Here is a 61,613-nt window from a genome sequence, read left to right on the forward strand (position 1 = left end):
TGATGGCGCCCGCTTAAGCATTTTTCGCCGGAGAAATTCCCGATTGACACAGGCTTCAAGAGAGACCTATTATTCGCCTGACGGGGACTTCGAAACATCTGAAGCTGAAAGGTTTTTCTAGATGAAAAATCCATCAGCTTTTCTTTTTATGTATCTCATCAGATAGAGTCTAGTATATATGCACAGCCGGTGTGCACTAATTCTGAGTTCATTTGATTTCGCGGCTCTTGCGCAAATTTAAATCTTTTTGCCGCGGACAGTAAAACATCTCGCATGGAGCAAATTTTGCAGTGCTGTTTTAGAAAAGTAAACAGCAAAACAAGGTTGAATAAAAGCTTACGTTCAGAATTTTTTTATAGTCTGAACCCGTTTGAACCCGTTTGAACCGGTTCGACGCTATCCGGAGCGGTTCGAACCGGAACGGAATGTCGCTCCGGAGCCGACCCCGGAACTGAACCCGAAAGGCGTGAACCCGAACCTGAACCGAACCCGAAAAAATTCCGGTTCGACACCCTGAAGAAAACACTCAACACCCGAAAGTAAAGCGCTAGCAATGGGAACAGGCCATTTCTTCTTTCTCACTCGCGTCTACCATGAGAGAGAGAAAGAGAATTACGTTTCTGGGGTGTTTCTGCACGCAACCACCAACACGCCGGCCGCAGTACAAATCACACCGCTAACGCTCGCCTTTCGTCGCGCGGGATATAGCGCTCTCCGAGACGAGCGCGGCCGAGGAAAAGCCTCCGAAATCGTCGCGCGAGAGCCCAGCCCTATGATTTATCTGCCACCGCAGAGCCCAGGCGGCGGCGCAGGATCGCGCTGTGCTTCTTCCAACCGGCCCGTTTCGTGCCTTTCGTTCTGCTTTCGCTTCGACACGGGAGGGCTTTTCTGAGGATCTCCAAACGGGGGCAGCCTTCGTTCCTCGCTCTCTGCCACTCTCCTTTTCCCCCTCCCCCTTACAAACAAACCGCAGCGATGTGTAGGCGGCGAAAGGAGATTTATTCGCTGCCGCAATGGATCCGCACCGCGCGCTCTCGGAAGCAGGGCCGACGTGTAGCGAAGCTTGCGCTCGCGCGCGCGCAGGTGCTCCGTTCCGAGCGGTGCCCATTAGCGCGCTCCCGTGGCAGCCGCCGAACCTGGGGTCCCGCCATTTGTTACGCGCGCCGCGGGACAGGGAGAAGAAGAAGGTGGCTCTAGGTGGCGCTCTCTCGTACCGTAGTGCCCGAGTACAAGGTAGTGGCCGCGCTGTAGCGCCCCTCAGAACGAGTGCGCATGCGGCAGTGGAACACGCACGAGGGAAGCGGAAGACTAGGAGAGGAGAAACTCCCCCTTGTCGCTTTCTTTCTTTCTTTTTCTTTTTCTTTAAGTGGGCTTATAGTTATGGCCTTGGGGATGACCTCCTAATGAAAGGAAATGGCATGAAAAGAAGAGCGTGAATAGTGGGGCGGCGCAAAAAAACTGTTAGGAAGGAACGCCGAGCGTTGCAGAGAAAAATCGTGGAGAGGAAACGTGTCAGCAGACGGATTGGGACTCGACGTGCGTCGGTAACTAGGAGCCCGATGCAGCGGACCCTTGTGTCAGAAGTCGCCGTTGACGGTATGGCAATGTTAAACATTACACCGCTCGCCTTTACGGGTTGTTGATTTATAATATACGGCTCCTATACTCTCTACATCTTGCAGTGGTATCAAGTGGTCACAAACGGTTCGAATGACTGGAAACATTGCATTTTCAGGTTGTTTATTGCCTCCACGCTTCGACAGGCATGGAATGATGAGCCTTCACTAAAACACAGAACAGCACAAAAAAAAAAAACGTGGACTAAGCCAGACAAGGGGTTCTCTACTGAAGTCTAGTGCGTGTGAACGCGCGTGCGTTTGTGCGTGTGTGCGTGTGCGCTTGTGTTACTGCCTCCTTGGTATCTGTTTATTGCACCGTTTTGCATAGCATTCATCCTTCATTTAGCTCACATCACCTGTTGGTCGTAGCCCATTGAGTTAACTGTCATTAATGATGTCTCTGCAGTGCTCCGTCCTTATGGCCGTAGGTTATTCTGTACAGCTCGGGTCGTCTGCCTATGCTACCATAGGATTTGAAGTGTTTTTTTCTTGGGAGTCTAATGGAGCTCACTGAAGAGAACTTCGATAGATGCTACTGACTTTTAGCAAAAAAAAAAAATGAAAGATTACAGATTTAGTCCGGTTGAAGAAGAGTGTAAAGACGTGACTGTTTGTTCGTCTTCAGTACAGTGGCGGGTAAAAAAAGGAACAAGAAAGAGGGTACAGACAACTGCGCATTCGTCTGTCGTTTCTTCCCTCCTTCCCTTTTGTTTGGGCAGCTCCCCGCTTTTAGGCCGACTCGTATAGAATGCTCGAAAATCACCGACAAGCAAAAAACAAATAAAAGGAGAGAAACATGGGCACAGCTCACAAACAGATGCAGCTCTCCAAAACTAAAAAAATGGGCCAACATAAACACCGTGGCTCTCAGAGGTTGCATTTCGGCGGCTTTGTCGCATGAAGTCAGTCACTAAGACAGCACTGAGGTACAAAAAGCGTCATTCTTTACGCGCACCCTTAAAGAAAAAATGCTGCAGTTTTACACTAGCACGCTTTACAAAGGACGCCTGACAGCCAAACTTTCAAAACTTCGTGAGTCCTTTTGCATGTCTGTTTTATCAAATGTTTGACAGTGCCAAAATTTTTGTTTGACTGTCTTTCGATTGCATTCACAACATTAGGAATGCCTTCAATATACCCGAGATTCGCCTTTGTACCTACGGGTAGACCCTTCGTCTCCTTCCATTCAACCTTCCTTCAATTCCGCCTTCGACCCAAAACAGCATTGTCTTCAACTGGCTTCAAGCTGGCATAGACTGCCCGGAAAGCTTACCCTCTCCACGGGTGGTCAAAACTTTCTTAATTGCAGTCGCACATTTCCAGCTGTCAAGAAATAACAATACTGATGGCGAACCACACCGCGTTCTCCTTTTGCTGGAGAATCGCAAACATATATTGGGAAGGGAGGGGAGAGAGTCAGCATTAAGTAGAACGGTTATAGGCGTTGTTCCCTAGGTTCGTGCGTGGAGTTTTTTCGCATATTTTTTTTATCTTGATTTACCGCCGTAGTTCGGGTTTGCCGTTAAGAAAACTTTCACATTAAGGGCAAATAGTGCTTTCCGCGTCCTCTTTAATTCAATTTTTTTTTCTTTCTTGTCCCAGTCCCTGGAGAAAAATAATACCTCCAAGTGCGACCACCTAAAGTCCTGGTTGAACGCATTAAGCAACGGCGATGCGGTCCTGTCGCAGCGACAACCAGTGTCGCCGTAATTCTGAGAAAGAAGTAAAGCGAATGTCACGCGACGCGGAGATCGGCGAAGACCTCGCGAACGGGAAAAAAGGGCGTCCGCTTAAATTGTTTCTGAGGGATTTGAGCCAAAATTTACAGTCGCTCCCGGAACACGGAGTAAGGGGTGGCGGGCTCTGGCGCTCTTACTCCGTGTGGCTCCCCGGTCTCGGTATACTCTCGCGGGGCTTATTGCGTTGTGCAGCTGCTGTTCGCGTAATCCCGGTCATTTTACGCCGGGCCGTTGTAAGTGGGCGATAACTGCATGCGGCCGCAGGACCGCACACGCGTTAAGGGAGGAAAGAGGGCACCGTCTTTTTCATTCGGACTGTAGAGCGGATATTTTAAAATGGGCGGGCCCGGACAGTTATCTGGGCAGCAGCCGAAACTGAGGGCCTAGGAGGATGCTGTTTTTTTTTTTTTTTCACTCGCTCTAGCATGGTGGGCGGACGCAACTTACAGAAACAAGAACCAAGATGCTATGCGCGTTCAGTCGTTTAGCTCGACTCTAGCAAGTAGTCTAAGCGGTACGTTTCCGTGCTAGTGGCTGCAGCAGCAAGAGTACCTTGTAGCGCGAAACAGGACAGAAAATGGAGAAAAGTGCTCGGACAACATCAGACGAGTGCAACAGACTAGTTCGACAGACTAGTGCAACATACTAGTACTCGTCTGTTGCATTCTCTCAACCCATACTTTTTTTTTTGCAACATTTTGAGTCGCAAGCTTGGAAAATCAACTAGATACATCATGCGCATTGCAGTACAGCAAACAATACTCGCGAATAAGCAACTGAAGTGCATATATGTGGCAAGGAGGGTGAGAGATTCCGCTGTTCTGTTATGAAAATGAATAAACAAGTTACAAATAGCCAGATTAAGTGGACGAAAATACTGGTCCTATGTTGTTATGGGTTTGTTTTAACTACTGACTGTTAGTTAAAACAAACCCGAATACGGAATTCATTGCGGAAATGGCCGAGAAACATGCCTTACGGCAGACGGTGGCGACCAAATCAACATCCGCCTACAGGCTACCATGACAACGATGGGGCTACACGCCTGCACTCAGGCCACGAGCTAAGTTCACGTGAAGAGCATTTATGGAAGAAGGTATTTCAACCAGTGAACACTTACGAAACACAGAAAAAATGTGGTTAGAAATGGGCTTTACTGCACGAGGCGGATTTATGTTGTTTGCCGGCGTAGCTTTTCACTGACCCGTCAAAGTAAAGGTTGGGTCCAAGATCCCTTTCACAAGCATTTCACCCCCGTGAAAGCTGAGCTCGAGGCTGTTGGAAACCTTGCACCGGTGGGTACCTATCGGCACTGGGTATCGAACTCATTACCTGCGAGGCGAGGCGGATGCCTACCGAGGATTGCGAGGCGGATGCTCCACCGAAAGGCCATCGCCTAGGTAAACAAAAAAAAAAGGAAAGAAGGGGGGGGGGGGGGGGCACAAGTGGGTTTTAGCGCACGAGGAGGAGTTAAGTTGTTTGACGGCCGGACGAATCAAACCCGTCAACACAACGGTCGCGCATTTCTTAACAACTTTATGATGCAAAGGGGGCGCATATAGGGTGGGGACACTGAGTGAAGATTGATGCATAATGTAAGGCAAAAATTCAGGGGGCCTCTACCCACTGTCTAAAGTGGGTAGAGGCGGAAGCGTTTTCCGCACCACCTTCGCTGTTTCTGTGGCACTGGTGGCGTCACATATAATTGAGTACTAATTACTAAGTGATGACAAATCACTAATTAATGGTTAATTACTCATTAATGCCTGAATACTAATTAACTGCTAATTAATGACGCTTAAGCTTCGCCTTTAGGAGTGGAACGCGACAGCGCGTTGTAGCGCTGCCAGGGAGTCCACGGAACGCCACCACCCGTTCGGCGCGATGCCTTACCCTTTGAACGCAACGCTTTTTGAGGAAAGGAAATGGCGCAGTAATTCTCTGTCATCTCGGTGGACACCTGAACCGCACCGTAGAGGAAGGGAAGAATTGGGAGTGAAAGAAGATAGATAAAGAGGAGCCGTAATGAAGAAAATGAAAATTGTATTTGAGGAAAGGAAATTACGCAGTAACTGTCTCACAAAATTCAGGGGGGCACTTTTTTGACCTAAAGTGTTGTCACTGATGTGTGGTTAAGATGTTAAGCTTCGCCCCTAAGAGTGGAACGCGACAGCGTCTTGCAACGCTGCCAAGGAGTCCATAGAACGCCATCGCCCATTCGGTTCTACGCCTCGCTCGTCGGTAAATTGGTTTTTGAGGAAAGGAAATGTATCTGTCTCTCATTTGTCGGTGGACACCTAAACCTCGCCGGAAGGGAATGGAGGAGGATGAGAGTGAGTGAAGACACCGTATTCACTAGACGCGCCTTTGTTCATTCCAAACCATCGAGCTGGCATGGCGGAGTTCAATAAAAAAAAAAAAAAGCTGGCATGGCGGAGTGGATAGCACGCTCGTCTCTCACGCCGAAGACCGGGGTTCGATTCCTGAGCTCGACCAATTTCTTAATCGGTTTTATTTATTTATATGGCCTGACTAGTAAAGCTAATTAGTCTAATTGGGTAATTAATCAATTAACTAAGCTCAGTCCCACTTACTTGGAGCATCACTATACGATCCCTTCAATTGGTTGCATGGTTATTAGCCAAAGTACAATTGGCCCCGTTTGAAATTCGCGCACTGTGACGTCACGACCGTTTCCACCAATTGAAAAGCGTGACATTTTCTGTCGACAACTGCTGCTTACAACGATGAGACATTAAAGGCTTCCGCCTTAATATGCAGTAGGAGCCAAGATTTCAAGCGCTTGCTGTAGCTACAGAAAGAATTATGTAAAGCACGAGAACGAGGCAGAGTGAAAATGTTGTGCATCTTTTTCTGTAACTTATTCTGTAACTAACTTTTTCTGTAAGCTCACAACCACTGCTCGTACGGAACTATCGGTTAGAATCTCTAAAGAACGCTTATTATTTTCTAACTAAGTAACGTCAGCTACCGTTCATTAAATAACGGCCATCATTCACATACCAAACGCCACAACGGTGCAGTGGGGGCAGTGCTGTCAATAGCGATCACCTGGAAGATCAACATAGACTAGTCGACCTGACCTCTATCGCCTCAGCAGCTACAGAGGCCCCGAATTGGGGGTCTACCAACCAAGCTCGCCCAGGCCTCTATTGGGCAATAAAGGTTTTTCATTCATTCATTCATTCATTCATTCATTCATTCATTCATTCATTCATTCATTCATTCATTACACACAGCATTTGAAATTCCCTGTATTCAATTCATGTATTGAATCCGAAAAAAAGAATTTGAAAAGTGCGTCGCACATTAACAAGTACTCTTTCAGTACTCTGACGGCATGATCCAGGCTTTCATCGACATACGAAATGTATCTTTAGTCAAGCCTAAAAATTATGCCATGTACGGCATGTAGAATTTGCGATTTATGAAAAGTGAAGGTGTGCAAGTCGCACTATTTGAAAGACAAATCGAATACGAATAGGTTAGATTTTCTACTGCATAGAATACGAACAGTGCCGGTAAAAACTGAATCGAATACGAATCTAATTCTCTTGGGAATGTTTGTTGCTGGGAAGAATATTTGCACGAGAGGAATAAGTGCTAGACACAGCGCTGCGGTACGGTATGTACCGCAGCTGCGCGCAGCACGCGGATTGTATGCTGCTTCGCCATATTCACTCCAGCGCAGATACACGCGCAAAAGCTCCCAGCGCGACAGTATAAAGAGTACTTTCTCTACGTCGCAAGCCCGACTGTTCGAATACATCGAAGATGTGGATCCCTGCAAAGCGGGTACGCGAAATCGCGGCCGCCGTGCCCCCGTGTGCGGTACAGAAGCGGCGGCACTGGATCTGGGCACCGGTAGCGGTGCTCGCCCTGCGTTCCGAGACTGATGGTGCGTCGCTACAGCGGAGCCCGCCGCAGTCAGGCTTGGCTGGGTCCCCTTCACGTCGCATTCGACTGCTGCCACGACAAATGGCGCCTGTCGCGCGCGGCCCTATTCTAATCACGACGTCTTCTCTGCCTGGTTTCTTTCCGGAGAACGCAGTGTGCCCTCCGTATACACGGTTGCTAGTTTTTATCTCGCAGCAAAAAAGAAAAAAAAAAGATTGAAAAGAAGGGACAGTGACGGAGGCAGCGTTACTCAGTGTTTTATTTCGGTAAATGTGCGGGCGTATGGCTTCTCTTGTTTCCTCACTCTCTCTTCGTGTTCAACTCGGGGAGCTCTGTAGTTGGCCGTGGGAGCACTCTGTACCTTTGTGCAAAAGTTGGACGCGAGAAGCACCGAGGCAGAACGCTCCCGCCCCGGCTGGGAGCAGCGGTTCGGCGTCGTTTTTTTTTTTTTCTCTCTCTCTCTTTGAGAGGCTCGCTATGTAGCCGGCCGTCTTGCTCGACTCGTGTGTAATTTCTGGGCTCGACAAATCCTGATAGCTAAATGAAACACCTCTGATGATATCGTGGGATGTGTTTATTAAAACATTTCTTTCTTTGTCTTCATTTAACCTCGTCGTGAAAAAAAAGGCAGGAAGAAGAAAAAGGTCGTATCGTTCACTGTCCTGAACGTATGGAGACGGGTAGTGAAGCTAACAAATGAGAGATGGAAGAGTGCAGGTAATTCATGAAATCTGGATAAGCCCAACGGGTGTATACTTAGGCGGCCACTGAAGGCGGCTGGCATCCCTTATCGAGGAAATGGCTTCGTATTGATTTCTGCTTTGTAATCGTAAGAACGATGTGGTGAGAACCCTTAATTTTTCGCTTCAGTTATTGATCTTGTATCTAAATGTCTCTATCTTGTGCGGAAAATGCAAGAGATGCCTTTATAAAGAAGACGTGAGTGAAATGGTGGACCATGTGTGCGTGTCTCGCCCTCCCGTCTTGTGTTATTCTGCGCAAAGGTTTCCTGAATATGCCGCTACACCATCTGGCCCAACGTTCTGCTCTACCATATTGAAGCTTAGAAAGAAGGTTCTGTCTGGTTCACGTCTTAAATCCAGTGTGCGATTCTCTTCATGATTACACCATTGCATCTGGCAGATTTCTTTGTTAGTTATAATACTCTATTTTTTTTTTACTTTTCTCTTAAAATTTCAACAATGACTGTCTAACTTAATTACGTCAATGTGTCTTTCCTGTTTAATTTGCAACACACCTTGGCTAATACCCAATACTACACTACGGGTATGTGTCATTCTACCAAAGGTCGACAGCAACAACTGTTTCGCATGTCAGTCCACAAAGAAGTACATCGTCCCCTCCGGGTCCTGTTCCACCAGCATGCCATTCTTAAAACCTTCTACAAAGCTTTTACGATCGCAGCTCACTCCTCCCACAAAGCCGTGATCCTGCCGCAGAGTTTGGATGTCGCTGCCTTCCCTGTGTATGCATTTGTGGGCTGCCAGAAGCCATATGCAATACGTGCTCAAATCAGTGATCTTATTCAAGACTTGAGCAATCCCAAGCGCTTCTTAGCTGCCAGTGACACTGATGTGATCAAATTAACCAGATAGCCGATACATATAAACAGCCAGCGCGAAGTTGCAATAACGCGTACCGTTATTTAAGATAAGTGAGTAGGATTTTTAACGCGCGACTATTCTAGCCCCTGTCTCAACGGAGTCTGTCCTTCGAGTCACGGCAGAGGACTCTGCCCTAACTTACCCCAGCCTTACCACTACCATACAGTTACGACACTAACCTGCCTGTATAGTGTACCTGTACAAGCCTTCGGCCTGGTCGCTGCGCCCACAAGAACTGGAGCGTGACTTTATGGTGTGCGCAGCCTAACATGCTCTCCTCTTTCGCAGCTTTCTTTCGCGGACAAAGCGCTACGTTTCTTTCCTTCTTTCCATTATCTCTCTTCCCCCAACCTTGTAAGCAGTGAGTGCACGGATGGAAAGTAGCCGGCTCGCGTGTGCTCCGGCCACCGTTCTGCCTCTAGCTTTTTGTCATGTATTTCCCCCGTGAGCTCGCGCGCACACACATGCCGGTTGGAGCCGCGACAGGCATTCCGCAACACGTGCCTCCCCTTGAGATGATTGCGTGGTCCATGATGGACGGTGGCCCAAGCCAGCAGCCGGCTGCGTGTGTCGCGCCGGCCCATGCAGCATTCATGCGGCTCGCTGGTAATTGAATCGCCCAATGGCGCCCAATGGCCCCGCCACCGCCGCCGCCCTGCATCGCAGATGCCGAGCTCGTCGTCGTGTACGCAGCGGCGTCGGCGGTGGTGGCGTGGACCGGTGCACACGCCGCCTTCCCCACCTCCTCACCCGTTGTTGGTGGCCGCCCCCGCAAGGCCCCGCTGCGGCCAGGCCGGCAAACACGCTGTCGTCGCCGTGGTTCAGCGACTGCGCGCTGTTTACCCTACCCGACTCGTCGCCGGGTGTCTGTTGCGTCTGGCTGCGGTGACGGAGGAATGCGCCCTGTGTTCGGGTGGACGCTGCTAAACGGCGCTCTAATGGGCGGTCGAGAAAGATGGGCCATTGGGCGGGTTGAAAGTGTGTTGATGGTGCGTAAGAGAATAGTACAGATGGGTAATTAAGCAGAATTCACCTAGGTACAGAAAATAATTTTTGACTTCATCTCCTCATCTTCATCTTGAACTCCTCGGTTTGGTTCACTCTTCCTACTCTCTACGCTCAGTTCGAAAACCACCATCGCGAGGAGTGTCTTTCAGGCAGTTGGGTGGCGGCCTTTTGCTCTGCCATCGGCCGAGTAATACGTAGTAATAGGCAGAGTGATCTCCGAAAATGTGTGGTTTGCTCGTTAACCGAACAAGCCTTGCAACAAAATGCGATTCCGTCACCCAGATCACACGAAAAAGTGCAGATCCATGGATGTCGCGGGACTTCAAAACTGGGGCGTGGGGCAGACAAGGGACCTTCGAGAAAAGGGAACCGTGATCACCGACGCGTCCTTTGTTTGAATGACTTATTCCTTTGTTTGAATGTGCATAATTTTGACATCCTGTTTAGAACGTATATATATACAGCTTTGTGTATCTTCTTTCTTCTTGATTTGTATCTAGGTCGATTATAAATGCGTTTCCTGTACATAAAAATTTTGAGCATTGTCTTTGGGGAAATAATGTCGAGTGATAATAGAGGCATAAAATCATGCCAATGTTAATGTATATATTTTGTGGCTGTATTTTCTTTTGTGCTTGTGAGTGCGCTCTTCGGCTGCTGTTGTGATTAGCTGCCAGGCGATACCGCCGGCAGAGGGCTCAGGGTGGCCCTCAAGCTGCACCAACGCAGCTTTTTGCTTTGCGTCCTCTCTCCTCTGTTACTAATGTAACCTTGTGAGAGTTAATAAAGATGTATGTATGTATGTCACAAGGAACGAAGCGAAGCGTACGCTTCCTAGCGGGTCGTGGGCCGCATCACCCTGCGGCAGCAGTGTTGCGAAAGCAAAGGGTCCTCGGGTATTTCTTTTTTTCCGTGGGCTTAGTTTGTGGCTATGTTGTCTGCAACTGAAACTGTTGTCATGGAAACAAAAGCAGAAACTAAATAAAAGCGAGAACGAAGTTTCAAGAAAACTCTTTAGTGCACCTTTAACGTAAACACACCTTGGTGGCTTAGTTTTTACGACGTTCAGATGTTCAGCCCAAGGTCGCGGGATCGAATCCCGTCCTTGGCAGCCGAGTTTCGATGGAGGCGAAATGCAAAAACGCCCGAGTGCTGTGTGATATCAGTGCACATTCGAGAATGCCAGGTGGTCAAAATTAATCCGATCACTCTACTACGGCACCTCTCATCGCCACGTGCAGTTCTGGAACGTTTAAACTGTTAAACCTCACATGCCTTACTGAACCATCCCTTAACTTAAACTGAAATTTATAGTTATTTTACCATATATAACATCATTTGAGCAAATCTAGCAGCCGCTGCTTTCCACCGGTACTTTATTTACAGGATGCTTCTCACCTGCATTAGCACAGTCCTAAACACTCTTCTCCCCCTTCGAGTGCTCATTCTTAGAACTAGGAAAAGTATGACAATGCACAAACACATTTGCCGCCCTCTACTGACGCTTACAGCGTTTTTTGTTCTTGTTTTTGTTTTTTGGAGAGAGGGTGAGCGTTCTCTCTTTTTTTTCTTTGTGTATGAGTTCCTTCGGGAGAGGGCTAGGTAAACCAAGTAAGCTTCATTACACGCAACTCTGCCTATTCGATTTGTCGTCGACGACCGTGACGTAGGCACTTCGCAAAAACACCGTCCTTGCAACGAGGGTGCAGGGAAGAGGGACGAGGAGCACATCCTGCGAGCCACCGAACACTATAAGAGCGAGGCCGAGACCGCGGTGTACAGCCGAGAAGAGTGCGGAACATCGGCGTGTTCCGACTCGCCCGTGATGGACTGTGCAGCAATAGAGTCGTTTGAGCGCCACGTCACGTCACAGGCGGTCGTACGGACAGCGTTATTCAATAAAAGGCTCGCGGCAGCGAATCGGGCGGCCGGCCGCGTTATGAATCAGGGACGCGGAACTAGTGCTCATTGCGGCTGCCGCAGTAGCCCATCTCCGTCGTACGCGGTTCCGCGCGCTCTCTGCAATTTCGCTGCGCGCTCTGTTCGCCGCCACGGACGGGAGGAGTGATTCGAGGCACGTCCGCCGCCCAGCGCGGCCAACGAGCCGCGGCACGGCGCGCGCCCTAATGCAAACGCAAATGAATTCACGCTTGCGTCGTGATTTAGTGAGAGCGCCCGGTGATGACGTTATTCCGAGACAGTACGGTGCGGTGGCCGATGGCGGGAGCACGGGCGGGAGCCGCGCTAATGCAGCCCCTCTCTCCTCCACCACCTCTCTCTCTTTACTTTTCTTTACTCTCTCCACTAGGGATACGTCACGCCCCCGCTAGAAGGCTGTCCGCTCAAGGTCCTGCCGCAGCTCCGAAATCAAATGGCTCTAAAAGCGTAAGACTTCGTTTCGGCCGAAGTCAAACATGCGTGCTTGTGTACACTTTTCACAGTAGGCACTGTGGCATGTTGAGCGTGGGATGCACGAATCACTAGTTCTCGGCGCGAGAGAACTGAGCACGGACGCCCCGGTTCAAAGCATCGAAAACTATTGCAGAAGTGCAGTTGTGTTTTTGAGATGGCGGTAAATTTATACTTTGAATGACCTGCTTACCACGCTTATGAACCGAGCACAGGACATCGCGTGCTCTGAACTATGCGGCTTACTCTTCAGTATGTATCACTCAAGAAACGTTAATGGTCTTCTATGGAAATTACCGGCGTGGTTACACCGGTTGACATCCACAGGTTTTGCAGCGCCTGCGAGAACGCCAAGCCCCTTCCCAACAACACGCACACCTCCTTGCTGTATTTCGACTGACTTTCTTCTCATTTCCTCTTCCTTTCGGCAAACGCGTGTCAACGAGGAAGGTTCGCAAGACAACCACGGTGGCGCTTTCGGTCGTGTTCGGGACCGCGGCTCGGAAGCCATCGGGCGAATGAAATCACACCAACGGTGCGGCGCACACGCGAGCAATCTGATTGTGCCGTGATCGAATCATCGTCGCCGCGTCTCGGAACGGTGGCGGCGAGAGTGTGATCGAGGAGGAGGAAGGGCGGTGGTGCGGCGGCTGCTTCAGCTACGGGCCCTGTTGTGGCAGTGAAGCGCAGGCAGCAGCAGCAGCAGCGCACACTGCTGTTTCAATCGAATCACCGCGCTGTTCCGACGGCCGCTTCCAAGTGTGTTCAAGCGACGCTTCATTATCCCTGCCCGCGAGCCTCTGGCAGCGGCGGCGGGCTCCGAGCGGGCATGAATAAAACATGGCACACAGCCTCTCTCTCAGTGCCACGAAGCGAGCGACCGATTTGCTCTGCGCGCCGGGTCCCATGCTGCGACGTCTGTGAGCGGCCTGTGGCCCGAACTCGTCGCCGGTAGTACGGAAGCTGTATGCCGCACTGGCATATAGGCAGAATCGTGTTTAGCATGGCAAAAGCCGTGCGTCAATATACCTTTCTGCATAGCTGTTGTTAGAGGGCAACGCTATCAAGAGGTTAGTCGCGCTGTCGTAAAGCGAGGTGCGTACAAAGAAAGATGGTATGTGGAATCAAGTGCCCTGAAGCTGAACATTGGGTATGAGAAACGCTGTAGTGGAGGGTTATGGCCTAATTTCGACCACCTGGGGTTCATTAACGCACGCTGACATCGAACAGCACGCGGGCATTTTTGCGTTTCGCTTCCATCGAAACACGGCCGCCGCGGCCAGGATTTCAGCCCACGTCCTTTAGATCAGCAGTCGTACACCAAAGCCTGATTCTATGGAGCCAAGATAGCTCTGGAGGGCTTAAGAGCTTCCTGGTGCGTGTGGTGAAGCTGGGGCTGTGTAACGAGTTTGGTCCCTCACGAAATATATAGTGCGGTTTCGAGCAAGACTGGATTTGGTAGAGGGGCTGCTCGAGAGTGGTTTCAATGTGTGAGCAGTCCCAGAACCTCCCATCGTTATCGGGGTTTGCCCGGCAGTAGTTTCAAGGTGATGTCAGAGATTGTGCTGCAGCTTCACCACTGACAAAGATAAGTGAATACCATGATATAGATAAGATGGCATCACAAGCGGCACAAATGAGGTGTCTACTCGCTGTCGGTTTCGGTACTCGCCAGCAAAAGGCCCTCGCTGCGCCCATAACTGTGCCCCTGCAGCGAGTTTATGAAGTCACACTGTTTTGAAGCGATGCTGTCAACGGGCCGCCGCTGGAGTGAGCGGCGTAGTTGTGGAGTAATGTGCGGCTAACTCTGCCATGACCACGGGACCACCACGTGACCAACCACGTAATCGCGTGACCATGGCGTTACTGCCACGTGACCGCGGTGACGTCGCCGGCAGCTGTAGGAGCCTTTCAAGCGCGCTCCGTTATGTGGGCAGCGGCGCACGACAAATAAAAAATGACCAAATGTCAACCCACTTAATTAGTTTGACATCTCAAAAAATTGTAAAAGTGCATTTGTTGATGCCAAGAAATAAATTTTTAAAAAGGTGCCTACTGCAGAACAAACCCTCTTCAATTACTCCCAGCTAAATTTCTAAATCCCTAATTGCTATCACTCCACTTCAGGTCGCCTCCAGGTACGTTCTCCCTCCATTGGAATCTACCCTGTTGCCTTAACAGACCTTCAGCGTTTTCCTATAATCCCTAAGGCATGATTCGTCCAGCTGCATTTTCTACTCTTGATTTCCGCCAGGGTATCCTTTACTCGAGTATCTTATCGCTTTCAAGCACTTCTAAGCCTAACGTTGTATTTGAGCAGACAGCAACCAGGAAAACTGAACCATGAAAACAGGCCCCATTTTTTTTTCATTTCCACAAGCTTTGACAGGAGGAGATATTTGCTGCTTCTCAACGCAGAGCTATAGTTGCTATAGTCTCGACGTCGTCACTATCCAGGCGACAACATTTTCTCTCGTCTCCTCGCTTTCCTTCGGACGTCCTGGAGAGCTGCTTCATAACGTCAAAGACTATTCGCCACCAGAAAGACGCTCATATGACACGCTAACAACTCCTCATTGTTTCATCAATTATTCAATTTGAGACCTATCGAAAATACGGGCAACGACAATCGTCAGCCTCTTGACAACAAGGAAACATCTGACGGTGCAGCTAGCCGGTTAGGGATATGACACATTGGTGACAAATGTGAGGCACAGTCAGGGGCACAACAGTGGAAGCGTGGTGCGAGCTGTCAGCCTGCCGAGAAATATGATGGGAAATGCTTGCAAGAAAACGCCCTTCGAAGCGTAAAATCGTAAGCAACGTCGCTGTGGGCGTAACGCCGAACGGTATCGCACGTATCGTTATCCGCGTGCAGCGCCGACCGCCTCCCGCGTGAGCAATCGACAGTTTGGCGCCCGGCTACTCAGTTCGGAGGCTCGGAGGCGGCTAATAAGGACTGCGGCGGTCATTGTTGCAGCGTCGCGGTCGCGGCCATTGGTCTGCCGCCCACTCGTCACCGGCGCGGCACGCGAGACGTCATTGTGTGGCCGAGGCTCGTTAGAGCGCCGCTCCTCGGGCAGTTAGGGAACCGGGGCAAGGTTCCCGCAAGGACGTCGGCTGCAGCCGCATGTCTCTCCTCTCATCTGTTCGGTGCAATGTGCTGCGAAAATACTGCCTAATATTGAAGTGAACAGTTGGGATAGCTCGTGCTTGGGATATCCCACATACTAGTTGGTACGTGGTACTTTACAGCGTAGTTGAGACATCCCCGCATCGCTGCGCTGTGAGCTCAGGGTTTTTCTTCGTCATACAGACTCGATCGTTTGTCCCACCTTTAGTGAGAGAAGAAAAACGGAGGCACCTTGAGGTCTAGTCTGCTAAAAGTGCAATCCACCAAGCACGCTGATGGAGATCACTTTGGCGGACTTGTTCTACGTAGCCTAGAGGGAGGGTGAATATAAAAGCAATGACCTAATTGAGTGCAAAGTTTTAAGAAAAATTTCCTGGGGAATGACTCACATGAATACTAACGATGCAGCCAGACTTTATCGTCAAAGCACTCTTGAGCGCTTTCATTCAGTCTGTAGAACACTCACCGTTATGACTGAATGGATATATGGCATTCAGACGTTCATCCCAAGGTCACGGGATCGAATCCCGGACGCGCAGACCGCATTTCGACAGAGGCGAAAGGCAAAAACGCCTGTGTGCTGCGCGATGTCAGTGCACGTTAAAGAAACACAGGTGGTTGAAATTATTCCGGAGCCCTCCACTACGGCGTCTCTCATAGCCTATGTCCAGCTTCGGCACGTTAAACGCCGCGTACCTCATACCACCACTCGGTCTGTAAAGCAAGGCAGCCGCTTCAGCCGTCACAAGCGCGTACTTCGCACTGCGAGGTTTGCGTATGCACTATGCACGAAAGTGTGGATGTCGTTCGTGTTTCATCTTTTGACTGAAATGTGCACATGGAAGCATAGCGTATAAATCCATAGCCGTATATCTAGCCGTAGCTAGCCGCATATATCTCGTTACGCAATGTTTTGCTGACATTGAAAGAAAATAGGAAGCACTGACTGCAGGTTTAGTTGTTCCACTTTGCCGTAGACCTGACGATGCACATTCTTACAGCACTGCCCGGAAACGACGACGATGCCTGGTCTGGCGCAGGGCTAGAGTGAGCGCCATTTCACGCATCCACGCATTCTCCGACACTGCATGAAAGTACCGCTGCGGAGGCCGAGTCACAAAGGAGGCTTTATGGAGCGCTGCGGCGCGCGTCCCCGCTGCAAACGATGGGCGTCGACGGTGGCGACTAACGGGCCCTCTATACACCGCGAGCCGTCGGTCGACGAGTGCGTCGGCAGATCGACTTACGAGGTGGCCGCCCACCGGGGCGCCGTAAAGCAGCCGGCGTCGCTCGCGCCTCGTATAATGCGGCGCCCGGGAGCTGCTTGTTAGCGCGGCCGCAGTGGTACCGGGATGCGGTCGAATATTTGGCGGGATACGTAGCCCGACTGTCGTTTGTCTTTTCCTCTCTACGTGGTGCACGATTCTCCCACTCCTCGTCCCCATTTGGCGGTTCTGTTCCCACTATGCACTCGAGCATGATATGCGCGTCGTTTGCGCCACGGAAGCGGAGCCGATGTCGTCCCAGCGGCGTGAGTCTATTGGGAACGCGAGGAGTATACATCAACCCAGCCTTTTCGTAGCCCATGCATCGCGCGACGTGCGCAAATAAGCGTCTCGTTACTGCAGCCCCTGCTTGCACGAGAATGCTCCTTTATAAAGCCTTATATGTATTCTTTTTTCCTCAGTCCTCTCACGCACACTGCGCTGTTCAGGCGGATGTAGGCAATTGTATCTGCTTCGCATTCGCAAACAGCAAACGTATAAAGTGCACACCTCCTTAGCGTTGTACGCTAGTCCTTTTAGAGGGGCAGGCCACGGTGGTTTCGAGCTTGAGCTGAGTAGTACACGAAATACCTTAAGAAATATTACAGGAAAGGAAGTCTGAGTATTCATTTATTGATTACTCCATAAACGTGCTTGAGAAGCGCAGTTTTTTTCTTTTTCTAACTCGTTTTTATTTTGGCGTATAATATCCAAAAATAATTCTCAAATTCAGTGAAAAAAAAAGCAAAAAATTGGCAGTTTCGTTCAAAAAGCCTGTGCCGTCTTATATTTCTCACGACCGTCCACATAAGGCCAGGAACGAGAGCAAGGGATTGTGGGTGTTCTTAATCTCAGCCATTGGCTTGAACTAACTTGACAGAGCACGCAACATGTGATATTATACAAATAAGTGGAAGGAAACGCGACGGGAGCTGGAAGGTCAGGCCAGTGTTTTGTTTTTGTGTTTATTTGTATGACCGGGCGTCTGTTTGCAACCCGCTAATTTTTGTTGTTGTTGTTCTGCGCTCCGCCTGAGGGACCGAACGCGCTTCTGCGGCTGCGTGACCAGGTGCCTGCCACTGATTGCCGTGAAGTGGTCACGTGTCCAAAGCGGTCCTTCAGACACTCTGGTCGGCGTGGCACATGACCCGAGCCGAACAGCAGCTGCCGGCGCGCAAACTGACCGCGCTCACTAGCACACGCAGGCCGACCAGCGCTAGGTTCCCCGACTCTGAGTTCCCTATTGCGTCGCTGGAACTTGCCGTGTTTCACCGCTTGCTTCTTCGTAAACTTTCTGAAAACAACGATGGGTAGGCAGTCAGTCATCTTTTGTGAGAGTGGCGGACGTTCATCTAGCATGCTGCAGAGGCTTTGCGGAATAAATGACGCTCATTCGCGACCATTTTCAAACGCCAATGGCATACGAGCGTGGGGAACATTTTCTCCCTCTCTCTATTTGCTTATATTTTCAGCGTAACCTCGCAGTCATTCTCCAAGCACTCATTTAAATGCACTGCGTGCAGTATCTTGATTGCCGTATACAAGTATTTCTCTCTGGCCAGCAGCTCCCATGCGCCGTGGTGAAGTATATAGTGCTGTGCCGAAAACAGCCACACCAGCGAGGAAAAAAAAGAAAAGAAGGTAAGAATAAAAACTAAAATGAAAAAGTGCGAAATTTATGGCTGAACACAGACAGAATGATCTATCTTTTAGAGCAAACTGTAACGGATCAGTAAATCGTTTGACTTGAATGGCTATACACACTGACCACGTGTTGAGACATCTCCGTAACTAAGCTCAGTCTCACGATTTGTTGTCACTGGAGTGGAAAATGAACTGTAGGCGCCAACAAATCAGAAGGCTCAGATTGACGGCAGCCGCTATAGGAGCCCTGGGCTGAGGACCACTCCCCTACGGGGCAGACTTCTTTATTGGACCCTATAAATGCTTTACATCGTCATCATAGTCACTATCTACATCATAATCAAACTCTCAAAGGTCTTCGAAAGTTGTAACGATGCGAGACTAGCCGGCTGTTCTGCTCCTCGCATCGCGGGCTGCCCCGATCATCGATGTGACAAGCGCAAGGCATTCACGAACTGCTCTAGCTTGCAGCATACCTTGATAACTGAAGCTCTGAGTGTACAGCTGGACTTGTAGTGTCACGGATAGGACCCATACTTGGCTGTATACCGTTAAGGACAGAATCGATCCTAATGCCTCAACTTGCGGTGCCGCCAACAGTCGCAAACTATACTGAATGACTGAATGGCGGTAAAGTGGAGCAAAAAAACAGAAAAGAAAAGAAAAACTTCGTTGAGGCTGTACATGATCTTACTCATTGTCTGCGCTATAACTGAAGACCACAAACGGAGAGATCTAGTGGCGTCCGTCAAGTTCGGTTGTGGAGTGCGACGCGTGTCTTAGGAAAGCTTTGGAAAATGTTACTGGCACAGTTTTTGTTTTGCTGCTGTCGCTTAGAGAGGGAAAGAAACTGAGTGTTCATCTCCTCCCTAAAATTACTACTCAGTTACTTTCTTCTGTAAATGACAATGACAAAAATGAATGATAGTAACGCTTTCTATGCTTTTCTTGGTGTCTTAGACCACTGGCTTCCGAATTTCATGCACTGATGCATCTTATATATTGTTACTGCACACTTTCATGATCGCGTTTCATTTGGCCCCATACCGTACACTCGAGAGCTTCGGCGTCGTCATCCCATCCGCGTGACTATTCTGTCGCTTTGTATTTCACTCCTTGCGACTCTACTGACGACTGTTCTCATTGGCCGGAAGCTGTACAGAAATGGCTACATGTCCTTCTACTGGGAAGTCTTCAAACGAGTATACCGCAGCACACCTGTTATCGGCAGTCTGCCCTACGGCCATCCATTTTTTCAAGAAGCTGGGTGTATGCAAGCTAACACCGAGGCATTCCCATTTTTTCATGACGCAGGCCACGAGCCAGGCATGCGGCACGTTTATTTCGGTGGCGTTTAAATGGGCATGGATCACGCGCTACTTCAGACTTGCACTATACTTTGCTGTTACAACGCAGCTCTGGAGGCTCGGAAACATCTGCACGGCTTCACTGAACACTGTATAGCCACAAAGGAGCCTCCGAGTCGCCTGCACGGTGGCCGAAGGTCGAGGTCGTAAATTGTGCCCCCGGAGCGCATCGATTGCGTTCTGGGCATATAAAGACGCAACCTCAAACGAGGATCCCTCTCGGCTGCTGCAATGAATCCTGTGCCTGCAACCACACCTGAAGGAAAACTATCCGCGTTGCGGTTGTACCGGGGTAGTAATTAGCATCGCCCGTGTTTTGGAGGCGGATGGTGTGGCCTTTCTGCAACGGGAGCGGCGTAAAAACGTTTCTCTCCATCATTATAGAGCCGGCAGTGGAAAAGGGAGAGTTGAACGGCGGCGGGATGCCCGAAAGCGTGACATCGATCCCGGGTGGCCCGTTATTAGCGGTGAACTCCCGCGGCCGGCTGTGGCAGTGAAAGTGAGACATCCAAAGCCACGCGCGCAGAACGTGCCGATCGCGAGCGGCGGCACGCCTTGGTGCCTGGCGGTCATTTGAACTTTGAACTGCGCGAGTGTGAAGGCGCGCTCTCAGCTGCTTGCAAGCTGGAGTTGTTGGTGGTGTGGTTGTTATTGTTGATGTTTGTTGTTTGTATGCGTTTAAGAGAGAAAAAGCGAGTGGCCAGCTGCGGCATGGACTGTTGTTGCGGTGGGGGCAGTGGTTTATTAAAAATTAAAAATAATAACCAAATGGATAAAAGACCAAAGATGTTTGATGGCCGCGAAGAGTGCTAAAGTTTTACCCGATAGCATGCGAACGGAACATTGCAGTCTGTCTCTATCATTGTCGTCATAGCAGAAATCTGGGCCAGTTGGTTGTGATTCATTATAAACGTAAGGCTAGCGCCTGTAAACTAGCGCCTGTCTGATTCTTTTTCTATGTCCACGTCTTAAGCGCTAGTCTTACGTTTATAATCTACCATTGTCGCCCGCCTCCCAGGCGCGCAGCCAGGGGCGAGGACTAGACGGCATGCGTCCAAGAAAAAATCGACCTGGTTGGTGAACAAACCCGCGAAGACGCCAGTAGGGGGTATTTAACCTCGAGCAACTCTTTACTCAGGGTCTTCCCCTTCGGTTCGTCCACTAATTCTTCATATCAACTCAATCACTCTCAAAGTTAAACAGTCGTAAATATACTCCGACTCTTGTACCTCCCAGTCAACCAACATCCGGCATCATATCGTCTTCATTCCTATACGGGAAAACATTGGAAAACCCTACTTGAATCTTAAGCTGCGGAAATGAGCAAAGGAGGGACAAGCCACAGTCCGACGTCTCGACAAGGCTCATTCCCTGGAAGTAACAAGCTTCTTTCCTAAACTGCCAATGGTAAGCACTGTCATTAGAGCAGAACTGCTACTGGCCTGGTGACGAAGCTCTGAATCGGTGGCGATTAAACTCAGAGATCTGAAGGTTTTTTCTAGATATTCGAACAAGAGGTCGGTGGTCGACATCTCCGACTGAAGCAACATTTTTATATCATTACCTGATGACTAGGCATGGACAATCTCTGAGCTTCTCTCTAGTGCCGGTTTATAAGCCACAGGACATCTTTGATGAGTTTGCAGTATGTTCTAGCAAAACACTTCGAAGAAAAATTTGAGTACGTGCAACCGAAATTTGAATTTTACATCAAGGACATGCAGACAACGCACACCTCTGCACTAAGGAAAGAGAGGGAGGCGCGGAAAGCGAAAGAGGAGCGATAGTAGAGCGGACGCCGTGCTATGCCACTGACGCGTTACTGAAATACGACAGACGGTTTCTGAAAGTTCAGACTCTGCTCAACATTCTGGCAACGCAATCGGCGACCACCGCTTCTACAGAACGTAGTTTTTTCGAACCTAACAGCTCAAGGGCGTCTTAACGGGTTAGCCTTCACATCAGTTCGCCTGGCGCCATTTATCATCGGCGAAATTAATTAGATGTTTATAGCAGAACCACTTTTAATTATGACCAGAGCTTAATAAAAAATATATTCTCACTCATACGAAAAGTGAAGCTTATCTTGCAGAAAAAAAGAAGTGTACAGTTTTGACAAAGTAGACGTGCGAAAGCATGTTTAGCTTGGTTGGCTCATGCTTTTGCTTTGCTAGGTCATCGGCACGTCTAGCGAAGATGAAGCTTACGATGTGCAAGGCACAGCGCGAGAGTGCATTGCAGTTTGACACGAGTCGTGATTGGCTGCGGCGATAGCGTAGTGCTCTCGTGCAGTGGCCAGTGAAGCTGATCGGTTCGCGCCGCAGCTGGTTGGAAACCCAGTCGCGGCAATATTTATCTCATTTCTGCATAAACCGTTGCTACGCTGTGTTTGGCCGAGGTCACGCTCAAGGTCACCCTCCCATTGTCTACAGCTGACGCGGTGTTCGTCCGATTTAACCCGACCTTACCCCAGTTACTCCGAGGCTTCACACAAGAGTATTGGTTGGGACCGCGTTATGTAGTGCTTGTGCACCAAAAAATACCTTTACACATCGAATTTTTTTACCTGAATTCTTTTTTCCCATTCGCGTAAATGTGTAGTGCTGATGTTAATGCTTCTGTGTTGAGAATATTTACAGTTGCGCATGCTATGTGTTTTATTTTTTTTGTTGTTTCAAGCCGTAAAGGAACGGCTTTTCTTCTTGGCCCCTTTCACAATGTGTACGTCATGTCGTGAAAAACAAATAAAATGAATGAATGAATGAAATGTAAGCAATCTCTTCCCCATTTTCTCATGTTGCCCGCCACAGTCAAAGATTTATGGGGTGGGGTTCTGTACTGTCCTCTGGTGGTGGTGGTAGTGGTTTATTAAAAAAAAAATAAAAAAAGTGAAGCAAAAGAGTGTTGCCGGCCGCGGCAATTGCTATCTAATATCTTAAGCACCCGAGCTGCAGCCGGCGGAAATGAAAGGGAAAGGGAAAGGGAGAGGATAGTGAGGAGAAGTATAGAGGGGAGCGACAGCAAGAAAGGACAGGGGAGAGCTTTGTACACTATTTACAAAATACAAAAGTAATCAAGTTCGCGCCGCTCGCGCGCTAATGTCCAAGCATTGTCCGAAAATAAGTGCGCGCGAGCGGCCACTGCGCACAATCACTTACACAAGAAGTAAACTGTATGTACATAGCCGCGCCTGTCCTCTGCCCTTTCTCACACTTTTCGCGTAGCGGTGGTTAGCAGCGGCTTTTGGGGTGCGCGAGCCAGCTTTCTCACCGAAGCAGTGCGCGCGCGGTTAACGAGAGATACTTTCAGCCTTAACGCAGAAGTGCTTGTCTGCGCTGAACATCATCGCCTATATTCCCGGAGTTACGCGAGTCCCTGTTGCTCGGTTAGTTCGGTCTTCCTTGCTTAGTCTGGTCCAGTAAAAGGATTCAGCTCTTAGTAAGACAGTCTGTATGCTTGTGGTACTGTCTTCATCCGGAAAAAACGCCCCTTGCTTGTAACTTTCCCGTTTTTTTTTTATTAATTTCTCGAGTGACGACCCGCCTTGACGCTGGCGTACCTCGGGCCGTAGCCAACGCTATATGTTAGATAAGCTGGAAAACAGAAATATGCAATCCCCGGTCTTTCATCTTCAAACCATGCAATAACTGGCAAACCTACGGTCGGTATAAACATCACCTGTTACCTCTTTTGTTTTTCCCAATTTTATGCCTCTTTTGATGCTAAATCGGGCCCGGAAGATCAGTTTCGTAAGGAGTTCAAAATAAAGCGATCCACTAACCGAGCGAGCCAAGGCAAACAGCCAGAGCGGAAGGGGAAGTAAAAACAAAATGCAATACATTTTATAGTAATAGGTGAAATTATATGTGAATCAAAATCATTTTGGTTAGAAAAGTGGAAAAAACTCACCCGGATGTGAAGAACGAGTCCACGCGTTCTGGATTGGGCGCTTAAAATTGTTATTCGAGCCATCGCACTTCTCTGCGGCGCTTCAGTAGGGTTTTTCTAACCTTCCACGATGGGCACAGTATACAGGGTGTTTTTTTTTTAGAAGGTCCAAAATTTTTAAAAAAATGTACACTGCTTTAGATTTATTTTAGCACTGGGGCTATACTGGAGGCTACGGCGGGCGCCAGGCAAGAGGAAAACTGTTTTAATTAGTTCGCTGATTAACTAAATATGTTAATTAACTTTTCTAATTTTTGTTTTAGGGGTTATGTTGTATTCGCAGAATTGGAGATCGTCCTCTAAACAGTCCAACCAAGAAAAAACAATTTTAATTAAAAATTTTTCACGCACGTTACGAGGCGCGAAAAAGTCACTCTGGTAGGCATCTTCACACCGTAACGCAGCGGCGGGAGCGCCTCTGACGTAGTTCACTCCGCCCTGCGCTTTGCGTCAAGCGTCCCGGACTGGCGGCCTGCGCTATCGCTGCTTATCTCGCTTCGCTCCGCGGCCTCACGGAATGCCGCGCTGGAACAAAAACGCATTGACACAAAGTGCAGGGCGGAGCGAGCGCTCACAGACGCTGTGTTACAGTGTGAAGCTGCCTACCAGGGAGACTTTTTCTCGCTTCGTTACGCGCGCAAAAAATTTTTTAATGAAAATCTTTTTTCTTGGCTGGACTGTTTGGAAGATTATCTCCAATTCTGCTAATACAACATATCCCTTAAAATAAAAATTATAAAAGTTAATTAACGTAATCAGTTAATCAGCGAACTAATTAAAGTAGTTTGCCTCTTACCTGGTGTCCGCCGTAGCCCTCGGTATAGCCCCAGGGTTAAAATAAATCTAAAGGAATTTACCTTTCTTTAAAAATTTTGGACCTTCTAAAAAAAAACACCCTGTATACGCCTATAGGACCGTGGCAAACTGCGCCTGACGTATATGGGACCAGCGGTAAGACACAGCTAGACAAATTCCCAAAGAACTACTGCGGACTGCTTTGACACGACCTTGTAGAGGCGTGGACGCGAAAACCTGCGTTTGTTCTGCAAACATGGCTTTCTCTTTTATTGTTCCAGAGGTTATTCAATAAAACCCTAAAAACTTTACATTTTCGCATCGGTCTTCGTTGTTCTTGGCGACTGACTTCCCGCGTTTCTCTCCTTGACGGTAACTGCACCTCAGCGACACATCTGTAAGATACACTTGATTTCGTTCCCCTCAACAGGTTTACGCCCGTGTATGGAAAACGCTGTGCGTTATTCATGCTTGTACTTGTAAAGAGTCCTGCTCCCTACCTCCGACTAACCGTTTAAAAAAAAAATGTGGCTGCAGGAGAAAATGTGGCTGCAGGAGAAAGGCAAACGGGACCATACCATCCAGCTCTTGGAACACTCCACGAAACAGATATGCAGGATGTTAAGCCGGATTACGAACAAGAGAAAAGGGGTGAAGGAGCGAGATGCGTTACGGATCACTTCTGCGCTCATCATACCGAGGATGACGTACGCGCTTCCGTACCTACAACCTAACAAAGGGGAAAAGAACAAAATGGAAACATGCATCAGAAGGGCGTATAAGCAAGCCTTAGGCGTCATGACCTGCGCCTCGACAGAGAAGCTGATGAACATGGGTGTGTACGGCACCTATGAGGAGCACAGCGAAACCATGCTCAGATTTCAAATGGAAAGACTTAAAAGAACAGCCGCTGGCCGCGCACTACTGGTCAAGCTAGGATACCCGGCAGAAGACGAGGGCGAAGACAAGACAGACATTGACAGCCAAATTAGGAGCACTTTCTTGGTTAAACCAGTGCCCAGAAACATGGACCCGAAGAACCACGAAGGAAGACGGGCGGCGAGATCATTGGAGTTGGACAGGTTCCTAAAGAAGAAACAGATGGTTCTGTATGTTGACGCGTCCAAGTACAGAACGAAGGAAAACGCTAGGGCGGTAGCAGTAGTGAACGCCAATGGGAATATAGTTACTGGTGCATCAGTGCGCACAAGGACAACACAAGCAGCGGAAGAGATCGCCATAGCTCTAGCCCTGACTGAAGCCATTCGGCAGGGACTGAGTTACTATATAGCCACGGATTCTCAGGCTGCAGCAAGGGCGTACAGAGATGGAAGGATCGGCCGAAAAGCCGCGAGTATCCTCTTCGAACAAAAACAACACAGACATGGATCAAACAACACAAACATTCAACACACCATCATTTGGGTCCCTGACACTGGGGTTGAGGGAAATCTCATGGCAGACACCGTTGTCCGAGGGTTCACGAACCGGAGGGCGGGTTTGCCGGTGGAACCCTTCAGCACGCCAGAATCTTACGGGGAGGCAATGAAGGCGTTGTTGGGAGCGCGCAAGAAGTACTCGGCTCCGGCGGATATCCTCGGCAGAGAGCAGGCCACCACGCTCAGACGACTACAAACAGACACCTACCCAAGCAGAGCCATGTATCACAAAATGTGGCCGAACAGATACGCGAAAGAGTGCGTGTGGTGTGGGGGCTACGCCACAACGTACCACGCCACAACGTACCACGCCACCTGGGGCTGCGAAAAAAGCCCTTTACTACCAAAGGTAAATAGCCCTAGTCTAGAGCAGTGGGAGGCCCTCCTGGCTGACTCCGACCCGAGCACTCAGCTTATGCTGGTGACGAGGGCCAAGGCAGCGGCGGAGGCCAACGGTATCCTGGACTAGGGAAGACCGACCACTGTAGCTCCACATCTATCTATCCCCATCCCCCTACTCCCTAACTCTTCCTTTTGAAAAAGAAACAAATAAATAAATGTTTTTACTACTACTACTAACCGTTTAAAAAGTTACCTTAATTAGGTTGCCCCCCCCCCCCCAAACCAACATTTGAAAAAGTAACTTTACGTTTCGCCCCCCCCCCCCCCCCCCCCCTCTCCCTATGGAAAAAAAAATCACTGCTATGTGCCTGTCGCCTCCAGAGGTCGCGAATTTGATTGCCGACTGCACGCGCGCCATCTCCTTCCCTGTCATTGAGATGGGGGAAAGGTGAGACATCGTGGCACTGACTAGCTTCAAAAGAAGGTAACTTGCACGAAGCCATTTACTCTCATAAGTATGCGAAATGTGGAAATGTGTCACACTTTGTGCTGTTGAGATAGGGAATAACGTCTCTTAAGGTATGTTCGCACGGTATGTATACAGGGTGCATTGACAATTGAATTGCAGGTATCAATGCGCGGTGCTCCCGCGCTGCGATTTCGTTGAGTTCCGTACCTGCAATCGGGCTCTAAAAAGTTAGCTGTTCTGCGGCTGTTCTCATTATTTGTCATCAGCCTGTAATAGACTGATCATTGACGACCCCTGCGCGCATTATTTATAGCTTATTATAGGGAGAAGGAAAAAGCCCAGCCGTCCTACCCTCTATTACTCTGCACCCTGAAGGTCACCTCTGCAGCTCTGCCTTCTCTCCGTTTGGCAAAGAAAGTACAGAATATGCAAGTGAGCACGCGCTTGCTTCGGCGGCGAATGGCCTTCCAACACGCACACGCGCAAAACAAAGACGGTATGCACCACCGAACGGCCTCGAAGCAGCCGCGGCTTCGAGCTGGGACCCTGAGCTGAAGCCCGTTCCCGGAGGGCTATTAATTACTCGCCGCGGGGCAGTTTTAATCTGGTAATAGTTGCCGCCGCGAGCGCGGTCGACCCCTCCGGCCTTTCCGGCTGATTGGGCCGCCCTAGCAGCACCCCCTCCTCGCTGCTCCCCTCCTCCGTAGCCGCCCTGGCTCTGCATCAGTGACAGCCACTTTCGCCTACGCTCTGGAGAGTTCCAGGTATGTATGCACAGAACATATGTGTGCACAGTACATGGAAAGCACAGGTATGACATATATACACAGCGCCAAGTATAAATATGCTTATATGCATAACGACTTTGGCCAAAAAATGCCCGTTTGGGACTGACGAGGAACTTACTAAACACTGCACAGTACACACATAACCGCGGTTAAGCGTACCGCGGTTACCGAGCTTAATAGGGTTACTGCAGTCCGTGGCTCGCCGTTGTCACGCATCTCGCCACCGTTCTCGGTTACAGCAACCAACATTGCAACAGATGAAGTGACGTGGTGATCGGAAGAGCGAATCTGTCTTTGCAAATGTCTTAGTTATTTATAACGCAGTGTCTATAGTGAGCCGTCCGACGGCGCGCTCAAGCTAGCGCTGTGCGACAGCACTGCCTCCACCGCCGCGCCTTCCGCAAGGCGTCCGCGGCAAGCCAACACCATCTTTGTATACGCCGGATCCCTGACGCCAGCGTCAGAAAAGTGTACTAAAATTTGTTGTTCTCGTAAATACTAGGCCCTGGGATAAAGCAATGGCAGGAATGAATCTTTCTCGAGGATCGCTGGCCCGTACCAAATTGCTGGTAGGAGTGATAACTGCGATAGAAGCAAGTGTTTGCTCGGAGCCGCATAACAACTGCCTCCAGTGCAGCGCGGCTCACCTTGTACGCTGGCTCCGCTACTAGGCGTCGCTGTAATCAATCAGACCTTTATTGATGCGTTAGCATTAGAAAGCGCTGTTCAAGCGTAAATGGCGTCCGCTGTGACGTATGACGGGTTCGAACCTTGTGACGTCATCACAACCTGCCCACCGTTACAGGTGGCGACCTGCTCACCAGATTCTGAGGAAACTGACCACCTTGGTTAAATTAATGATTGATCGCGAGAGGTTGCACGGGAAGAGCAACCTGGATATCACAAGCCCTAAGACAAGAAGGAAGAGAGGGGAGGCGTATTGGTGGCCTCCGGAATGATTTCGACCATCTGGGCATCCTCAACCTGCACTAACATAGTACAGCACACGGACGTCTTATGCGTTTCACCTCCTTCGAAACGCAGCCAAAACTCTACGCAAGGATTATGAAGTGTAGTCCTGGAATGCATTTCTGCATTTAAAGACTGACTGCACGGATACGCCAATGTAACGCGAAATGACCTACCTTAGTGGCTGAAGGGTACGGCGCTCTGATAAGCACGATGGCGCGGGACCAAATACCGGCATTGATAGACCGCGTTTTGATGGATGCGAAATGCAAGATAACGCCCGCATGCTGTGCAATATCAGGGCTCATTAAAGAACCAACAGGAAGATCGACGTTATATTCCGGAGCCTTCCACAACGGCACTTCTTCATTTCTTCTTTCAATCTCTCCTAACTCCCTCCTCTCAAGGAGCGGCTGAGGTGCCCACCGAGAAGTGAGAGTTAACGTGTTGCTCGTTTCCTCAAAAAACATTTTTTTTTCACTATCGCGTGGGAGTACAGGCCCTAAAAGCCGTTGCTGTAAAACTAGGTTACACAAGCTATTTCGTCACACACAGGGTGGATGTTAGGGCATTTGCACAAGCACGCGGAAATGTTCGTCGCGATTGTAAAGCGTATAGAGCAGGGGTTCTCAAACTTTTTTGCTTGGAGGAACCCCAAAAGCCTTCCATAAGTTCCAGGGACCCCCCCCCCCCTGCTTTCACTTACCAGCAATGTTGTCGAGTGCATTTTTGCAAAGAGAGAGTTGCAAAAGTTAAATGTTTATTGCACAGATTAATACAAATACTAATGTGATGGGTGGTACTGCTTCCCTTTTAAGAGCAAGTCAAAGCGTAGCTCAGTAGCACTCAGAGCCAGTCTCATATCAGCTGCCGGGTCAGGGCTGGTGAGGGTTCTCGCGGAACACAAGAAGACAGCCCGCGGAACCCCTGTGTTCCGCGGAACCCAGTTTGAGAACCCCTGGTATAGAGCAAAGTGAGACCCACACCGAGGAAGGAACACGAGACGGGGCACAGCACAAGTAACAGCTGCTGCAAAACACAGTATATAATCCGTTAGTTCAGTTCGTGAATTCAATGTTCACTTGTTGACGCTGTGTTCGTGTCATGTTCTTTCGTCTGTTTGTCTCATAGTGCATGGGCTCCGGATACATTTTCACCTCTTGGGGGTTCTTCTATGCGCTCTGGTGTCGCACAGCGCACGGGCGTTTGTGCACTTTGCCTCCATCGAAATACGGCCTTCGAGGCTGATTTCGATGGAAGCGGAACGCTAAAACGGGAGCCCTCCGCTCCCGCGGCTGTCGCATTTCGGTGCAGGCGGAACGCAAAAGGCGCCTGTGTGCTATGCGATGTCAGTGCACGTTAAAGATCCCCAGGTGGTTATATCTTCCCTTAAGGCGCGGTTGAGGTGTGCACCGAGATGGGAGGCAGATACTCCGCCATTTCCTTTCTTCAAAAAACAAAACCAACGCAAGAACAGTCTATCTCGTCGTCGAGATTAGAGCAGGAAATGCTGGAAGGGCGTAGCACATTTCAGAACGGCTCATATATATATATATATATATATATATATATATATATATATATATATATATATATATATATATATATATATATATATATATATATATATATTATCAAAATCTATCCACACTAGGTTATCGGCGAGATGCCTTGTCTGCCGGACGTGCCGACACCATAGGCCTGTACGCTTTAAATATGAATACTCCGATCTGGAAGTTAAAAGAGAGTAAGGTGGCCTCTAGCGCACTGCCTTCTACAAAAGGGAGTGTGGGCTAGAGGACAGCCTACTCCCTTTTTACTCATTCCTGTTTAGAGTGACTTCAGCTGCACAGCACACTTGGTCTTCGTGGCTGCTTTCCAGGCTTGATGAGCTGGCTATGAGAGGCTATGAGAGGCTATGAGAGACGCCGTAGTGAAGGGCTCCGGAAATTTCGACCACCTGGGGTTCTTTAACGTGCACTGACATCGCACAGTACGCGGGCCTCTCGAATTTCCCCTCCATCGAAATTCAGCCGCCGCTGCCGGGATCGAATCCGCGTCTTTCGGGTCAGCAGCCGAGCGCCGTAACCACTGAGCCACCGCGGCGGGGCCTCCACTTCCGTTCCCCACAGCTTGAATGTGCGTAAAAATGGTAAATATTGCCATCTTGAGAGCGTGCTTTCCACCACCTTTCGAGACCGCAGGGGAAATGCGAGCCTGCGCTTTGCATTCTGGCGAAAAAGGTGGATTGGCGGTGTGCGCTTCTTCGGCACTTCGCTTCACGGAGGGGTCAAGTACTGAACTTTGACATGGGGCGTGTGAATTTTCCCGGTTATTATAAGGACGCTAGCCGGCATTTCATCCCAATCGTCGCTTCTGGCACCGATGAAGATGCACTTACGAGAAGCGCGAGCGCGCCGAAGCGACAAGGGGGTTTGGGTTGACCACTGTTATACCCCTGTCAAGCGGGCAAGTTAAGTGCACTTACGGGGAGTGCGCTTTGGCATCCCGAGTGACACTTTGGGCTACGCGGTGCTAAACGGGAAAGCAAAGTGCACTCATAGTAAAAAAATAATTGCTACAGAAAATGAGCGGAATTTCTGAACAGGCCGATGGAAAAAAAAGGACTAGTAATATTTGATTGCTTAACGTGATAGTGCAAATAAAGCGAGGCTCAACAGTTTTTAACGATGAAAAAAAAAAATAAATAGCAGAAAAGCCAAGACCAGCCAAGGCTATCCAGAATTTCGACAACAAACAAGATGGCGGCGGGCAGCGATGTTGCATCTGATCATTTTCCTTCCTCCATGCATCTGATCACGTTTACTTGTTTTGTTGCTTCGGTTGTAGCTATAACCAACGAACTTTTTTCTGAAAACAGTTTATAACACGTAAAATAAAGTTGTAAGTACTTTTTATGCATTATAAATTTTGTACCATTGGAACCGCTGGCGTCGAGGCTACGCACTCGGCCAGCAAAGTATAGGGAAGCGCACCTGAAGTTTGCTGCCACTGAACCAGCGCCACTTCTCCCCTGCCGGTCATTTTGGCGTTTCCGTCCGGGCACGTCGCGGGCGGAGCGCATTGAGCCAGCAGCCTGTCGACTGGTATGCGCGTGCTGCTCGCGCAGCTGTCACTCTCTCTTTAATTGTGAGCACGCGCCGTCCTGCTCGCGGGCGCACAAAAGTGTTGTTGCCGCTCGCTGTGAATTCCGCGACGTTCTAAGAGTGGAGAAACTTGTTGTGTCTGGGGCTGTCACAATAGTTCTCTGAACATCGACGGCCAAGGACTGCCCGTGGAATTCTACAGATTTCCTGGAGATGTCCTACATTCTTGGGGGGAAAAATTTAATATTGGAAAATTGTAACGTACAGTAACGGAAATATTTAGGTAATGGTCCACCCTTTCTATATGCAGCAAAATCTTAAATATTTTTCATCGCTCGTATCGAGCAGTTGACGATAGGAAAAACGTTAAAACGAAAAAAAAAATGCAAGCCTATCGATGGGAGATTGCTATAGTGAAATCTTCCAGTATATGAAAAAAAAAATGCGTTCATACACTTTTTCCTATTAAAAAGTGTTTTTGTCCGGTGTATGAAATGGATGAGAACGAGAAACGGCAGGCCTCGATAACTGCTATGGGCAGGGTGAAGTAAGCTTTTGCCTGTTGCTAAACACGTTTGGCATGTTGCACGCGTAATATTATTTCTGAGCAGTTTTTGTTGTAATTCACTAAGCATGCAGTGTTTAGTAAAGCTCGCGCTAACGAAACTCATTTTTTTTGCCATTTTTTATTTTGGAGACTCACAACAGCTAGCGGCATTATGCAGACGCGTGTGAGGCAAGGTCAGTGATCGCCTCAATGTTCCGACTTGTGACGCCTGGCTCAATTTTCGAAGTTGCTTTACATGTAAAAAATTTCTAAAAACAAAAATAATCAAAATGTTTGCTTGCACATGAATGAGCGTTTGCATATGAGCGATGGCTCTGCAAATAAATTGGGGATGCGCGTGCGCTGTAATCGGCATTAAAATAAATATACCAACCGCTTATCTCCGTTGTAGCGATTGACCAAACTAGAGCATTTTTTCTCTTTGCCGTATATAGCAAGAAGCTGGTTGGCGCATTTCGTGAGTGTTTTCGTTTTTCTCCTCAGCCTCGCGTGTCGCCTTAAGGCCACTTTATTTTAAGTTAAAATAAAAATTATTTCCATTATTTTTCAGCGAAACACGTAACAAATTCCTTATTATTTGGCCAACAAACCTGCATGCATCTAACTGCTCAGCCACCCAACGAAATTAAGCATCTTGCGAAGATGGCTGCGCCAAAAAAAATGGTATTTACCTCGAATTCCACGTCTTAAATGACCTCGTCATTTACTTGCGATACACATTTCGCCGTTACGGTACCGACTTTTTCGTCAACAATCTGCTTCACGTAGTGGGCCTGATCCACTAGCAGTTCATTTTTCAAGTTTGCGCAGCGAAAAAAAAATTCACTGTCCACTATCTGAGAGCGTACTGCCGCGACAGAAACAAATGCGAACAGCGCAGTGCCTAGGCGCTCCGCTGTTGGAATTTATTTTCGTCACGCTTATACTTGGCTCGCAACACAAATACGCTGGAGACATCCGTGAGACAATAATGTACCACTCTAGCGTCTTTTTGTTACTACCGAGATAAAAACGCATTGAAGATAAATTCCGACTGCGCAGCGCGTGGGCGCCGTGCAGTCCGCATTTTTTTCTAGCGCCCCTGTACATTTTGCTAATCCTCTGAAGCTCGTCAGCGTTCAAGCACGAGGGAAAAAGCTCGCGACTGCACAAAGAGATTTGCAGGCTGGCCAACACGTGCAAAGTACGTGCAGAACTGGCTTTTTTTCAGGAGAAAGCGCGCTGCTCGCGCAGCTACTCAATGGGAGGGAGACCGCTTTGCCCGGACAATAGTGCGGAGTCGGCCGGAGAGGGCGCTTTTCAGTGGCGTCCGCAGCGCCCCCCTGCGAAGCTGCGGTCCACTCCTGGCGGAGTGCACTTTCCGCGAGTGACACTCCACTTGCGTCGTTTAGATACGGCAAAGTGTACTTACAGCAAAGTACACTTTCGCTTGACAGGGGTATTAGCCTGAGCGCGCGCGCCTCTCCGCCGCTTCGTCGGCTCTGCGCTTCTTGGACAACTAGCGCCGGCTAGGAAGAGATACCCGAACGGGGAGCGGGCGATAAAGAGAACTTCCTTGTACGAAGTTCCTTGTAAGAGAACTTGTAGGATCCTGTTGCGAAGATATACTTAACGTCTTCTCGTACATCTGTGCCGGCAGCCTACCGCGCAAGTTGGAGACCTTTCTGGGGCCCCGTCAGTTTTAAGGTATAAGCGATCGCGCTGCAGACCTCACCACTCTGCGGTCTCCGTTGGCACGAGTGGAACCTCTGACGCACTAGCCTGCCAAGAGTTTTCGGCTGGTCGTCAAAACAAGATTCCAAAAGTTCCTGGGCTACACACCACAGAGTAACGCCAAAAACTTCTCTATAGATTCGCATTCGTGGCGACGGTCTTATTCTGGTGCCCTGTGAATGCACGCTAGACTTTTGTGCAGAGTTACAAAGACTTTTATATTCGAAAGCATTGCTGGCTGTGTGCACTTTTTATATACTTGATAATTGTGTATAGTTTTGTTCTAACCTGATTTGATATTTCGTTCTATTGTATTCTTTTAGTAGCGTAGCTGGACGTGCATGTTCAGATTTATTGCTACTCCGCCTTAAAGTATTTATATGGCTATGAACTTGTAAAATTTTATGCAGACGATATTGCATGTTGCCTCTAAAATTGCTAATTAAAACTTTATAAAACACTTTTGGTAATTGTCTGCAATATTTTGCTTGATGCCACGTTTGCAGTGGCTGCCAAACCTTATATAGTCAGAGGGTATATGAAAATGCGCTTATGCGGCGCGCTTTCTTTGAAAATTCGGTGCAGAAGAGAAAAAAAAACGTATATCTGCTACATTCACGATCTCTCGGAACGAAAGGAGGGGGGACAGCAGTGGACATGCACGTAGCCAAGGCGGCTATGCTGGTGCTCATACTCCACCCCCCTCCCCGAAATTATACAGATACGTGCTTTAAACTCGGTAGCTTCTCGGGAACACAATTTTTGCACTTTTTGTATGAAAACACCCACCCCAAAGAAAGGGCTTCCTGGCTACAACCCTCGGGTGGGGGAGGTGACGGAACCTGCGGGATCCTAGTACTATTAGTTGACCTAGCTAAGTCGCTGCTCCCATTTTCCTCCACTCCTGACACAAGAAACAATCAGCAAGTGACCCTCATACGAGGCCCTTCACCTAATAGTGTCGACTCAACTAATGATGTCGTGGTCTGTGGCCTTGTACCTGCTGGCATTCACGTGCTAGCGGCCGGGGCAAGAACAAGGCGGTTGACTCCGATATCATGAGAACAGTTCGATACTGTTGGAGAAAGTGCCTCCACTCAGGGGCGGATTTATGGGGGGGGGTCACGTTCCCTTTACCCCGAGCGAGAAATTTAAAATGAGAAAACCACACTGAACTCTATTTTTTGACGAAAAAAAAGTCGAAGAGATACATGGTTCAAATCGGGCTGTCCCCCAACCGCCCCCAACTCCCCTGAGAGTGAGTGATAAATCCGCCCCTGTCCCTATTTAGGGGCATTTGCCGCTTGGTCTAGGAAGAGCTGCGTAGAGAAAACGTTTATTGGCAAAAATAGACAATTGATTTATTGGAAAACATTTTATTCGCCGGAAAGAGCTTGGTGAGAGGTCGCGTTAAGTGGTCGAGAGTACGCAGCCATCGATGACTTTGTCAGCCCACTCCACCGCCAAAACTTGCGTTCTGGGGTTAGAGCTAGCCAGCATGGTCTCCCACTGCTCGAGAGAAGGAGTGGTAACTAGATCACCCAGAGGTGGCTCTATTTTGTAGTCCTACAGAATGTGATCATAGGTGGCTCGTTGGCCACAGTGTTTACAGTTTGGGTTGTAAGAGACTGCCAGCTAACGAAAACGTTTGAATTTCCCTCCTTTCGTCTTATACTGGTTAGTGCGACGAGCGTCGTAGAGTTAATATAAAGGCGCTACGCATGGTATGGCGGCAGAGGGCGGGCTTGTCGGGAGTGTGCTGCCGCAACAGACGACGTGGTTTTCTTGCTTCGGAAGACAGCAACCTGGTCTTATGTGTGTGTAATTAACCTGCTTATGCGCGTATTTTTTGTTGACCAAGGTGCAGTGCTTGTTGTCCTGCGTGACTGCTTTCCCATTCAAGTCATCGCGTCCGTCCATCCCGGTAGTTCTGTGGTGATTTCTTCGGTATTGTGCGCGCGTCTTTGCGCGCGTGTATCCGTTCTGTGTGTTCTCACCGTGTAGTCAAATCATGGACTGGGCTCCCGATTATTATTTTCCCGTTCCCGTCACTAAAGGAGCTACATGTGACTGCACAAATAAGATGTCAAAGCCAAAGCGACCGTGCAAAAAGAGTTGCTTTTTGCCAAAGCGGTATACCGCTCGAACAAGGACCGTGCTTCCATATGTTTACTGCACCACCTGATGCTACGCGGCCTGCAGAATGGGAACTAATTAAGCTTCAAAAAAGAAGACAGAAGGCTGACGCCAGCTGCTGTGGATCGGGAGGAACATTTTGAGAGCAGTTTTATCGAGCATATGTACGTTCAGTACCAGCGAGCTTCCCCGCGATAAACCGCGTCTGAAACACGACACCACGCCTACGAAATTCAGATAATTCTAAAACACAATGTGCTTAAAACATCAGCAAAGAGGAAAACTAGAAATCTGTGCGAGCAAGCCCTAGTAGCACAAAATGTCGCCAGAACGTTATGACAATGTCGCCAATGTTTTATAATGTTGTGCAACATACTCCAACGTTACAGCAACATGCCCATAAGTTGGTCAGGATGACACTCTCTGCTAACATTGCAGCCAAATGCTCAGAAATTCGTTAGGATAACATACCATCTGCCATCTTCGGAACAACATCGAGAAGCAACGTTGAGGCAATACAGCCTGATGAACGTTATTATAATGCTTGAATCATAACAATAAAGCAACATTACAAATATATTTCAAGCACAGAGTTCCAGAAGTTTTCCGACTGTTGCTATACTAAACATTTTTTTCAACTAGCAGTACTTTGCAACTGAACCTCTTCTGTTGCGCCTGCTATAAATTGCATGCACAGCTCGATTAATATGTCGCAAAGCTTTGTTTATTACCTATTCGCCACTGTCACCCTTGGGACACCCTTCAGGAACGGCTATATAAGCTCGACTCTATGTTATCCGCTCGGAGGTGAGTGTATGAGTTACATATGTTGTACTGTATTATGGAGCTCAAGTGCCGGTCGCTCTCGTTGGTCCTCGAAAAGCGTTATGATATGTTGTGAAGCTTACCAATTGGCAGGCCTGCATGCTTGTGCAGGGTTGCTAAAATTTTCAAGAATGTTACATATGATGTTATGAAACATTGTGGCAACGTTGCAGCAATATTGTATATATGTGGACACAACATCCTGGGAAATGTAGCAGCAATGTTTTTCACATATGTTGTCTTGATATTGCCAAAGGAGGACACTAGCCACGTTAATGCAGCCTAAATAGGTAACATTGCTGCAATGTTCCAGCAGCAATCTGTGCTAATAGGGAGAGCCTCCAGCAAAGCGTCACTACAGGCGTGCTATGTCGGAAGTCTCCGAGTTGTGCTCAGCCATTGAGAGTACCGAATCGGTGCGCCTTAAGGATCTGGTGGAGGCAATGGAGCCCTAGTAATTGAAAAGTGCACCATACGCTGTGGTTTGAAAGAAGCAAGCGCTGGTGAATTGGTGAATCGCAAAATGATTGCGAACGTTTGCCGACCACCAGCGAGAGTGCGCCCCTATTCTGTCTATATTTATTCCAGTGAAATATGGATGGAAGTGCCATCTGTGCCAGTAGATTAATGAGCTTACGCCTGTTGTAAAGCGGAAGAAAACAACTTTGCTTGATAGGCAATCAGCGTGGTAGCCGCGATGTATTCGAGGGAAAGAGAGAAGTCAAAACATCATCACAATTAACATTGCATGAGGCCGAATTCTTGATCAAGGATCATAAATTCCCTGTAAGGATAATAAATTCCCATAAATTCCCTAGATCATAAATTCCCTGTTCCCTTCGTAGCATGCATGTTCGAAACTCGAAGATGTGCTGAACTTCAAGGAGCTTTCACGCAAGCGACAAGCACTAAATATGAAGCTTCTAGTCGGAGATTCAAAAGAAACACTGAAATATGCAGTCTTATGAGAGCAGCGGTCTCTTACGGCTTAACGAAAGCAAATATGCAGCGCTCCTTTCGCTGATGTCGCGAGAGCGAAGCGGCGCGGCCCGCACCCTCCCAACTTGCAGCGCTCTATGTGGCGGCCGTCGGCATTCATCGCTCACGGTGTCACCAAGAAGGCCGGTCGCCTCGCTAGCTTACTCCATTTTTCATTTAGCGCACATGATGACGGCAAAACCTGCGACGGAATGAAATAACATGGAAGTCGAAAAAAAGCAATCGGACACAAATTTCATCGCCCTTTTAAGTAGTTGTTTTCACGCAATAACACTGTTTAAAACTACCGAAATAGAAATGGTGTCTAAATTTGTTATTGAACTTGTTTACGTTTATTAAATGCAGTTTGTTTTGTCCTAATAGAGTTGTCTGGGCAATTCTTACTCAAATTTTAACCATAATTTCTTTAGGAAGTGCAAAGGCCTCTCTGGTTTTATTTTAGTCATCGTTTGGCTTAAATTTTGGAAATATTTGCAACTTCACCGGAAGATGGCGCCGGCGTCTCGAGTTCTAGGAAGTCCTCTCGTGAAGCTAAATATTTTGGACTGAAATTTATGGACGCATGAATGATGCACAAAGTTGCAATTATTCATAGTGAACAAAGATCTTCCTCACCCTACATGCCCTTTAAAAGACTGCAAAAACTGTTTCCCATTTGTATTGAGGACGATAGGCGATGAGTCATAAGTTACAAATGATAGAGAAATGCGTCCCCAAGGTATGTTGCATCAGATCCTTACAGGAGTAATACACATGACGACCACCGTCATGACGACCACCGTAAAAAAACGCACACTTATTATTCAATGCTGCACAGGCTCGAAAGGACTCGATTTCGTCGAATCCTCGAATGTTTAGATGCGTGGCGCCATCTCTTTGAAGCAAACAGAAACTGACTTCGTAGCAAAGGAAAGGCAGGCATCAAAATGCTGCCAGGTGCAATGGCAGATTTTTATGGGTGACACCGAGTCAACACTGCAGTGTGGGAATGTTACCGTTGCGGTTTCCTTTAGACATATATGGAATTTTATAGTCCAAAGTACTCCCTATCCGAAGCCGTGAGTATCTAGCTAATGAGCTGTAAGCCTAACCCGTATTAAGCGTTCCGTACGTAAAAATCTTAGCGCGTAGGCCGTACAGTAGGCGCTGTCGAGCGGCTTTTGCTCCAGACTAGTAGTTCATTGCAGTCGTTGTGCGTGGAATTGTGTTTTTTTTTCATGACCCATGGAAATACAGTGCAGGTTTTTCGTGTGACAAGCTGCTCCATAACATACGCAATGTTCCTGTAGCGATCGATAACCTCATGCTTCACTTATGTTGTTTTTTTAAGAAGAGAGTGGATCTCTCCTGTGGACGTTTGCATGCCGTTTTACAGCAGCCTCTTACTAAAGAGTGCTGATCAGGTGTCATCGGCCTAAGTTAATCTATGGCTAACATTTTGTGTTATAAAGCGCACACCTTTGGAATGCCCCTTGACACTGCGGCGACACTTCAGTGCGAAAGAGAGCAACACGCCCTGAGCGATTAATCGTTCCTGGTTGGTAGCGTCGTGATCGTCGTTACGAGTGCCGCAGCCGTGAAGCTTTTGCATGTTTTTGACTGGACGAAAGTAGCCCTCCGAGTAGCGATTGCGCAGTGCCCTAACAACGCAACGCATTCTGCAAGTCGACGGACGCGCAGAACGCGTGTCGCGTTTCCGCGGTGTCGGGTTGCACTCGCATGGGGTCCGAATCGCACGCTTCTTGCCGTGCAGGAGAGTTGCTTGGCCTGTGGAATGTCCTGCGCCGGCAAAAGCGGCACTGAAAGCAACCCTGTCCTTGCCTGCCATGGCTGAGCGCCTCTGACATGCTGTCAGCGAGCTGTTGACAAAGTGAGTAGATGTGCCCGTTATCTTCGTAGTTCCGATCTCTGTATAGAATGTCTGTGGGACATCCCTATGGGCGTGTTGGCGCACTTCAGTGTCCTGTGCGCTGTCTTCTATTTGCACGTGCAGCTTAAAAGCAAGTGTAAATTAAAAACTTGAGCCATCCAGTTTGGAATGAAACCTCACACTTTCACTTCCGTTCAAATTACTGCAGCAGCATTATGCATGGACCAGCGTCCACGTTAAGTCCGGCGTGTTATGCTTATTGTTCATGGGTGTTACTGGTGTAGTGCTGTTTTTACTTTAATTTGCTGGCTGCTCACAGAAGACTGCACAATACTGGAAGCTTGAGGAGCTGTGTTATGCTTGCTATCACCATTCATTTCTTGCTTCTTCCTCAGACTTTGTATAGAAGTTGTTCTAAAGATTGGATGTCACCAGCGGTCCTGTTATTATCATCCTCATGTTTATTACTGGTTTTTGCAGTGTGAGATTATGTAAAGTGGACAGCTGAAGTTGTTGCATTAGAAATATGCAGCCTTATGACATTATCAAACGCTAGTTAACCAGTTATTTGAACTACCATTTTTGCTCAATTATGTGTCAAGAAAGCACTTAAAATATTTGAGCTGTTGTACATGGGGCATTAAAATTGCATCACTTTCTTAAAAGGGCCCTGCAGCAGAAAATGGGTGCACACATTTCTATTTTGGCTTCACTGAGTGAGATACAGTAATCTTACTAAAATCAAGCCATACACCTGTATTGAAATATTTAATGTTTTTTTTAACTCAAGATGCCAGGTTCTCTTTACTGGTGGCAGTTTTCAGAAGCGAATGCGATGCTTCCTACGCTATAGTGTGGCTGCCTGACGGTTTGATAAAGGCTGAATGTGTTGTCACTATTCTTAGTTGTATGTAAATTATATTATGACCTTTTGTATTGGGTTTACTGAATGAGCATAGGCACCATTAAAAAATGGCACTGTGAAACAAATGCTGTGATAAATACTGGAAATAAAACAGCCCTAAGAACGAAGACAGACATTTACCTCTATTTAATCAGCACCATGTCTCTCTGGAGTTCTTTGTTTGTCCTCGTCTTCAGCATTGTTTTGTTACTACGTAAGTAGACCAACCAACATGTAGAGGTGCATTCTATCCCACTACCACTGACCCTGAGGATGTATAGATGAGTAGGTGGCTGAGCAGTAACTCGTCTTAGTCTGTCTGAGTTTGTACGGTGTTAATATTAAAGCCATGGGTCCAGTCCAGAGGCTTGCCATGCTTACTTATACATCTGGGACTTTGCTCACAACACCATCAATTGGCTCACTTTGATTGGCAGCTCATTGTAATTAATGCCAATGACCTACACTCCATTTCATACATAGCAGGCAATACTGCCAAAGCTAGCGCGTCTGTTCGCGCAGGCTAAGTCCGCACGCAAAAAGTAGTTCGCCATACAACTAAAGCGAACACAAACATATTTTGTTGCGACAAATCTTAAGTGCCGTGACTGACACCTCCTGGGCTTCGTTTTATCTCTTACCACATTTTCGTGCTGCGACTCGTCGAGATTTCGAGAAGCAAAAAGTACACGTGGCAGTATGATACGTGGTTGGTAGGGCAAATGGCTTCTACTAAATCCGCGCCCAAAAAGTTGTTGACACTCTGTGAAAATTATGGCCAGAAAGCTCGAACACTGAGCGTCTCACAGTATCGACCGAGATTTTCAATGCTACTATATCATTTCATGCCGCTCTTTGTAGTCCAAACAATGACCGGAGTTTGGAGAAGAACGAATGATACGTGGTGGAGTAATATAGTTTCGCGGACGCACTACTTCAGCAGCCTCTGCAGCGTTGCCTGCTATGTATGAAACGGAGTATATGTGCTCTTACCTGTGCAGGCCGCTTGCAGCTAGAAGATGGTGGTGGTTTATCATAGCATGGTTGAACACACAGCACACAGAGGAACAGCACAGCCTTCATACACCCTCCCACCTCTGAAAGAAGTCATATCCACAACATTACTTGCTTGCCGTAGAACCTCGTCCTCCTAGTTGGACTAATCGTTGAAATGCTGTGAACATGACCTCAAAGCATGGTGGAGTGGCGTGTGTGGTAGTAGTTTGAGTTCACAAAAATGCCACTTTCAGCTCACATAGAAAGAAGTTACAGAGAAGAGGTAACTACAGCTTGAAAACTGAAATATCATAGTGAACAGCAGGAAGCTAGGAACCCGCAACTTTTTTTTTGAGTGGGGGGCAGGATTTTTTAAAAATTTTTATTGATTCAGTTATATATCTGTTCGTAGAATTATTAAAATCTGTTTCTTATCTGTGCTGTTTAAAAATGTGTTTATTTGATGTGTATAAAATATATATTGACATGGGAAGCTTTATGAACATGCATACACGAGAAGGAATTGACTGCTTTACAAATTAGGAGGACGCTTAAGCTTCGCCTTAAGAGTAGATGCAATAGTGGCTTCTTCGTTTTTTCTTCTTTATTCCTTTTATTTCTCATTTCTGACTGGTTACCTATCCGCAATCACATTACCAATCATATTAACGATTGCCAGTCACAATTATCTATTACCAATCACTATCTAGGTTGCACTGCACAACATACTATGCCACTACATACTCATACACATGTGCACCATTTGATTCAGTACAGTGAAGCATCATAACACTGCCTTTTCATTCCGCCTAATTTCTGATGCCTAATTAGCATATTTAAATGTATATGGTTGTATTTCTAGAAATGACTGTGACATCAGTACTCATCTCAAACTGATCTAAGTCACACACACCACAACGCATTCACTAGGTGCCCCTCTAACACACTTGAACCAGTGACCCTTCATGGCCTCTGCATTGCATGTCTGCCTGGCATGCAGAAGGCCTGGATTTGAATCCCCATGCCGGCTAATTTCTGTTTTCATTTTAAACATCTCAGATTTTTTCCGACTGGCTCAGGATGCTGTCCGACACCGAGTTTTCAGAAGAATGAGCTCCTTACGCTGTCACGTAAAAATTTTGCTTTCAATTCTGCTAATTATGGTCATGAACAGGGGTCACCCAATCAGTGACTTCTCTTGGGACATGAATGTTTTAGGTTGCTCGGAATGAAAACGTTTAAGACTGACTCTATGAAGCCAACTAACTGAGCCAAACTATGGTTTACATTAATAATGTCCTAGAATTAAAGCATTTGTCAGAAACCCCATCTGATCATGGTTGGAGGCTGGGTGGAGTCTATGCCTCTTCTGCACAAATTTTGAGGAAAGGGTGACTTTAATTTGTAAGCAAAAAGAGGCTCAAAACACAGAAGTTGTTGGAAGTGAGCAACTCATATGTAGTGCAGCTCGTATATAGTGAGACCTGTAAGGCAAGCCTGAGCTGCAAATTCTCCCTCTTCTGACTTTGTGCAGATGTTGCCGTCAGGTACGGAAGTGGTCGCCCGCTACAATTTCAATGGCAAGTCAAGTGAAGACCTGTCTTTTACCAAGGGGGACATCATGACCATTGTCTCCGACACTCCGGTGAGAGGTTTTACCATGTCTTTGAGATCCTTTTCCTTTCAGTTAAAAGTTTTTGATTTCATTACTGTTATTGTGTGTTTTTCTCGTTATAGCACAGTGGAATGTATATTGCATACAGTTCCATTCCATATAACATGCACTGAAACATATTGAGCATAATTGTGGCGTGTTGCATTTAGCTGTTCCTTTTATTGCTATTTTGTGCTGTTTATAATGCTGTTATTTCATGAATACCACTGTCTGCTTTTTAACAGGTTAGTTGTGTTGTCAGTAGTGTACAGCTGATGAATAGTGCATTGATATTTAGGCCGCCGCGGTGGCTCAGTGGTTATAGTGCTCGGCTGCTGACCCGACAGACGCGGGTTCGATCCCGGCCGCGGCGGCTAGAATTTCTTTGGAGGAGAAATTCTAGAGGCCCGTGTACTGTGCGATGTCAGTGCACGTTAAAGAACCCCAGGTGGTCGAAATTTCCGGAGCCCTCCACTACGGCGTCTCTCATAGCCTGAGTCGCTTTGGGACGTTAAACCCCATTAACCAGCATTGATATTTGAAAAGCTAGAGGATTGTATTGACTATTGACATTTGTCTCTGAGTGTTCACAGTGCTCATGCACGGCCTTCAATATTGTGCGATGCAAAAGAGCTCAGGCAGGTTTAGCAAACTGTGCTTTGATGCCTGACCTCTGGAGGCCATGGCTCATACGTAGCTCTCACCCGCTTTCATATACTGAGATGTGGCACTAATCTATTCGTTGTCATAATAAGTATCAAATGGTAATTTTTCGACACGTATGCCATGACGGCCACAGAGGTAATAAACTCACTTGTGTGTGTACGACTTGTGTGTCCAAATTGTGTACCCTCTCCTGAAGACCCGTGTTGTGTTGTTGACAGCTTTAGTGGCACACGGCTTTGCTTTTTCGCACGTTTATTCATTTTGTGGGAATATCCGTACAAGTTACAAATATTTGTGAGACTATTCAGGTTATATCCATTAGCTGCACTATTCATATTTTATTTGGTATTGAAGAAGTGCTATTTGCATACCCCTATATACAGTGCCTGGAGGGGATAAAAGTGGACGGGAGCCCGAGTTTTACTCCACTGAACCAAACCTGGGTTTCATTTTGACCTACAGTGGGCTGCATTTTTCTGTACTTTTTTATTTTAAACCTTCCTGCAGCTTAAAGGGACACTGAGGAGAAATTGAAGTTGGCTTGTATCGACAGAATACCAGCTCCTGATTACAAAAACGCCACTCATACTGACAACAAAGCTCTTGTAACATAGAAAAGAGCAAGAACCAAAATACAGGTATCGCCGCCACAGGCCAAACTCGCAAGTACAAGCGTCATGACGTCACATAACAAAACAGTGTTGCTGGAACCAATGGTTCTAGCAACGCTAGGACACGAGAAGCACAAATCACTGAGGCGCAGCCAATGCATGCGCAAATCTCCTTGACGTCGCCAGATGGCGCCACGTGCCGGGCAGCGACGCGCTCGCCTGAAGCATCGGGACCAATCAGCGCCTGCTCGCCGGCGTTAGGCGGGCTCCCGGTATTCCGCTAGCGGTATCAAGGTGCACGGTATGCTAAAGGTGTCTATTTGCGAGAACTTCGTTGACGACTTCGAGAACGAGATCCATCGTAACGCTCGCAAAACGCCGGTGCAAACGTAAGCGAAGCGACTGTAGCGACGGCCGCAATAGCCGATAGATGCCTTCAACGTGCGGCCGGCGGTAGCTTTCTTTTCGGCTGCTGCTAGGCCGCACTGCTGGCAGCCAGAAATCACGGAGTCTGCATCACGTCATGTTTCACGTCACTTAGTCCTCTGTCGTCATAGCCGAATCTCAAGTTTGAATCACAGCGGCAGGAAAAACCTTTTCAACTTCGAATCCAAATTTCTTAGAAATAAATGCATTTTTCGCTGCCGGCCAAGTGGCAACAAAGCCATGACATGCCGAACTATCGGATTTTGCTATAAAAAATATATTAATAGTTCTCTCCTCAGTGTCCCTTTAAAACCTCTAAAATTTCTCGTGTTCTCTGCAGTATTTGTGGCTTTTGTCATCGCTGCATTCTATTGACCAAAAAAACTTATTTTTGTGTATTGGTTGTGATGCATTCTTAACGATGTGTATTGGCTTGTGTTCCTTTATCCCTTCAGGACTGCAACTGGTTCCGGGCACGGCACAGTGATGGTCGGGAAGGCCTCATACCGCTCAACTACATCCTCCGCAGGGCAGAGGTCAAGCTCAACTCTATGCCGTGAGTCTGAAAATCATGCTACAAAGTTTTCTTTGTCTTAGAGAAGTAGTTTGATGTGTTCTCAGCTAAAGGAAAGGATGCTCAAAGCTGGCACCTATTGGCCACACTTCAGCCAGCCGTAATGTGTATTTCAGCATATTAAAGAATGTGACGGCGTCGCGAAAAGTTATCATTACCTCGTTGTTTTCATCTCAAAAGTAGATGACAGTTGCCCAGTTTTTCACGAAGTAAATTGGTCATGATGCAAGTGTTTTTTTTTTCTGTTTTTTTGTTTACAGCCGTGTGATAATTTGACCTTTGGATAGTTCGGACATCTTTTCCCACTTCTTTGAAGCCTGAATTAAAGAGATTTTTGCTGCATTACTTATGTGGAAAACAATTGCCCTGAATCGTCAGCTTGGGGCCTCCTGATTTTGTAGTTTCGTGGCACATGCTGGGTTATGCCAACCATCAACTAACTATTCATCTTTGGTTACAGGCGCGAAAAAAGACAGAACACAAGACAGAAAGACGGGACAAAGCGCCACTCACTGAGTGGCGCTTCATCCCGTCTTTCTGTCTTGTGTTCTGTCTACCAACTTGCCCAGCAAGACGTTTTTTTAAACATCAACTAACTACTTTGGAGCAACCACTATGGCACTTAGTAAAGCTGTAGTTTGCGTTCGCTATTAAGTAATTGCTTCTGTAGTGGAAGCCTGGCATTCTTCTCTTGGCTGCCATTATTGCTCGCTGCCAAAAGTTTGATAGCATCTGTGTCAATGTTTGCATAACCTGTGCTCATGTATCGTTGCTCGGTGATCAGCAAAGTTCGTTATTACTGAGCACCTCTGTTGGCACAACGGCATGTGGTGTACTGAAGAGTTCGATCAAGTAGGTCCAGCAAAGAATGCTGCTGTTTTAAAAGGTAGCACCTGAGTTGATGGATTTGGTTAGCATACAAGCGAATAGTTTTTTTTCCAATATCAGTTTTTGATGTGGCTTAGATTCAAGTGGAGCATTGCGTTGATGGAGAGGTCATGCACATTTTTGCCCTTGGATGAAGATTGACTGGAGGCCAAAGCTGGAGGGCACCACAAGCATATTTGTGATGAACAGCACATTACACCTCGATTAGGGTGCGAACTTGGAACAAGAGGCGGCAGGTCTCAGCCTAGGGGCTAACATTTCAACAAGAGGAGTTGTTTTCATTGGGGCATTGTCATAATGTGCCAACTAGTCCTCTTGCCTTAAAGGGACATTGAGGAGAGCTCTATTAATATTTTTTTTTATAGCAAAATCCGATAGTTCGGCATTTCATGGCTTTGTTGCAACTTGGCCGGCAGCGAAAGATGCATTTATTTCTAAGAAATTTGGATTCGAAGTTGAAAAAGTTTTTTTCACCACTCTGATTCAAATTGGGATTCTCCTATGACGACACAGGACTAAGTGACGTGAAATATGACGTGCACATGACGTAACGCAGACTCCATGATTTCTGGCAGCCAGCAGTGCGGCCCAGCAGCAGCTGAAAAGAAAGCTACCACCGGCCGCACGTTGAAGGCATCTATCGGCTATTGCGGCCGACGCTTCGTTTACGTTTGCACCGGCGTTTTGCCAGCGTTACAATGGATCCCGTTCTCGAAGTCGTCAACGAAGTTCTCTCAAATAGACACCTTTATAATACCGTTTACCTTGTTACCATTAGCGGAATACTGGGAGCCCCCCTACCGCTGTGAGCAGGCGCTGATTGGTCCCGGCGCTGCAGGAGCGCGCGTAGCTGTCGGGTACGTGGCGCCATCTGGTGACATCAAGGAGATTTGCGCATGCATTTGCTGCGCCTCAGTGATTCGTGGCTTCTCGTGTCCTAGTGTTGCTAGAACTATTGGTTCTAGCAACACTGTTTTGTCCTATGACGTCATGAAGCTTGTACTTGCGAGTTTGGCCTGTGGCGGCGATACCTGTATTTTGTTTCTTGCTCTTTTCTACGTTACAAGAGCTTTGTTGTCAGTATGACTGGCGTTTTTGTAATCAGGAGCTGGTATTCTGTCGATGCAAGTCAACTTCAATTTCTCCTCAGTGTCCCTTTAACGTCGATGAGCAGACAGGCTTCCTTTCCTTTCATTGCTGAAGTTTACGCCATAATAATGATCTTTCCTTTTCTCTCCTGCTTTGATTAGTGTAGAGTAAAGATATATGATGGAGCTGGGTACCAGCAGAGAGCGATGTGGGAAGAAGATTGTTAGAGGCGGTGTGATTATGATAAGTTTGCTTTAATTGTAACATAAGAAAACGTATGATAACTACACAGAGCGCCAGGAAAGGAAAATGATAGGAGTAATGATATGAAACGGGAAGACAGATTTGAATAGGGAACAAACATGATTTAATGATATCCTATAGCTGAAATAAAGAAGAGGAAATGGACATTGGCAGGGCATATAATGGTAAATTAGGATAACTGAGTGGATTTCAAGGGACGGCAAGCGCAGCAGGGAGTGGTAAAGAGTCAAGTGCTTGGTTAAGATTGGGAAGTTTGCTCCGATGGTTCGCCGCTGCTGATGCAGGAGAAGGTTAAATGGAGGCCGGTTAGGGAGTCTTTTGTTGTGCAGTGCACGTAATTGGGCTGATGGTAATACTAATCATGGAAAATAATTTGAGACCAGTGAGCTCAATGTGGAATTTGGAATTCGGCCTTTTTAGGCAGGCACATCATGAGAGTAGTACGTCCTGTGTTGCACCCAGGGTGAGTGTCCGGTCTTATGTGCAGATGGTTCCATGGCAAGATCAGCCGGGAGCGGGCAGAGATGCTTCTTCAGCCTCGGGAAGACGGGCTCTTCCTGGTGCGCGAGAGCACAAACTATCCGGGTGACTACACGCTCTGCGTCTGCTTTCGCTCCAAAGTGGAGCACTACCGTGTCATCTACCGTCTGGGCAAGCTGACCATCGATGAAGAGGAGTACTTCGAGGGCCTGCCACAGCTGATCGAGGTGTGTGTGTAATTTCTTCGTGGGCCTCAGCCGTGAAGCGGGGCTCTGCACATGCTGATATCGGTGCGAGGTAGTGACCATGTAATAATGTCTTGCAAAGGAAAGAGAATAGAAAGTAGAAAGAAAAATAAAGAGCCAATGGAAAAATATGCATGGTGAACGAGCCCTCCTGTCTCGTCCTGAGCATTGCTGTGAAAACCGGAGCGAGATGAATTTCCTCGGAATATTTCAAATTGTTCGCAACCATTTGGAAAGATTGATGAGCAGCAGCCTTATGGTAAATGTTGGCACTTTGGAAGGGTAGCCTTTGTGGCTACCAAATGCAGAGGGTTGATGCCAAGGCTGTGAGTAGTGGTCTTCTTTCATATGTCTCTTTAGTGATCTGTCACTTTTCTCTGTGACAGGTAAAACCGGGCCAGTATTGAACTTATTGTTATGCTCCATTATGAGACCAGCCACTGTCTTTTCACTTGGTGAAGTCAAGAAGCAGTCACTGTAAAAATTAAAGGTTTCTTGTTCAGAGCAGAGGGGACAGGCCTGGTTACATATTTATATGCAAAGAATGTGACGTAAAGATTGGGCATAGATCATGGCTAGGGGTCTTGTTGTAATGAGTTCTAAGGAACTGCCTCTTTTTCCATTAATATGTTTATAGTCACAAACTGCTTGCTTTGATTTGACAAAGCATTTACTTTGCTTCAGAATTATTCTGACAAAGTATTCATTCATTTCATATTTGCTTTGAAATGGAAATTCCCTGTTCACACTTATACACAGCTTACCAGCTTCGTGTGTACGGTCTCTTGACCTGATAAGTGACCATTGTTAGTTTGTTTTGTTAGTTTCTTCCTGATAAGTGACCATTGTTAGTTTGTTTTTTAGTTTGTTTTGTTAGTTTCTTTTTCTTCTGTGTCATTTCGCGCTGCTCGTTTTCTGTTTGCACTTTAGTATTATTGCTCGATTTGTGGCCTGTTTTTGTATCCACTCCTGCTAGGGCCTGACGGCCTGCAGTATGCCATAAATAAATGAATAAATAAATAAATCTACCAAATTCAATTGATAATTGACTGGCCGTATAGTGAAACAGTCTCCTATAAGCAGTCATGGTATGATTAGTCCTGTGCTAAAAAGTGAATAAAAGGAAAGCTGGCAGTTGAAGCATGCATGGATATTTAGGTGCTTGGGGAACCCAAAAAACACTCCAAGGAACTCAGGTTTTCTGTGGAACATAATTTGAGAGCCCCCTCCATAGATGCCTGACGCATTGTGCATTGACTTCTTGGGTTGGATCCAAAAGTATGCATTCCCCGGCAGCAACCACCGGTCACTGCTGAACTGAGGAGTGGACTGTAAAGAGGAAAAGCTCTTGAGCATTAGAGTGGTCTTCTTTTTATTCATTGAAATGATGTGATGTGATCTATGATTGTGTGAACTTAAGTGCAAATGTCTCACTTTCTTCTCTTCTGTTGACTAGCACTACGAGCAAGATGCGGACGGTCTCTGCACACGGCTCTCGCGCTCGGTGCCCAAGCAAGGTGGTGAAGTGGCCATCGACCACCGAGCCTTTGAGATGGCTGGCTGGGCCATCAAGAAGCAGGATCTGCAAGTGATTGAGAACATTGGCAAGGGCGAGTTTGGAGGTGAGGCTGAAACTGGGAATGGCATGTTGATGTCACTTTTGTGTGGATACCAGCTTCTTTGTTTTGTTTCGCAGTTTTTTTGTCATCAGTTGGAATGTCTTTTTCTCTTCCATGTGCAGATGTATTGCTTGCTAACTACAAAGGCCAGAAGGTAGCAGTGAAGAAAATCAAGGAGTCTGGCAAGAACATGCTCATTGCTGAGGCATCTCTGATGACGTAAGTGCCTGCTGTTGCCTTTGTCTGTGGTTGGTCTTTGATTCTCTTCATTGGAAGGGTAGTCCTCCAGCATCGTTGAAATCTGTCTGTACATTGAAGCTGTTTGTTCATTCCAGTTGCGAAATTCCCCATTCGCTCGATTCCATGCTTAAAGCCCAAAGTACAATTTCAAAATCAATTGCTTAGCAGACTGTTGCTCTACTACGGTAGACTGTCATTGAGTCAAACTTAAAAAGGACCATTCGATGATTCCAAAGGCAGAATCATCGAATGGCTACAAAAAGAAACTTTCAAAGAACCGTTTTGCATCGCAGCAGATTTAAGTAATAAAAAAAATCAGCAGTGCTCATCTGGTTTAGAATAAGAACTATGTTGCAGCGACGATTTTTCGTAGTTCTCTCGTGGTGTGCTGCATGTCCACCGTCGGGAATATCATAGCAGGATGGTTCCAAAATAGTAAGGTCTTCTGCGGCCTCCCTCACAGGTGTGACACAGTTGTCATGGAGCCTCCTCACAAGAGGTGTTGTCCATTTAAGAAGGCTTCAGCACACAATGAGCAGCTCGTGATGAGCGCACATTAGTGGCGCACAGGACGCGCAGGTGGAAGCAAGGGAAATGCACATTTGTGCTGGATTGGTGAGACGCCTCCTAAAGAAACGAAAAGACCAGCGACGTGCCAATGAGTGCCTGCAGCAGCGTGCATATTTGGCCTTGGCTTTCTGAAGTGCAGCTGATAGCCAAAATCATCACGGGCTGTTAGTGAAGCTCAGAAAACGAAACTATGCGGTGACGGGACGACTCCGATCAACACGGTCCCCCTTTGGACAGGGTCTGAGTTTTGGAGGAGCCGCATTTTCATCTCATGCTGCACCGCAAACATGACGTTCTACCTTGATTGGCGCACTTTCGCGCTCTGGGACAGTTGAACCAAGACAATAAGTTTGAATTCACTGAATTTTTGAGAAGTTGCAGTACAAATAAAGACAGCCAACCAAAATTTTGAAATTTTGAAAAAAAGTACGAATTATCCAAGTTTTAATCATCACAAGTCTACTGTACTTGTAGCAGTCAAATGGACAGGTCAGTGTTGCTCAGAACAGGAAGAAAGGTGTGCTGAGAGCTAACTCCAGTGGCCGTCGGTGCGGCCAGACTCATGGGTGTCATATAAATGCAGGTCGCTGCGCCACCCTAACCTGGTGCAGCTTCTTGGTCTTGTGATTGAAGAGAGCTCTCTGCAAATCGTCACCGAGTACATGGCAAAGGGATCCCTGGTGGACTACCTGCGCTCTCGGGGAAGGCTCCACGTCACCCGCCTCGACCAGATCAACTTTGCCACGTCAGTACTAGGAGTTGGCCAAATATCTCTGAAACCTTGTGTTTGTGTGGTCTGCATACAAAAATTGGTCTTGACACACTACAGTTTGCTTCCAAAAACAGTGATGGCAACACCTGCGTCTAATTTCTTGCTCTTTGGAGCTTGTTAAAGTTCCGTTTTCAGTGAAAGTGGCGTCATTTGGATTAGAACGCTCAATCTATTGATACAGGGTGACCTCAGTCTCTGTCCCTTTAACATTTGTCATATTTTGCATCGCTTGGTGTTATATGTATTTCACTGTGCACGCTGTGCGTAAAGATGTGAAACCTTTGGCACTGCAGTGACACGTGTGCGGGCATGGCGTACCTGGAGTCCAAGCATGTGGTGCATCGAGACCTGGCTGCTCGGAATGTTCTCATCTCGGACGATTGTGTGGCCAAGGTATGGACGCTGTTATGCTTTTGCTGTTTTTGTGCCTGGACACTTCCTCATTGTGGGCAATGCTTTGGCTTTGGACTTATAAACACATCCTAGCAAGATGACTATTCTTAAGCATGAGATGCTGAGAGACAGCTTTACAAAAGCTTCAGGAATTGAATATGTTGTAACAACACTGAACCTGACAGCAAATTATGAATTTTGCCTGTCACAGGGCAGTCTAAGTTGCATTCTAAAGTTTGCAATGGTATTGTCAAAACTGCTGGCCTGTGGAGTACAAGTGTAGTGTCGCGCTCGCCTTGGCTTTTGGAGGGAGTGGGTTCGACTCCTACTGCTGGCCTACTGCTGGCAGGTTTTTCAAATGGGTACAAGGTTATCGCCCGGCTTGGCGCTCAGCTTTCCAGGTTGGATGGCGTGGGAAAAGGGTCTGCACCTTCAAATCCTGTCACTCTGAGCTTGAACAGGCACTTATTCAGCCATTGAACCTTGATCCATTGAGCTTAAAACACAGAGCACTAATAAATGTTTGCCATTGCTGCAGAAAATTGTTAGACTAAGTTTGCCTTATAGCACCAAATGACTTGCCACTTGTGTTAAGGCTGTTTTGTTTGATGCGAGACTGCAGCTATGAGGTCCAGTAGAAAAATTTCATGCACATACTCACCCTTGATGACAAGATAGAGTTGTTGTAAATTCAACATTCTGAAGTGAACGTTGCTGTTCGGTGCAGGTTTCGGACTTTGGGCTTGCTAGAGACGAGAGTGACAATTTGGAAGGTGGCAAGTTTCCCATCAAGTGGACAGCCCCTGAAGCACTCAAATGCAACGTAAGTGTGGAGCAAAGGGCCACTGTATTGTAATTACCGGTATGCACTAATATTGACTTGTGGTGGCTTGTGGTGACATCTTTCTTATAGCTTTTAACAGTCTCAGATATTTTCTACCTCTTTTACTTGCTTAGTTTAATCGAACAGCTTTGACTTTGTTCTTCAGGTTGTGCTGGTTTTCCTTCTTCTTTTTTTTTTCGGCACCTGTTTCATTGCCTGTCACTGGGCCAAGGTTACAGTTTAACTTCTAGTGCAGAAATGAAATGTTTTAAGGGAAATGCTCTCACATGCATTTTTTTTTTATTGCCTGTATTTGGCATTTAATCTTAACTCTGTCGTTTCAGTAGAAAATATATTTTTGACAGGTATACTTTCATCCAACCGGTTGTGTGCATGAAACTCAAGCCGCATTTGTAGCTCAGCCTATGTTCGTGTGCCACAGGACAGTGGTCTTTTCACGCAGTGCCTGTGACTTGTGTAATAATGTTTCTCACTCTTTGAACTCACCTTCTGCGCAGAAATTTTCGAACAAGTCGGACATGTGGAGCTTTGGCATCCTCCTCTGGGAGATTTACTCCTTTGGCCGGGTACCGTACCCACGAATCGTAAGTCTCGAGTCTTTTTCTTACCTGATCACTTAGTTGCATTCAAAACCATTAATACATTTCCTCAAGGTCTCAGCCAGTGGTATGACATTTTTGGTATTGGCCACATCTTTCCTTATTTCGGTCCATAAAGCGATTTTGTTTGATAGTCCCCCACTATGACAATCTCGATTAAGATGAATTCTTGGATAAGGTGAACAATGTGAGACCATTTGATAGGTTTCCCATAGGATTCAGTGTAAAAAAATCTGCTCAAGACAAACTTTTTTCGTGCATGATTCAGTTAAAATGAACTTTTGTAGCAACTGCAAACTTTGGCAACACTACACAACGCCACTCACGAGGCATTTGCGTGGCACTCTGCGCAGCTCTGGCGGCCTAGATAAGTTGTGCAGTAACAGGGGGAAGAGGGTGCATGACTAAACCCAACAATCTTTGCACTGTGCACTGTGTTGACAAGAATGTCACGCAGAATATACGTACTTCAAAAATGAACAAAAACCACCTAGCCCAACTTGGGGTCTTATTAACCCAGACTATTTGCTTGGTCCCATGCTTGGTCCCAACAGCTGCACACAGAAGCCAGAAGGAGTTGAACTGAAGGAGTTTACAGGTGCACTTGCGGTGTGGGAAGTTCCTGCTCTAAGGTCGTTATTGTGTTGTTGTTTTTTTAATTTATTTTTAGTGAAAGACTGAGTAGACAGATGTATTGGAGGTGTATGTGCCAAGTGAAAAACACTAAAGCAAAGCAAGGGAAAAGGAGTGGAGTGCTGGAGGGAAGTGTGGACGTCATGTGGTCGCTTCGAGCGTTCCTCACTTTTGTCCTCCATTTAAGAGCGTACGTTGTTGGGCTAGTCGGTCAATCATGGTAAATAAAAGGGGGTACTGCGCACAAAAAGACACGGACAAGAAGATAACACAACAAGCGCAGACTCGCGACTAACTTTATTGAAAAACGACACTGCTTTTATAGCTTCAAAATGTCACATCACATTGTTTGGCATTTGTTTGTTTGTGATGTGACAGTTCAAAGCTATAAAAGGAGTGTTGTTTTTCAAATAAAGTTAGTCGCGAGTCTGCGCTTGTTGTGTTATCTTCTTGTCCGTGTCTTTTTGTGCGCAGTACCCCCTCTTATTTACCTTGTCCTCCATTATTGTGGTTACACGGAACACGAAAGCTTCTAAAGGGACACTGAGAACAATTTCCAATTTTTCCTTGTTTTGATTGATTGTTTGATTCTTTGTGGGCTTTATTGACATTTGTATGGCAGCAAAAGATCAATTAGTTGCTTAGGTAATTGACTTGCGCATGTAATTTTTTTTTCCCGCCACACAATTAAAACTCGGTGCGGTATAACCTAACTTCAGATATGCGTATGAGAAACAGTCTTGACATCATTGTAGTTTCGTTGTGAAAACGGCCAGCTGAGGTAGTACCTGCGTTTCTTTTGTTGGCCTTTTCTGGCTTATACAATATCCACATTCAGTGAAAGCAGCTCCTTTTTCATCAGAACGCAGTAACCTTTTGATGCAGGCGAACTTCAGTTTGTCCCTCATTGTTCCTTTAGGCGTCACGAAAGCGGCCAGTGTGCAGGTTATGAGAAATAACTGCGACTGTTTCCAGTTGATGAAGGAGGAAACATGCTAGCTCATGGCAAGTTGTGCCAATTTAAATACAAGAGATTCACGGCTGCATCTTTTGCATGTGTGTTCAGCCCCTGGCTGACGTGGTACGTCACGTGAGCAAGGGCTACCGCATGGAGTCGCCCGAGGGGTGCCCCAGCGAAGTGTACGAGCTCATGCGTGCTGCCTGGCAGGAGGAGCCCCAGGAGAGGCCCACCTTTGCACAGGTAGGCTCATCTATTTCTACAAGCATGCGAAGCCACAGGTACAGCCTCTGTTTTAATAGAGTGTGGGCAGTTTTAACTCTAGGCTACTTTGTGTAGGGGTTTGTTGAGGGAAAGTGAATTTGGTTGCTAAACGCAGAGAATCTGTAAAAGCCAGTCTCACAACTTCTGTGTGGAGGAATGTGAGGAATGACATGACAAGTGACCCCGCCACAGTGGCTCAGTGGTTACGACGCTCGGCTGCTGGCCCGAAAGACGCGGGTTCGATCCCGGCCGTAGTGGCTGAATTTCGATGGAGGCGAAATTCTAGAGGCCCGTGTACTGTGCGACGTCAGTGCATGTTAACAAACCCCAGGTGGTCGAAATTTCCGGAGCCCTTTACTACGGCATCCCTCGTAGCCTGAGTCGCTTTGGGACGTTAAACCCCAATAAACCAAACCAATGACAAGCGAGGAGTAAATGACATGTATGAGCCTAGATTGAACGAACGCATAATTTCCTGTACTCGTGTTCATTCTTGCCTCACTTGTGACCTGCCTGATAGTTACACTTTTGGTCACCGTAGCCTCTGGAATGAGTTGTGAAAGTCCAACTTACCTTCTTTCATTCGGGCTTGTGGTCAAAGCCATGGTCTTTCTATTTGACCACGATAGCCACTGTGCTTTCCTTTTTAATGTACAGCATGGGGTGCAAGTCTAGGGCAAAGTTTGCGAAACTTATGAGCTGTGATTTCTGTTAAAGGCTTGGTTAGTACAGTAAAAGCTCGTTAATTCGACCTCCGTTAATTCAGAGATCCGGATAATCCAAACTGCCAGCGCAGTTCTGGCCAGTGCTGATGCAAGTCTACTGCGTTGAACACTCTTTGGGTTTGATGCTACAGGTCTCGCGCTGGTTAATTTGGACAGGGTCCTGAAGAGAGGCTGAGGCTAGGAATGACCGACGTGGCAAGTGGTCATCAAATTAGCTCCACTCAAACCTGAATTGCATGCTGCAGGGTCGCCCGCGCTCTTCTGAGGTGCACGCAACGGCAAGAGCGATGAAAGACGGGCAGCCCAGTTTTCTTCTTTTTTTTTTTTTTTTTTTTGCCTGTTAGCGATGCTACCAAAACTAAGTGCACCGAATTTTAGCATTATATTTCGTCAACTTTTCTTCTGCAATTTTTTTTCTCTTCTACACCTTGTGGGAAGCATGCAGACTTGGCAAAGTACGGCAGAAAACTTGTTCAACCATCTCTGGGTTTCTGCAAGATGTCTAGTCGTACTGAGAGGACATAGCAGTAGCGCTAAAAAACAAGGACGACAGGGTAAAGAAAGACAACACACTAGCGCCTGTGTTGTCTTTCTCTACCCTGTCGTCCTTGTTTTTTAGCGCTACTACTATGTCCTCTCAATCCAAACACCAACTAGCCCAGCTTTCTGCCTTAAATGTCTAGTCGTACAAATATCACAAAATGAACAAGGGAGGGGAAAACCTCAGGTTGCTTGAGCCAACGTTTCGACAAGGGGACTTGTCTTCGTCCAGGGCAAAGCGTTCATCATTGGCAGGGATTAAATAGGGCCTTCGCTCCGAGGAGGAAGGCCCCGGGGGTGGGGAAGGAATGTGGTGTGAGAGGGGATGCGTGTCAGGAAGGGGAGGGAGGTGAATCTTGATTCGTTAAGCTGCAATAGTGGAAAAAACTTATATCCGGGGGGTGTGTAATGAACAAAGGCTTTGAAGGGCCTGCGAAGGGGGGCAGGCGCTGGGTCGTGGGTTCGGATCCCACCGGCGGCATGTGGTTGTTTTTTCTTCTGCTTTTCTAATCAATTAGCTTTAAGCGATAACATATTCAGTAATATTATAAATTGATCAACACCACAAAATAAATAAATTAATTTAAAAAAAATCCCCTGTGCCCCTTGGTTTCTGTGGCTGTTGGCTTCTGTCATATTTATAACGAGCCCCTCATTCCCCTTCCCTTGTTTGCTTAGTCGTACAAACAGATACTTTGATTTTTAGAAAACGGACCTTTTCGCCATTTTTCACGATTTAAAAGTACTGTTAACCCCAAAAGGCTGTCACGAAGATTCAATTGTTGGCAGCCATGAGCAGGGAAGTGGGGCAGCAGTTTTGCAGCCCCATCATGTATTATGAGGGCCTCTTTCTGTGTAGGTGCTGCGCAAGCTGCAGGGTCTGCGTCTCGAAGCCCAGAACGCCATCTGACAACGTCCCTCGAGTGACATCTCAGAGGCAACTTCTTCTTGCTCCGAGGACGACGAGGCACCCCTGTGTGGCCAGGGCGAGGCAACCGCTGAGCATTCTCCCGTTGCTGCTCTCAACGCCGCTACTCTAAGGCAGGTGCAAGGACACGTGTGCCACAACTTGGTGACTGGCGCTGACAGTGCTGCAGCTGACAACGCTACACCGAAGCTCGCCAAAGCAGGCGTTGACCAAGAACTACTGAGGAATGCATTGACCATGCCTGCAGGTGCAGGGAAGCCCGCTGCTGAGGCCTGTCTCAAGAAAAGGGAACAGCAGCCAGAAGCAGTGAACAGCGAGGCAGACGTTGGCCACCCTGAAACTGCGGCAGCAGCAGCAGCTTCGTGGGACATGTGGGACAGCAGTGCGTTGAATGCTGCTGCTGCTCAGAAGCAGTCATCGGGTGGCGGACAGGGAGAGCACCGCACACGTGTCTCCGTGGCGGCGGGTGCCTTTGCACTCTTGGTGACGGCCTACCTTCAGACCCAGACCCCTCCTTAGGAGACTCCCTCACTGCCTTCCACCCTCCTGCTGTGTTGTGGGCCACTGAGCAACTGTTTAGACTGGGGCAGCAATGTCCCATTTTTACATCGCAGTTTTGTGTTGTTGTTTTTTTTTTCTTATCTTATCCTATGACTCCTGCATGCTTCTCCGCAGAAGCAGAGTCGTTTTATCGCTGTCTTATCACTTTGTGGGGGGGAGATACTCAACTTGGATGGAGAGGAGTTTGTACCTGCAGGTCCTTTTGCTGAGGTTTGCGTACTATATACAGTGTATTCGCTCCTGCTGAACATACGCTATGAGCAGGTAAAATGTGACTTGCTCAGACAGACGTGATATTATCTAGCTTGGAATAGCCTAGCAAGCTATCTCTTGTCCAAAGTGCCACCGCACTTCAGACGGCTGTATGATCTTTTCTCTTTCTTTTGAGATAATATAACATGGTCACCTGATGAGGCAGGCAAGGAGTGTGCATATCTTCTTCTATACTAGCTACAATCACTTGAATCACTTGCTGCGAGATATCCTTGATATGGATCTGCGTATCTACGCGTATAATATAACTGCCAACAACTTCTTTTTCCCACACTGTTGTGAGGGCTGGTCCTGCTTGGACCATTGCTGGAGGGTTCTCTTCTGTCATTTTTTTTAATTGTAATTTTTGAATTTGGAGGCTTGTGTAATTCGGCACCTTACATGTGTGCACTGTTGTGAGAACCGCACGAATCATAAAGATGAGTTGGTAGATGTTCATTATTATTGAAATACATAATTGCAGCGCAGGTGAATAAGACTTATTCGAAGTGGCCCATGTGCTCACTATTTTTTCAATGCTGAATTGAAACCAGCCAGGCCCCTCAACGTCCCCATCCTTATTTTTTCGTGTGTGTGTGATTGCTCATGTGTACGATTGAAGCAGGTGCCACGGTGTACATGCCTGTTTTTGTGGCTCTTGGCTCACATACACGTCCGCTTCTGTGATGTCTGTAAACTGTGGCCTTTCCCTGCTTGTGCACTTTTTGTATACTAGGGTGGTTCACTGGATTGAATGACAGATGCAATCAAATCGCTGCGTTGTCTCCAGCAAGCCTTCAAGGTACTTTTTGCGTGAGCACTTTCGTTGCTCCATATCAGATGCTTTGTTCTGTGCTGTGCCAAAATGAACAGGAGTCACGCTTTATGCTGTGTGCACAGCTTGGTAATGCTTTGTTGCTCTGTACAATGCCAGGGAGCCAAGTAAGCCATGTGGTAAAAAAAAAAAAAGAACGGAAGGAAAAGTCCACGTCGTAGTGGCTGGCTACGACATCTTCTGGATCATTTTTACAGTCTTACGCAGCTCTCTGGAAACTGCTTTCACTACGACAGAATGCAGTTTTTTTTTTGCAAGTTATAGGTCCTGAATTTGCTCTGCATTTTATGCCTATCACTGATAGGCTTGCAGCTCCTGAATAATTTGGTAGTGGAAATGAAAATTCCTAAATTGAACAAAAAATGTGGCCGTTATAACTGATGTGAAATGTGTTTTCTTCAAGTAGCATAATTGTACTATCGCGATCATGTGGGTTCGATCCTGGCCGTGGTGGTCGAATTTGGTGGAGGCGAAATGCTAGAAGCCCGTGTACTGTACAATATCAATGCATGTTAAAGAAACCCAGGTGGTCGAAATTTCCGGAGCCCTTCACAGTGGTGTCCCTCATAACCTAAGTTGCTTGGGGACTGTAAGCCTCCATAAGCCATTTACTATCGTGATCTAAATTTAAGAGACGCGTGTTCTTAGAAATAAATTTATTGTAGCTTTACTTCGGGACCCAGTGAGGTGGTATTGTTGTAAGTGGGTAAAGCATTCAGGCGACATACTTCACGCAACTGGATTTTGTGACTGCACTGAAATTTTTTTCTGCATGCTTACGTCCTGTAAACTTTTGATCCCGATAGTGCTTGTGCTTGCAGACTTTGCCAACAAGAAGGTCAGGCTGTCAATTCCATAAATGCTAACTGCATTGGAAATACTTCGATGCATGTCAAAAGATCACTGAGGTTAATTAGTAATGCATGTCAAAGGATTACTGATGTTAATTAATGTAATGAACTTGTTCTGGTGCACAATACTGTTGCCAAGTTATTAGTCCACCTTCTGAAACTTAATTTTCGTTCACATGTTAACAAATAGTGTTGCGTGCTCTCAGTTCTTACAAACACTAGCATTCTTGTCCATTTCACTCTTGCCAATTAATTTTATCACTGGGTGCCTCTTTCTAGATTCTTCCTGGCCATTGGGGCTTAATGTTTCTTCTGGTAACTTGCATTGTCTTTGACCTCATGTGTCTCTTTTGTTTTTTTTTCTTTTGCTGGTACTCATGGCCATTTTCAAGTCATTGTCAGTGGCAGTGAAAATGGCCAGGGACTCGGGACACAGGTTTGCTTGCAAAAATCAACCCAAGTGATGTGGTGTTAAACATTTGCGTCAGCTATATAATGTGCTCAACTTTTTCTTTATGAGTGAATGTGGTTAGATTGCATCTTCCTCTTTTCTGGGGAGACTTCTCTAACCTGGGGAGAAACAAGCGGCAGTTAGCTGGTGTACTTTATGCTCGGTTCAAGCTGGATATGTAACGTGCAAGGCCAAGGTAAAGTGAACATCTTGCTGTAAAAGTCAGTTTTGTTTTCGTGCACCCTTATTACTTCACTCTTCAAATTCTAAGGCTTGTCTCTCATGTGATGGGTGTATGGGTCGTTGTGTAGTTCTTGTCTCAACTGGGAAAGGGAAATTTGTGGCCGGAAAGATCAGTAGGTCCTTGGTATAACCCTCAGTCAAAGGAAAGTTAAAAGATCAAATTTAGATACTGGTTTCATAAAGCAGTCATATTGACACTACGCTGCCCCTTTTGCTAGTCTTCCTTGCTCTGCATGCTCCTTGTAGTGACAGGCAGCATGTACAGTCGGGGACAAAAGTCTCCGGACCACGTGTTCCTCTAACGAAGCAGATAGCTCTGCTATTAGTCGGCGGCTGGAGACCACACTTGTGGAGGTACAAGTTAATTTTTTGTTCTTACATCTCCACAAGTGCTGCCTCCAGCCGCTGTCTGATAGTAGAGCTATGAGCTTCGTTTGAGGAACACGTGGTCCGGAGACTTTTGTCCCCGACTGTATGTTGAAATACTGGGAACAAGAAATTGTTGCCTGCTAAATTTTTTACTTGTTTTTATGAAAAACAGGTCAAAGTTTTTACAACTAGTGGATGCATTTCTGCATGCTTGCTAAGGTGTTGTCTGCTTTCATCCAGTAACTACACTCATTGCATGCGCGTAGTTACTGATGTTACACTCGTTATGTTGTAAATCACTTTCTGAGGCCAGGGTAGGTGTGGAACATAGGTAGATGCACTCCAGTGTCATTTGCTTGCCCATTTCTCTTGACCAAAGCTGCAGTTTCTCTAAGGTTGCGTGAGCCTGTAGGAATGCTTTGTGGGTTTCTCTTTTGAAAAAGCATTTTGTTGACTTCATTTTACACACCTACA

At 47.2% G+C, this 61,613-nt stretch overlaps 1 protein-coding gene across 1 annotated transcript; it reads left to right on the top strand.

The window, feature by feature from the left end:
* The first annotated feature begins 38,628 nt into the window (after nt 1-38,628).
* On the top strand, nt 38,629-59,895 carry LOC149364752 (tyrosine-protein kinase CSK-like). The gene is made up of 13 exons (XM_089574683.1): nt 38,629-38,883; nt 39,579-39,695; nt 43,130-43,240; nt 45,408-45,508; nt 48,255-48,474; nt 49,949-50,114; nt 50,234-50,330; nt 51,505-51,666; nt 51,987-52,086; nt 52,814-52,909; nt 53,428-53,514; nt 55,229-55,363; nt 57,509-59,895. Exons 3-13 carry the CDS (start codon nt 43,130-43,132, stop codon nt 57,557-57,559), a joined length of 1,326 nt encoding a protein of 441 aa, XP_089430809.1. The 5' UTR covers nt 38,629-38,883; nt 39,579-39,695; the 3' UTR covers nt 57,560-59,895.
* The last annotated feature ends 1,718 nt before the right edge of the window (nt 59,896-61,613 follow it).

This window comes from Amblyomma mixtum, chromosome 2 (assembly GCF_055824585.1).
Source record: "Amblyomma mixtum isolate Tamu chromosome 2, ASM5582458v1, whole genome shotgun sequence".
Classification (NCBI taxonomy): Eukaryota; Metazoa; Arthropoda; class Arachnida; order Ixodida; family Ixodidae; genus Amblyomma; species Amblyomma mixtum.

What these genes read in the sequence shown, in the direction of transcription:
- LOC149364752 (XM_089574683.1), top strand. Translation starts at nt 43,130, where the DNA reads ATGTTGCCGTCAGGTACGGAAGTGGTCGCCCGCTACAATTTCAATGGC. An exon ending in CCATTGTCTCCGACACTCCG is followed by an intron (nt 43,241 to 45,407) that starts GTGAGAGGTTTT and finishes TTATCCCTTCAG; the next exon opens with GACTGCAACTGGTTCCGGGC. An exon ending in GACCAGATCAACTTTGCCAC is followed by an intron (nt 51,667 to 51,986) that starts GTCAGTACTAGG and finishes TTGGCACTGCAG; the next exon opens with TGACACGTGTGCGGGCATGG.